Here is a 62,826-nt window from a genome sequence, read left to right on the forward strand (position 1 = left end):
TTTTTTATAAAAAAATTCGGGCTCGGGTCGGATTTTTTTAAGTTTGATATTCGGGTCGGGTCATTCAGGTTTTTTTAAAAAATTTCAAGATCGGGTCGGGTTTTTTTAAATTTGATATTCGGGTCGGGTCAGTTAGGTTTTTTTAAGTGTGATATTCGGGTCGGGGTCGGGCCGAGTTTTTTTAAGTGTGATATTCGGGTAGGGTTCGAGTTTAGGGTGAAAAATACCCGACCCGACCCAACCCGAAATATATATATAATTTTACCTTATATATTTAAGAATAATTATAATAATACTCCTCTATATATAATTTTTTTTCAATTAAGTCACTGTTTTTATTGAATAATTTTTTTTATTATTATTTCGGGTCGGGTTTCTAGTTTTTATAATATATTTTACATGTAAGTTATAAAACAAACTAAAATTAAGCAAAAAAAAAATAAGAAGGACAATTCTATCATTTTACAATACTAAAATCAAATTCATCCGTTTACAAATCAAACATAATATAAAATTGTATTTCAATTTAATTTCCTGCCAATCATATTTCAGATTAAGATTTCAATTTTTATATATTCCAATTTCTTCTCAGAAACTGGCGATAGCTACAGAGACTAAAGCGAAAAAAAGGACAGGGTTTGTTCCTTTTCTTTCTCATTTGTTTTCCGGGGGGCGGGAATGGCTATTGTGGATTCTTCAAGCTCTTCTTCTGAAGATATTGAAACAACTAAACCTAATTCTTCAAAAGCCATAATCCCCAATCCTCTCGATTCCAATTCACCCGCCCTATGCCTCTTTCAATTCGCAGGAGACTCCGCCGCTGGTGCTTTCATGGGCTCCATCTGCGGCTACGGTATCATTCGCTTCTTCTTTTATAATTTTTTTTTGCAAAATGGTCTTTTTCTCTTTATTTTCTTTTTGTCTTGTCTTAGCTTCAGTAATGAACAAATTTTTTATTTGAATTTCGTAGTGAGTTTCTTTCTTCCTTTTGTCTTAGCTTTGATTTTAATTTTTAGCCTAGTGTTATTGGAATTTTGTTATATGGATTCTTTGCTATATTGTATGAGTTCAAACTTGAAGCTATCAGAATAATGTGCATTATGGAATAATGGACCATGGTAGAGGTTGAGTGGATGCAGTCGTCAAAAAATGTTTCAACAATGGAATTTTCCGCATCTCGAATTGTAATATGGGTTGAATAATTACCTTACAACAAAGCACGGGTATTTGGATAATGGTGACTTGAAATTCTTTAAGCATGAATGTTTTGCAAATCTTTTTGGCATTCTCAAAAAGTATTCTCTTGCTCCTCATTCAGCTCTGCATTTGTTTCAGGTTCAGGATTGTTTAGAAAGAAAGGATTTAAAGGATCCTTTGTGGAGGCAGGATCTTATGCCAAGGTATAAGAGTATCTTGTCATTTGGAATTTAAGTGATTAACTTTTAGCTCTTCCCCCTTGGAGTGAACAAATCTCTAACTTATCTTATATGTTTTTCCTTTATAGACATTTGCAGTTTTGTCGGGTGTACACAGTTTTGTCGTTTGCTTTTGGAAGAGGTTGCGGGGAAAAGATGATGGTATATGAAAATCTTAGTAACACCGCCCCTTATTTGTGATTGGTATGTTAATATTCGGTAATGTTATCTTCCTCTGCAGTTATCAATGCTGGTGTAGCTGGATGTTCCACTGGACTGGCTCTAAGTTTTCCAGGTATAAGAATCTCTAGATTCAGTTGATTGTTGTAAAACTCAGGTTTTGGTTTGAGCCTTAATTTTTCTTTAAATGATTACGCAGGTGCATCCCAGGCACTTCTACAGAGCTGTCTCACATTTGGGGCATTCTCGTTTATCGTTGAAGGGCTTAACAAGCAGCAACCGGCACTGGCACATTCATTTTCCATTGGAAACAAGAGCGGGCACCACAAGGGACCTCGTCCTTTACTGTTCCCTCTTTCACTCCCAATTCCAGATGAGCTGAGAGGAGCTTTTTCTTCTTTCTACAAGTCATTAGTAAAACCGAAGAAAGGCACGTTTCCTACAGGTAACTGATGGGATGGGAACCATTGACCAATGTTAATTGTATGTTATATGTAGATTTGAATGTTCGAGTTGTATCGTTAGAATGTAGACTGAAATTTCTCTGAAAGCTTTTGCTAGTGGAAATATGAAATTGTTTCTTCTTTTGTTGCGTTAATATATATAGTCTGCATGATTGTGGATCAAAATAAAAACATTTGATTGAAGATCGGTAGCCTATAGAAAAACTTGTAAGAGCCGTCTTTCTGGTTCCAGTGAGGGGTTGATTGAAAATCTATGGCTATCCAATGTAATCAGCTTTCTCCAGGCTATCCAAAGGATTAACTCATTTGGGCTTGTTCTTCCTTCAAAGTCAACAAACTGACTCTTGCAAAGTGGAAATCTACCAAGTTTATAATTAACAACAAACCTCTTTCAAAGTGAAAGATTGAAACTTGGCATTCCATTGATGGGAACCTCTCACTGAAGCATAAGAACCCGATGAACCCAATAGTGCAAATCCCATCAAAACACTCTCGAAATGTATCCAAGACTAGATTTTTGCAGACACTGATGGATTCAAGAAAGTGGGTAATGTGTTATAACAACAAAGGGAAAGAGGGATTCGAATTGTTATCTAAAAATTTGCAAAGGAATTTTGGAGAGAGAAGGAATAAATTTATGCCAATTTGTTGCCATAGTTGAGCAAAGATGGGAGCTTTAGCTGTTTCCGATCCGAAGAAGACAAAATGTTGCTGAAATTTCAAAAGTAGGTGACCATTTGTATAGTTTATCCTAAAGTACATTAAAAAAAGTAGGATTTTTGCGTATATCCAAGCTCAAATTGCCGCCTATTACTTCCTCTGAAAGCCTAGCTTTTATTTTATTCATAGATTTGCTTCAACGCATAAAACTCTACGTAAAGGCTTGAGCTTTCTCTCAGCCAAAATGGGTATTTCTCGAAGTCCTCTAATTATTATTTTTCATTAATATCTTCTAAATCATGTAATTTTTCTTGCTTAATGAGTTTAATTTCGTTTTTGTGACAGGTATTTCTCGTGATTCTATGCACAAGAGGCATGCAACTGGTGGCAAGAAGAAAACTTGGAGGAAGAAGAGGAAGTAATCTGCAAAACCCTTTGCTTAATGAGTTTAATTTCATTTTTTATGTGGTTTGTTTCTTAGAGAGTTGATTTAGAATTAGTTAAAAAAATGGTGTTTTGTTCACTTTATTTACTTGAACTGTTATTCCACTGTCGACCATTAGTTCAGATTTTCACTTGATCTTTCAGCCTGCATTTATCGTAATGTTTGATGGTTTGGTTTTAAAGTTGTCAAGCAACAAGACCGTCAGGAGGATTAGGGTTCGTGGTGGAAATGTGAAGTGGCGTGCTCTGAGGCTCGACACCGGAAACTATTCTTGGGGAAGTGAGGCCGTGACTCGTAAAACCAGAATTTTGGATGTGGTGTACAATGCATCTAACAATGAGCTTGTTCGTACTCAAACTCTGGTGAAGAGTACTATTGTTCAAGTTGATGCTGCTCCATTCAAGCAATGGTATCTCCAGCACTATAATATCGACATCGGTAAATCAGCTGCAGCAGCAGGCAAGAAGGAATCAGAGGTAGTAGGAATTTTTATTTTCTTTTTCAATTGGATATTATTGCTTCAATCATAGAGTGGTTCATATGTTGATGAGTTACTTTAACTACTGATGAGATGATGTTCATGTCATGTTAGCATGTGTATGTTTGTTTCTGCAAGTTGTCGATTACTGGCCCGTATCACTTCACGACCTGGTCAGTGCGGCCGTGCTGATGGGTATGTAATCTCTTCCCATGGCCTTATATTATATTCCCTCAAACCTTGCACCTTTTACCATATTGTCAACCACATTTGCTTTTACAATCACTAATCTCTTCGGGTAATTACAGGTGCATTTTGGAAGGCAAAGAGCTGGAGTTCTACATGAAGAAGATCCAGATAAAGAGCTGCCTAAAGTTTTGTTACTAGAGATTCCATATTTCAGATCTTTGTTTAACCTTTTCCGGAGCATTTGGAGATTGTATTAGTGGTTAAACTCTTATTTCGAATGTCAAGTACGGAATTGTCTTAATTCAACACTGTTATATTATATTACCTTCATACGCATTTGTTCGTGGAAGTTAGTTGTTCATTAACTTTATGTAAGTGCTCCTATTTCGATAAGTTAATTTTTTCGATACAAATAATATACGTCGAAACTAGTTTCATCGAACGGCCGTCGAAAAAAATCAAAGTATTAGGACGATGATTTTTTAGCTTATTTTTCGTTAATTGAGTTTTGTAAAAAATCAATATGAAGAAAAGAAATGAGAGTAAAATTTGAACGTATTGATCTTATTGTGAATGACGATCTATAACATACGGTGACTGAAGGAATTGACGATTGTCTGCAAGAATCAAAATAATACGTAAATTGAAATCCAATGCTCAAAAATAAAATGTTTTAAAATATAGTGGCAAAATTATTACATGTGTTAAAAAATTTAGCGGACCAATTGCTTTCATTGAAGCTAAAACTAAAATTTAACGTTAAAATTGAAATATTTTAAAACTCAATAATAAAATCAATACAAATCTTAAAATTTAGGGACATTTGGAATAGTTTACCTAACTTGTATATAAACGTAATATCTGTAGGTAATAAATTTATTGACATGGAAAAAGAAATGGTATAAATTTCAGACAAGAAAATTTTCTTGTTGAACTCATTGTAAGATACATTAGCAGTTACCAAGCCCCATCTCCTTTTCCTGAGAAAATGAGGACCATGAATTGCTTCAAACTAAAAAAATTATTGAAATCAGACCTACAGGCTTACATTGAAAGATGGCATAGCAGACCGGGAAATTTTCCGTCTCCGAATGAATTAACGACGCCATATTATCCATCACCAACCCGAATGGTTTCACCATCTCCCTTTCTATCACAGTCCTTTTCGGTCAGCTATGAATTCAACCACCCGCAAAGACTAGATAATCTCTTCTATGTTCGTTCAGCAAGTGCCGGAAACCGAAGTTTGGAAAAAAGAAAAGAAAGAATTTTCTTAGCACCCAAGACTCCTCATTATCTTGTTAAGCCGGTCAATAACTGTTGACGAAAACGGGTAAAAAAAACGAAAGAACACGAGAATTTTACGAGGTTCGGCAATGTGCTTACGTCCTCGGTGCCTAGGCGGCGCTAGAAGTTTTATTCAATGATCTTTTTAGGTCTAGGTTACATCTCTATTTATAATAGAAAACCCTGGTACATAATTACAAAATCAACCCTGTACCGTACCGCGGGGGCTGCGCCCCCACACCCCCAACCCACATAATTCGTAACCCCACAACGAGACTTTTTATGAGCCATACATAACAAATCTCCACCTTGGCGAATATCCTGCCCCTTGGAAACTTCAATGTGGGTTGGGTTACCTTGCTTCTTTAACAACTCGAAACATTCAACAAGTCCAAGCAATGCTTGAACTTGTCTGTCGTAACTGGCTTGGTGAACATATCAGCGGCATTCTCATCAGTATGTACCTTCTGAAACAAAACCTCTCCAGATGCAACCAACTCTCTGATCTTGTGGAACCTTACATCAATATGTTTAGTTCTAGCACGATACACCTGATTCTTAGCCAAGTGAATAGCACTTTGATTATCACAAAGCAACTGAACTCCACCTTGTTGAACACCCAACTCCTTCACTAAACCAGTAAGCCATAAAGCTTCTTTTGCAGCTTCAGCCGCTGCCATGTATTCAGCTTCAGTTGTAGATAGTGCCACGACAGATTGAACAGTAGACTTCCAGCAAATAGGCCCTCCACCAAGAGTAAACACATACCCTGTCGTAGATCTTCTATTATCCAAGTCACCTGCATAATCTGAATCCACATATCCTACAACCAAAGGGTTATCCCGCTGACTCCCAAAAACAATTCTATGTCCCACAGTACCCTTTAAGTACCGAAAGATCCACTTGACTGCTTCCCAATGTTGCTTACCAGGTTTAGACATGTACTTACAAACTTGACTAACAGCATGAGCTAAATCAGGACGAGTACATACCATCGCATACATCAAGCAGCCAACAGCATTAGAATACGGAACCTTTGCCATATCTTCAGCTTCCTTATCTGTCTTGGGGCACTGTTCTGATGAGAGCTTAAAGTGATTCGCCAATGGAGTGCTAACTGGTTTTGCGCTGCTCATCGCAAACCTTTCTAGCATTTTCTCAACATAACCCCGTTGAGATAGCCGCAGTTTCCTTGAGTCTCTGTCCCTGCAAATTTCCATTCCAAGAATTTTCTTTGCAGCACCTAAATCTTTCATATCAAATTCCTGACTCAATAAAGTTTTCAAACCGATAACATCATCCATGTTCTTCGCAGCAATCAACATATCATCAACATACAGTAATAGAAAAATAAAAGAACCATCATCAAGGCTCTTAACATAGACACAACAATCATACTCACATCGGTTGTAGCCAATCTTGATCATATAGGAGTCAAACCGTTTATACCACTGTCTCGGAGACTGTTTTAACCCGTACAAAGATTTCTTCAATCTGCAAACTAAATGCTCGTTTCCAGGTTGAGTGAAACCTTCAGGTTGCCGCATGTAGATCTGCCCCTCTAAATCACCATGCAAAAAAGCAGTTTTAACATCCATCTGCTCTAAATGCAAATCCCAACTAGCCACAAATGCAAGTACTGCTCGGATTGAAGTGTGCCTGACCACAGGAGAAAAGATTTCATCATAATCAACTCCTTTCTGCTGTGAAAAACCCTTCGCTACCAAACGAGCCTTGAACTTCTCCCCCTCTTTTTCTGTTACTGCTGGTTTCTTCTTATACACCCATTTGCAACCAATCGGCTTCTTACCCTCAGGAAGGGGAACTAACTCCCATGTGCGATTGTGATTCAAAGACTCCATCTCCTCAACCATGGCTGCCATCCACTTGTCGTTTTCCTGACTAGTAACGACATCATGAAAAGTAACTGGATCATCACTGCTAACAGTAAGTGCAAAAGATACTAAGTCTTCAAAACCCAATCTGTTCGGATGCTTTATATTCGTCCGTCTCACCCTGTCTCTGGCGAGACTATAATCCTGCAAATCATCCGTAGTGGAACCATCAGAAGTCGGTTGAGAAGTTTCTGGTTTCTCAACTGGAAACTGCTCGAAATCTACCACTGTCGTGTCTTGCTTCTGCTGCAACATAGACTGTTCATCAAAAACGACATCTCTACTAATCACAACTTTCTTCGCAACTGGATCCCAGAACTTGAATCCTTTGACACCTTTCTTGTAACCCAGAAAAATGCACTCCTTCGATTTTGCATCAAGTTTGGATCTCTCATCAGCAGGTACATGCACATAAGCAGGACAACCAAAAATCCGTAAGTTATCAAAACTAACATCATGACCAGTCCATACCTCTTCTGCAACTTTCCCAGCCAGCGATGCCCTTGGCGATCTGTTGATAAGGTAACACGCCATGTTAACAGCCTCAGCCCAGAAGTGTTTGGGAAGCCCCGCATTCAACCGCAAACATCTGGCTCTTTCATTCAACGACCTGTTCATTCGTTCCGCAACACCATTCTGTTGTGGTGTCTTGCGCACTGTAAAATGCCTCTGAATCCCATGCTCCTTACAGAATTGTAGGAACTGTGAATCTGTGTACTCCGTACCATTATCAGACCGCAAACACTTGATTTTTCGTCCTGTTTGGTTTTCTACCTCAGCTTTCCACAACTTGAACTTCTCAAAAACTTCAGATTTCTGTTTCAAAAAATACACCCAAACTTTCCGTGAAAAATCATCAATAAAAGTAACATAGTACCTAGATCCACCCAAAGACGATGTCGTGGAAGGCCCCCATACATCAGAAATCACATAATCAAGAATCCCTTGAGTTGTGTGCTTCGCAGTCTTGAAACGGACTTTAGTCTGTTTACCAAGAACACAATACTTGCAAAAATCGAGCTTACAGCTTTTGACACCATGCAACAAGTTTCTCTTGTGTAATTCTGCCATACCACGTTCACTAAGATGAGCAAGGCGCATATGCCACAATTTTGTCGTATCATCACATGACTCAACAGAGTGAACTCCACCTGCAACGGAACTCCCTAACAATCTGTAGATATTCCCTGCAGTCATCTTGCCTTTCATCACAGTCAATGCTCCTTTAACAATCCGAATGGTTTCCCTATCCTCGGCAGCCTTAGGGATAAAACCATTCTTGTGCAAAGTGCCCAAGGAAATCAAATTCTTCTTCAAGTCTGGGATATGTCGAACACCACTCAACGTCCGAACGGAGCCATCGTGCATCTTAAATCTGACATCACCAATACCAACAATATTGCAACATCGATCATCACCCAAATAAACCGAACCAGAATTAACCGGCCTGTATGTCGAAAACCATTCCCTATTTGGCGTGATGTGATAAGAACATCCAGAATCAAGAATCCAAGCATCCGTCAATTGTGTCGTTGAAATAGAAAGCATATCACCCTCACTGCAATCAGAAGTATCATCCTCGACCACGTTCACAGACTTGGATGAGCCATCACGCTTCTCATCGGTCTGCTTTTTCAACTTCGGACAGTCTCGCTTCATATGTCCCGCCTCCTTGCACTTGTAACAATGAATCGTCTTCTTATCCCTGGATTTGGATCTGGAATTCCGCTTCCCGGACCCTGCCTTCTCTGGCTTCCGTCCACGATCTCGATTACCCTTGACATATAAGCTATCGGCTTGAGAGCTTTCCCCTGCATTCTGCTTCCGCTGGTTGTGAGCCAACAAGGCTGCAGTAATCTCCTCAACGTTGATAGTCTCTTTCCCATATGTAAGAGTAGTCACCATGTGTTCGTAAGAGGAAGGCAACGAACACAACAGAATCATCGCTCTGTCTTCATCTTCAATTTTCACATCAAGCCGAGCCAGATCAGAAACGATTTGATTGAAGACATTCACGTGTTGCGCCAAATCGTGATCGTCCTGCATCTTCAGCCCATACAGTCGCTGCTTCAGATACAGTTTTGTCGTTAAGGATTTGGACATAAACTGACTTTCCAACTTCCTCCAAATTTCGTCTGGAGACGATAGATGCATGACGTGATACATGACCTCGTCCGCCAAGCATAATCGTATGGTTCCTGCCGCTCGCTGCTGCAATTCTTCCCAATCTTCCTCATCCATCGACGCCGGCTTTGTAGGTCGCAAAGCCTTCAAGATCCATTGCTGCGCCAATAGATCCTTCACCCTCGTTTGCCATAATCCGAAGTTACCCTGACCATCGAATTTCGCGACTTCGAATTTTGCTCCTGACATCTGATACCAATTGTTGACGAAAACGGGTAAAGAAAACGAAAGAACACGAGAATTTTACGAGGTTCGGCAATGTGCTTACGTCCTCGGTGCCTAGGCGGCGCTAGAAGTTTTATTCAATGATCTTTTTAGGTCTAGGTTACATCTCTATTTATAATAGAAAACCCTGGTACATAATTACAAAATCAACCCTGTACCGTACCGCGGGGGCTGCGCCCCCACACCCCCAACCCACATAATTCGTAACCCCACAACGAGACTTTTTATGAGCCATACATAACAATAACAACTCCTGGATTCACATACGATCCGTCAAGGTTAATGGCCTGATATTCCAATCCTTTCCATTGTGCGATCAATTGAAAATGAGGCCGCCTAAAAAAGCTGCTAATGATTTCGAGAATCACAGCGTTTGGTGTTGCGGAAACTATGTGTGTTAGGCCAGCACCATGAGCACCGACGATAACCGAAGCATCCTGAATAGCTCGGACCTGTTCCTTCATGGACATGTACGCAAACAACCCATTGATGAGGTATACTTTACATTCCTGACGATTAGATGCCCACCTCTGTAATGCATCGAACACTTCTTGTTCATTGCTAAGTCTTGACTCGACTTTACCTCGATGGCGTGGATGGGCTAAATAATCTTCTCGACGGACAAAGAGGACGTTATAATCACCTGGGACTGCCTTATCGGAATGCTGTCTGTTTACAGGAAATCCAAAAGCATCTCTGATCATTTCTCCAAACTCGGATAATCGGGCAGTTTTTTGTCATCAGAGCTTTGCCATAGTTCATGTGCAGAAGCTCCTTGACAATCTATGTCTTCGCTAAGCCCTTTAAATAACGCGGTCTCGTATCCCAACGGTGATAAAATAGCATGGTGGAAACAGACCGGACCACTAAAGTTTTTCGCGTATCTAAGGCTTGAAAACAATGCTTTCCATGTTTCTTCTAATTGTGTCTGGAAATATTCAGCCAAGAAGGGGAAAAACAAATCAGCTATTGTATGATAATGAGCCTTTAATAGACAAACAGTTATGCAACATGTGTTCGAATTATCCGCAAGAGCAACATCTAGTTGCAGGCAAAGCGAAGACGAGGGTAGCTGATGACACGTTACACCTACTTGAAAGGAAGATCTCTAAAAAGAGTATCAAAGCAGGGCAACAACTATTATGCAATAGAATTCTTCAACCATAGCAAACAGACGATTCCTCGTAGCTGATTTGTGGTTCATTATTCAATAACCGAGCATTCCTCCCTATGCTATCTACAAACACTCTCCCTTCATTCCGTTCGGACCAAAAGGGACGACAGTCCCACATGAATAGATCACATGGTAATGAAAGAATGATAATCTAAAGTGAAGAAAGGTGACATTAATAGAAACTGGATTGTGGAATACTGAACTTGTATACCTCACAATGACCATCCACAAAGACCAAATGTGGCCGGTTCGGCAAGCCAGTAACCCTAGAAGAAACATACGCACTGTACCAATCCGTCACGGTGTGGAAAAGGTTTGCATACTCGAATCTTGTTATCAGAAGTGTAGGCTCCTCTACCCACTGTAATCAAATCTTCCCATATCAGAATCCAAAGTAAAATAATAATAAAAAAAGGACAGAACAATCATCAAATCGAACCGAATTAGGAAACGAATGATGAACAAAACTAGTTAAGTTCACATTCCATCAAAATGGCACTAATTCAGAATACACAGTCACAAACTATTTGAACCGGAAGGGAAGAAAACGAACAGATCAACTAGTCGGAGAAATCAAACTATTCCAAATTAGATCAATATTCCACTTTCTAACCAACTGATTTCAAACCAAAGCTGCAAAATTCATTTCATAAGAATCTGTAATCCGTATGACTGACCGACCTCTGCCGGCATTAAAATGCTGCTTCAGGTACTGCCTATCTTAAAATCCTCAGACACTAGACCAATAAAACTAATAAATCAAGCTAAAACAAGTTAGTTTCCCCCTGGACTAGACACAAACAGAATAGCCTAAACATATGTTTTGGCATACAGACATGCATTAAATTATAACCCATATCCGCATAAGCATTAATCTACTTCCAAAACTTCCATTAACAGCCAGAAATAGCAATTTTCATCAAGCATCAAGATCGATCAATCGAAATCGAAAGCTTGGGGGAAAAAAGGAGAATTGAGGAATCTAATCTAACCTCTTGGCAAGTGAAATCACTTTCACCCACAAAAACAACAGACCTCACCAATTCCCTCATAGTATGTTTCAAGATATTCCCAACAGGCAAGAACTGGTCCAAAAATCCATCCCCAACAAGCTTCTTTCTGGTTAACCTTGATCCCACTCCTTCAACTTCAACCTCAAAAGCTCCATCTTCAAACTCAGGCAATTCTTCTTCTTCCGTTCTCCCAATAACATCCTCCAGCTTTTCACCTCCTCGCGACATCTTAATCTTCTCGGGATCCATCCTTATCTTCCCACCTTCACAAACCGAGCTCTTCAAGGTCTCGGAGTAATGGCACCTGAACCAGCTCGATCCGGATCTCACGGTGGCCTTTGGGGACAGAACATCGGCTACCTTTGTAAACCCATTCCCGAAATAAGCTTCGCATGACTTCGGAGCTACGTTTGAGGTCAAGGACCAGGGAAGATACGATGGGATGATAGGCCAGGGCTTTGACAAGTGAAGTCCACGGAGTGGGATTATTCCGTGGAAACCCTCGGCCTTCGTGTCGCGGCGGTGGTCATACAGGGACCGGTGGTGGTTGTGGTGGCTAGAGGCGAAATAAAAGTAAAGAGAGATGGAGTTTAGAGCGAAGAGAGCTAAGAGGATCTTGAGAAGAGTCCACTGTTTCTTGCTCATGTTTTTTATGACTTGGTTTTCTTCATGACAAGACTGGTTTGAGTTTATTACAGCATGTCTTTTGTCTGACAGGTTTGGGTAGTTTCTTCTGTTACTTACCAAAGTTCGAATGTAAAATAAAAATAATGGAAATTCAAAAACTGAGTTATTTTATTCTTCAACTTATGTCTTTTGATTATATTTATGCACTCATAAATATGAAATTAATTTGATATAATAATAAATTTAAAATATAATATATATATTTATATATTAAAAAATTAATAAAAATTTAAATATTAAAATTGTAACTACAAATAAAGGAACTCAGAGAGAAAATGCCTTATTAACTATTTTTTGCCCTAAGCCTGCCTACTTCTTATAGAGTATTAGTTTAAATTTACATTTTAATTTTAATACAATAAGAGCTATTTAACAGCTTTAATCAACAATAATTTGGACCCAACTATACTCAATAGGCCCTTATTCTTTTTGTGATTATTACGCCCTTTTCCAAATTGGAACTAATTCGAAAGTAAACCTTTTGTTTTCATTTCAAAATCAAACCAAAATTAAATTGCACATGTTTTACTGTTAAAAATAAAATAACGTCACTGAATTTATTCTTAATCGAACTGGATAAATTGAATTAATATTTTTTAAATTTTCTAATATTTATTTAAAAAATTAAAATTGTCATCCACATTATAAAACAAGATAATTATAGTAAATGTTTACTTCGATCTCTCTTACCCCGAGCATTGAAATTACAATTTTATTCTTTATAATAATCTAATATCATGTTTATATTTTTAGTGCATATGCAAAACATATATACTAATATCATAAATAACGTTATATTTGTTTTATATATATATTACATTTACTAATAATTATACATAAATAAGAATTTATTGAGTGATCTCAATAATGAAGAGAATATTATTTTTTCTAAAAGATTTGGACTTGGATTTAAACAGTTATATCTTCAGAGTGTACGTGTTGTTAATAATGATTAAAGGTAAATAAGAAAAGCAAAGATAAAACCAGATTGGAGGGACTAATGTGGAAGCAGTAGAGGTTAAAGGGTAAGGCTGATAAATCTATAAATAATTCACGCAAATGAACAATGACAAACAAATCCTACACAAATCATATAGGGAATGCGTACATTAAACATATGTAGCTATCAAGAATTCTTTGCTTCTAAAAACTAGACAAGAAGAATGAACATACATACATACAAAATTATAAGGGGAAGAATTAACACTGCTGTTTGGAGCGGAGACAACTAAGAAAGGCCGGTCTTTGCCGCCGGCAGTGCATTCCTGCACCAAAACCTTCTAGCTACTCCATATCCAAGCAATAAGATTTATAAGAAAAGGGGGGTAAAAATGGTTAAGAGCAGGACTGACTCTTATAAGATTTTCAAAACAGTAAATATATGGCGAGAAGCACAGCCATAAGTGGTACAATGACAGTCGCAGCGAGTTTAGGCTGTCCGTTTGGTGATGATCTTGGGGATGATGCAGTACCAGATGGAGTCGAAGTTGGGGTTTTTGCAACAACAGGAGGCAAAGGAGCCTCAACAACATCTGCCTCAGTCAGGTAGGGGTTTGGAGCTTCAGCTGGTGGCAAGTAAGCAGATGTGACTAATTGTAAAAGGCCGCCAGGTTCCACAGGATTCATGTAATTGGGTGTTTTGTTGCCTCGCCTCAAGCATCGGTTCTCTACAAAAAGATTATGACGTCAATCTGGCAGTCCAATGCCAAAAGGATTTTATATTTTCACAATCTAACATCTGCAAAACTCAATCGGTAAGCACGTACTCCGGTATCTATCAGACGTCTTTGGGAAATCTGTAATGACACCATTTATACCGGCTCCCCTGTAGAAGGTATTGATCTCAACAGTTGCATCAGAGAAGAAGTCCCATGCTTGAGATGTAAACTCATTACTGAAGGTTTGAACTAATACAGAGAGATTAGCAGCTTGTAGCCTTTGTACAACATCTGTAGTACCGGCAAGGAATGCCGAATTCTCGGGAAACACAGAGTCCTTGCTAATGACAACTGCGCTGGCAAATCTCTTAATGTCATCAATGGTTGAACTTTGAGCACCGCCAATATCTTCATCAACCTTGTAGACAAGCTGATAATTGGCTTTACCCTTGAACTTCATTAAAACACAGCTATTACTGGACTGTATCATAACTTTTTGAGCTGTTTGCTTATCATAGCCAGCTTTGCTCAAGGCATCAAGCACTGCATCAGTTACACCAAATCCCTGCTTTGCAAGGTAAGGAGCATTCTGAAAGGAAGAAACAAGTCGGAACTGTCGGAAATCTTCAGAAGAACATGTTGTTAAAGAGGAAACCAATTGAAATACAAATATACAGAATTCATAGCTAGCAGGGACAATGAACATTAACAAAGATTTTAAGCAGCTAGGGGTTTCAGGAGACGGAAAATTTTCAATCATCAGGAAGAGAAAAGACAATAGGAGATTTAGTTACAGAATTTCGAAGAATGTACTTAGACAATTGCAAGTTGCAACACATATAAGGGAAAACGTCATGAAGATTACTCTGCTCAGTATCTATGCCATTGGAAGATAGCCTTCTTGTTTCTGTCAACATTATTTTACAAAGTAACTTAATTATGAGATAGGAGTAATGTACTTTAGCGCTTTGAAAAACAAGAGAATGGTTTTCAAATCTCGAGTGATATTCAATTAAGATGAACATTAAAGGTTTTAGAATTTCTTTGATCATTCAGCTCAGTATATTCCACACGGCATAACCCACAGCTGCCATATAAGAATATGATTCAGTCTGATATGTTTCTCACTATAATTAAGATATCATGCTAACAGTTCCAATATGGCACAACAGAAAACAATAGCCATTATTCATGAGTTGAGTCACTGTGCCTAATCTATTAACACCATCAGAAGGCAATAAACTGAGGAAAATATAGAATGGCAAGAACTGACCTCTATGCCAATTAAGATACCATGAAGAGAGCTAACATTTTTTGCCATGCTTAAAAAGTCAGATAACGTTAAGAAGTTCCCAGCATTTCTGAACTTCGGATTCCGAAACAATTTGTACTGTGATTGTGGGCTTGATATCACAGCTGCAGGTGAAGTAATGATAGATTAAAATAGGCTGACAACAAGCTAATGCCAATTATATCTATCAAAGAAACAACAAACCAACTGAAACTCTGCAACTGAAACACAGATTTAGATGATAGGGCAATTTAAATAAAACTGACATAATTACTGTATGCAAGGACACATTACATCCCAAAGCTGGGTATTATTCACAAGATGGCTAAAAATGTTTCAAGCACAGAAAGACCATATATCTTACAAACCTAGTCAATGAAATGTACACACTTCAATCAATATTGAGTCAGACAACTTTTATTTTATAAAAAGACCAAAAATTCTATAATCTAGATACATCCCACCCACTACAGAAGAAGAAAAAAAGAAAACAATTCAGTACAGTAAGAAAAAAGCAAATTAGAAATAAACCCAACATACGTTTCAAGGTTTTAATATCACTCCATGCCAGGTTGAAGGTAAAGATTCCACTGCCCTGCATAACCTCTGGAATAGTTGTTGTAAGATTGCTAAAACCTGATTGAGTAACTGTAGTACTATCTATGAGATTTATAGTGCCCAAGCAAATAGGTGTTCCATCCTTTGTCATTTGAACAGGACAGTCAAGTACATCTACACCATCTTGAATTGCTTTTGCATATGCCATGTCAGTACAACCAGGATAGTCTCCACTTGCTCCATTATTTGAGATGACCAAAAGGTCCACTGTAGCATGCCAAAAAAATAAAATAGTTTATGAGGAACCTTAAAACACATAATCATATGTCCATTACTACCAACCCTCAGTGAGTATGTGTGTGTGTATAAGGTCTTTTGGTCAGTAGCATTCTATAATTACATACCTTGTTTTGTAGCATTTTTTCCTAGGTGAGCAAAACAATCTGCAATGCGAAACAAATGTCAGCATCTAACCAAAAAAAAGAGGTTCATATTCAGTGAAAGCAAAAGACAGGCATCTGGTAAATTAAGGCAACCTTTCTTTCAATAATCAGACTAAGTTTTGTGTAGACTGTAAAGAATGTCAGACGAAGAGAGTAACGAGAGAAAAGGCAGACATCTAACTTCAACCTCTTAATTATATGATGAAACTATGGCAGGAGGAAAACATGGAGAAAAGTATCAACAAGTGCAAGATTATTAGGTGACGTGGGATATACTCCTTAATTTGCACAAAGAACTCGAAGAGACTTGAAAAATGGCAAAGCAAGTCATGGGGACGAGTAACAATCTTCAAGAATATAATGAAATTTGACCATGATTTAAGTTTAAAAGTATAAATCAGCTTAAGGTGTCAATTTTTTTCCCCAGGGATTCACAATGCATAAACCTGTATACAACTTACCTATAGCTGCTGATGGAGTTATTGGGAAGTCGGATATCACCCCATCAACAGAGAATATACCATTGTCAACAAATTGAAGGTACTCTGCCACTGGATCATATGAGTAATTGAAGCTAAATGGAATATCATTATAAAATTCCGATGCAAAAACTTCTAGCCCTTCTTTGTGAGCATCCAAGACAATAGAGGTAGGAGGTTGCAAGTAAAGGCCTCCATCTACAGGCCATATATAAGACTTGGGTACAATGATTCCAGAGGCAAACGTCTTGATAAATGTGAGATTTTTCGAGAGAGAATCATAGGTCTGATTGGTTGAAGGCTCCACATCCTCTGGTCCTAGAAACCGGAAGACAAACTTTGTTGCACTTCTTCGGAAAATTGGAGCAATATTTTGCAAGAAAGCCACCTCTGGTGACGAAATATAGTCAATAGTGACAGATGCATTTCTAATTACGGAAAGTAGAAAGCTTCTCATCCTCAAGTTTTGCTGTGCATAGAACGCATCATGCTACAAAATAGAGAGTCAAATATATATACAAAAACAGGAAGATGAAGTTACACTAATTTAACAAGGGGATAGAAAAGACGAGGGAAAAAGTAAGAAGGTATTATTAAGAACTGAAAAAACCTTACCTGAATATTCAACCAAAAACCAAGTGGTTTCAATTGAGTGTAGGTATCCAGAACAGTCATAATTAGGTAATTCTGGCCATCAAACTTATTTGTTCGAGAATAGACACCTTGATTGACTGTCCGGATAACAAATAACACATTAGAATATAGCACATAAAACAAGTAGCAGAAAGCAATGAAGAATTTACTACTGGTACATTTCAGAGCAAGTCAAACCAAGCAAACCTATCAAAACAGATGCTGAACGTCTATAGGTAATAATGTTGACGTGGAAGCTAGCAGTATCATATCAAAGTTCAGAATTAGGTACCCGATTGGTTGTAAAATTACCTGAATTAGGTTTAGTGGTTAGGAAATGAGTTATTATTTTATGGTTCAAAACCAAAAACTAATTTTGACACCAGTAAGATGAGCATGAAACTCACAAGTTCATTAACTATCTATCAAGCAAAGTTTTTGAAGATGATGGTAATAAAGAGAATGCAACAACAACGGCAACAGTAATGAATGAAAGGTTGTGAGCATTGATGGTGACCCAAAAAAAGGGAGACAAACTGTGAGCTGAACTTACAAATGACATTTCCAAGATCCTTGAGAGTGTAATCAATAGAAAATAATCCCTTGGTAGAGACCCCATTAACAAGGTAAGTCTTTGGTTTATCATTGAAAACAGAAGCAATGTTAGAATTATTATCTAGCTTAAGATCAGGAAAGCAAATTCCAGCTCCATCTTTTGTTAACTGCACATCACACCATAAGATCACATCAGAAGGACCCGTCATCAAAGCCAAACTATAAGCTCCAAAACTGGAGTCTGCAAATATTCCAGAAAATCCACCACGTGCTACGACAAAGGGCGCATCCCCTGAAAAAAGCACACAAAACAATATAAGATTATTAAACAATTGAAAAATTAAAAAGTGAGATGAACTTTACAAAACTTTTTTTCTGCTATGGATGCTAATGTTAAATGCTTTTATGTATCTATAGATTTAAATGTAGTCATGTTGTAGCTTAAACTGCTCCTGAAGATAGTTTTCTCCGTAGAAGATGGAGGAGGAAGCTCAAGCTCTTAGGTAGAGAGAAAAATGCCAAACTTCCAACGAAGAAGAAGACTAATTCTAATATAAGAAAGAAGAGTCAAAGTAGAAAGCAAAAGTATTCACAGAAATAAATCAGGAAAGACTTGTAGCCGCATTTCTTATCAATTTGTTCAATTTTCCAGTGAACAGAAAATGAAAATATGTACTAGCAAATAAATGAAATACTAAAAAAAAGGCCTACATTTCAAGGAGACCTGAAATAATGAACGTTAAATTGACTAAAAAAAGTTACTTGCAATTGAATTTGATAGTGAAAATTTATATCTTTTTTTCCTTCTAATTCATGCACTTCCTATGAAACCAAATTAAAAATAACTAAATTTCAAATTATCAAATATCAAAAAAGAGAGAGTGACTTTTGTTTTGTTTTTTGTTTTTATAAGAAAAAAAGTAAAATGTTTACATTTTGAGAAGCTTGGAAGTTGGAAATCATTAAAGTATGAATTTTCTCTCACTTGACAAGCGCCTTTTTTTTTATTTAGAAAAATGAAAATTTCTCTTTATTCACTCCACTCTCTTACAACAACAACAACAAAAACCTATTCCCATATACACTGGGGTAAGGGGGAGATAGGGTAGTAGGCTGCCCCAACGCAAGGTTGAAAGCAGCTTCTGAGGAAAACCTCCGACAGTCAGAAATTAAAAATAAAGATAAAATGCAATGCATGTATAGTTAAATAAATAAATACATAGTTGAACAGTGTTAATAATGCAGTCTTCAATATGCACGTCTATAAATGGGAAGTAATCCCTGCAAATAAATCCCTGTATAAAAATCTCTGCAATAGACAGAAACGTAAGACCCGACAAAATTTAAAAAGAAGAAACATGAAGAGAATGATACACAGAAGTCAACGATAGCAAGCTACGAAAATGAATAAATAAAATGGGTTAAAACCTAAACAAAGGCAACACTACTCCGCTACCCTAGTTCTAAGCCTCCATAATTTCCATTGACAGAAACGTATAAAAAGTAAAAGTCATGTAAATTATTACAAAGATATTAAAAGAAGACAGAGATGATACACCCTACGGATGTGACCCGCACTACTCGGCTACCCTGGTCTTAAGTCTCCATAATTTCCTATCAGAGGTCATGTCTTCGGTAAGGGCTAAATCCTTCAAATCAGATCTCAAGCAGTCTTCCCACTTCTGCCTTGGTCGTCCTCTCCTTCTGGCACCGTCGACTGTAATCGACTCTACCCTCCTGACCGCATCCGACGGTTGTCGCCTAAGAACATGTCCAAACCACCGTAGTCTTCCCTCCCTCAATTTTTCGGATACATGCACCACCCCAAGAACATCCTAATAGCAGAGTTTGGTGTCATGTCCCACAGAGTCCTACCACATGCCCATCGAAGTATTCTCATTTCTACGACATCCATCCTCCTTACGTGATCCTTCTTGAATGCTCAACATTCTGATCCATACAGTAGCGCTGGTCTTATTGCCATTCTATAAAATTTTTCCTTAAGTTTTAGAGGCACCTTCTTGTCATACAAAACTCCAATAGCAGCCCTCCATACCTTAATACGGTGTGTAACGTCGTCATCCACACCTATGTATCATAGACCCTAGGTACTTGAAATAATCATTTAATGGGATAACGTGTCATTCTATGCATACTTCTACATCTTCATCGTTTTGGTTCCTACTAAATCTAAAAAAAGGCTCGAGCAGCTCAAACTAAGCTTAGCATGGGCAATTCTCCCATCATTTACTTCCCTTTCGAGTAAATCAAACAAAAAATAACTAACAATTACGCGAAACAAAAGAAAAATCGAAAATGCATCCGGCTCAACAAGCTGCTTTCCCAACATTTCATGTCTTTATCAGCAATAAAACAAAAAATCTAGCTAAAAAAACCACTCCATTTAACTGATTTAGAAAAAAAAAAGAACTCTAAAGAGAGACGCACCGCTTAAAGTCTGCCAACGAGGACGAGCAGTAGTAGATCCTTGAGCTGAAACCAAAACTACTGTAGCTAACAGAGCTTGAACTACAAAAATGGCAACCGAAATGTCACGTAAGCTTCCCATTGCCAGAAAATATCTTCTCCACTGAAAGCTCAGCTCCGCCACTGATCTCCGCCGCCGGTCACTCCCTCCCGTCGTTAACCGTACAAAATTTAGATGGAGAAAAATTGAATTATTTAAGAGAGAAAAATACTGAACTTTTAGGCTGGCTTTTTGTTGGTTTCAATATTTATACTTCTTTCACTTTTAAATAAGTAAATTATTTAATGATGATTTATAGTTAATTAAACGAGTGTCTCCCGAACCGAAACCGGTCTAAGGAAATTTATTGGCTTTATGCAGCCTTTTTTCCCCTGAAGCTGTGGGATAATGCTTAAGGTTCCTTTAATATTGGGTTTGAAAAAATATTTTAAAATAAAAATATTTTGAAATTATATTAAATAATTAATTTTAGAAAAAATATGTTTAAAAATATTTTTTAGTATAAAGATAAAAAAATTTGTTTGTAGAGTACTTTTGAATAAGGGTCAACGCTCAAGTAGAATCAAGTTAAAAAATTTCGAGTTATTTGAATTGATGAGTCTTATTTTATAACTAAAACTTAATTTGAAATTTTTTCGAGTCGAGTTTTTGAGTTTCTATTTAAATTTATTTGTAAATACTTATAATATTATGATATTATTTTATCACAATTAAAATATGTTTTTATAATTATATGCAATACATATATATTTCTTCATATTTTTTTCGTATATGATATACATATATCTTATATAATCAAAAGACTCTAGTCAAACTTAAAAACTAATCCACTATTTGTAAAAAAAATTCGAGTTATTGAAGTTGTGTTTTATAACTCTACTTAACTTAAATTTTTTTGAATCTTATTTATGAAATTACAATTCGAAATCAACTCGAGACGAGTCAAAAATATCAATTTTTCAAGTCGAGTCGAAATTTGCACACTCCTAGTTTTGAACTTAAAGTTACAATTTAATAATTTATATGCAAAAAGTTAATAAAACTTGACAATTTTAAAATTTATAAACAAAGAATTAAAAAAATCAACTGTTCAAGTTTGTGTTTACCAATAACAAAACTGGTTTTCCTAATTTCATAAAGTTTAAGAACTAAATTACAGCAAACTAAAGTAGATGGACTAAGGTTTCATTGTAAGCTAAAGTAGAATGATGCAATTCATAATTAAACCTTTACTGAAAAAGATTATTACAATAATAATAAATTTAAAATTGCATGTGATTTTCCTTTCCGGTTGATGGTAGTTGGAAGTAATAAAAAATAGTAGTTGAGAACCTTCTTATATATATGTGCGTGTGTGTGGAGAGAGATCTGGCTAAAAGTTTTGTAAAGTTCTCATGAGTTCTATGAAATTATTAGATAAATGTAATTTAATGGTTAAGGTTAAATGTTAGAAGTTATAATATTTTTATAATAAATATAATAATTTTATTCATCAGTATTTTATATAATTTAAATCAATATAAATTAAAAAAAATATCCCTGGAGAAGATAAATTTAACAGTGATATATGCAGCTTTCACGATATTTATTGCTTTCTTTAAATGGTATATGGTTACTTTAGTCCATTTATTTGAACTTTGTTCTAAAATAGGTCTTTCTAACTGGTTTTTTTACTAAGTATATATTAAATAGAACTCATCTAGTTGGCTAAGTGGTACAAAGGAATGTAATTCTTCCCAGAGGTTTTGGGCTCGAACAGTTACGTCTGTAAGATGTGTGTAAATTATCAATTGATTAAGAAAGTTTTGAACAAATATTATATTATAATCGTTTCAATTTATTAAAAATATATGTCAAATACTACTAGTAATTAATTACTCATCTTGGTAAAGATTATTAATTATATATTTTAAATTCCATTTGTTATAAAATAATTGTATAGTTTATACGTAGTTAAAAACATTTATTTTAATTGTTAAATTATGATTTTAATCAAGGGTAAACTATGTAATTAGTCAACACCTATTTTTGCATATCTCTTTTGGTCACTCTTTTTTTTTTTGAAAATCATACATAATATTGTTGATGTGAATTTTTTTTATTTTTTCAATAATGATATGACATTATCTTATGGTGACATCACTTAACTTTATCGATTTCTATATCATTCAAATTGGGAAAAAATATTCTAACACCAATAAATCAAATGGAGAGTCCGAAAATTGAGTTAGCTAGGAAAGTTTTCAAGGTGTTTTTTTCATAAATTTACCAGAAAAAAATAAATGATGTCAGACACTTAACGATTGGTTGACCAAAAAGTTAAAATTCAAAAGTTGGACGGTAAAATATATATTTTTTAAATTAAGTGACTAAAGAAGAAACACAAAAAGAGTCAAGTGACTAACTGCATAATATACCTATAAAACAATGAAATTATACATAGCAATTATGACATAAAGAAAAACTTGAATCAGACTTGTCAGTAAATGTTTTTCTCAACTGTCAATCATGATGGCCTGAAATTTCATGAAAATCATAAACCAATAACAATTATTGTAAAAATGTCATGATCAGGCCGGGACCAATGAGCAGACCAGACCCCCCTCCCACCCAGTGAATGAATTAAACCGGACCCATCGGCTCGACCCCTCTCCAATTCGAGCCACTGAGCCAGCATCTGAGTCTGAAAGCGGGGGGGCCTTGGGGGGAACCGAGTTTTTTCTATCCGGATGACAGCTAGATAATGGGGTCCACAAATGGAGTGTTGCCAACATGGCATGTTCCCACGTGGGAATATCTCAATGGTTGCCACTAGCATCGGAAGGCGCAAAATGATCACGTTGCTACGTAGGATCCCACCACACGTGAAAATGAAATGATTTGAGATTCGTAAGCTGGTATACACAAAGTGGATGCAATTGTTGATGGTGAAATTGAAAGATTTGGTAAGTTGTGTTTACCACTTTGTGATTTTGAACGAGTCAATGGATTCGATCAGCAAGAGCAGGTTGTTGATGGTTGAACGAGTCATTGGTTGCCACTAGCATCGGAACGCGCAAAATGATCACGTTGTTACGTAGGATCCCACGACACGTGAAAATGAAATGACTTGAGATTCGTAAGCTGGTACACACAAAGTGGATGAAATTGTTGGTGAAATTGAAAGATTTGGCAAGTTGTGTTTATCATTTTGTGATTTTGAACGAGTCAATGGATTCGATCAGCATGAGAAGGTGGTGCCCGTTTCATTGTTTGTGGCAATTCTCTGCCTGTGTTTAATCATTGGACATTTGCTTGAAGAGAACCGATAGGTCAAGGAATCAATCACTGCAATCATAATTGTAAACTTCCTTCTCTGTCATTTCTCTGCCTGTGTTTTGGTCTAAATGACATCTTATTATTGAGCAAAGGAAAATGCTCTCCCATCCTAAGATTCGATGAAGAATTGTTCTTCATTTATATCCTTCCCCCTATTATATTCAATGCAGGGTAAAATCGGCTTCGAATGTCTGTTGAATTAACTTGGATTTCGAAACCGGCTGAACTTCATTGTTTGCTGCCCTGCTTGCAGATTTCAGGTGAAGAAGAAGCAGTTCTTTTAGAATTTAACTTTATAACCATGGTGCTGTTCAGAGTGATCGCTGTTTTAATCTCTTCCGCGATTGTTAAGTTACAGTCGGTGATTTTGATTCCATATAGGCTGTGCTTTACTTTATCTTTTTGCATATTTCATGGTGATGTAAATGGACGGTTTTGAACGAACAAGGTTCGTTTGTGGTATTTATTTTTAAAAGTGTTCATGTTTGATTCATATTTATTTAAACTTTTAATGCTATATTCGTGTTCATTTATTTTTGTTTTTAAAAATATCTGTGTTCGATTTATTTAACATTCACAAATATTTTTGTTTATATGTCCGTTTAATACTTGTGGACATATTTATTTATATATATTTAGACTTTATAATTTGCACTCCAAAATTCACACTATGTCTAATTTAATTCCGACCTTTAAAATATAAAAGAAAAAGAAAAACCGAGTAAAAGAACTTTCAAATAAGTTTGTTTGTAAACATAGACAAACTTAATATATATCCATTCGTGTTTGTTCGTTTATTAGAAGAATATAAAATTTTATTCATACTTATTTATTTAACTTAATAAACCAATATTATACTACCAATTTATAGAATGATACGTTGGTTTACACTCCTACATATTTGTTTGGTGTGTTTCGTTAAAGTTTATTAAAAGTTCATGGATGACGCTCTTCTCCTAGGCAATTGGTGGCTGTTTCCCAAGCTAGGATTTGGTGGTTGGACTCCACGAGAATATTATTAATGGTGTTCTGTTGTCGACTAATATCCAGATTCCGGATTAATTTCTTCCATGCTGTTCTGTTTCAGCAGTGGGAACTATTTTCTCATCAACTGATACAGTTCGTACATTACAGGTTAGTAGATTTGCAGTTTTCTGTATTGTTTTTGCTTATTATTTCACGGGGCGAGGTTTTTAGATTCGATAACTTCCTTATAGGTTCTTCATCAATATGAAAATCCTTCTAGTCTTCGGAGGAGTAGTGAATGAATGATACAACATCAGTTGCTCTCTTCAACGCGATTCAAAAGATCAATAATCTTTAGGGTATTTAAATAAAAATATCAATAATCTTTTGCCAGGATTTGGATTAACAGAAAGAACATTGTCGGTTCGGTCGGTGGCTACTTGTCAAACGAAATAAGTGTCTGAACACTACGTAACATCACATGGTATACTGTGCCCACAATAAATAAAGGCATTACATAGCTTCAATTTGTTAAAAAATTCTAAATATTAGTGAATATCATTCATTTAATAAAAAACAATTTAATTATAAAAGATTATATTGTCACTAATAAAAGTGTTAACATAAAAATATATTATTGGTCAAATATATAAAAAGATGTTTTGAAATTCTAAAATAATTTTATATAAGTAATAATATAAATGATTGGGAGGGGATAAAGGGACCACCCATTTCCCAGATTTCGGCAACTTCTCTTTTCAGGAATTAACTAAACCATAGTTTTCAATCTTAAATTAATATAATATTTGGTTATAATAAGATCTAAGTCTCTATATTTTTATATATTTAAAGTCTAATCATCTTACTTTTATTTTTAAAAATCAAATTCATTTGCTTTTAGGTTTAAAAAATAAATTTAATTGCCGAAGTCGTATAGATACCCTATTAAATTTATTGATGTGATATTTTTAAATAAAAAATATTAGTTTAGAAGTCATTAACTAAAATTTTAAAAATAGAAATGGAGAGATTAATTTTTAAATGTTACAAACATATTTTGACCATTATAGTTGTCCCTTGTTTCCATATATAATGGGGTAAGGAGAGGTAAGATAGTAGGTTGCCCCTAACACTAGGTTGAAAGCAGCTTCCGTAGGAGACCTCTAAGTTATGAAATATCCTTCATATGACTCGATCCCACGATCTCAAGATTAAGAACCTTGTGCTCTACTAACTGAGCTTGATGGTCATTTCATATTTTGACCATTATATTTATATATATTTTTAAAATAATATAATCTTTTGACAATATCAATGTCATGCAATAAAGAATTCGGGCCATATAGTCTGGTGGCTGCTTCGTCATCAAAGTCCTTTTGGTCCACAGCCTATAATAGATTTAATTTTTTACTTTTTCTTCAACTATTATTTCATGTAAAAATTAGTCGACTCTTATTCCCATATGTAATGGGGTAAGGGGAGTATAATAGTAGGCTGCCCCCAACGTCAGGTTGAGACTAGCTTCCATAGGAGACCTCCAAATTATAAAATACCCTCCGTGGGACTCGATCCCACAACCCTAAAATTAAGAGTCTTGTGCTCTACTAACTTATTGATTAAGTTTTTTATTATTTATTTATATATAAAAGAGCGTAATTAGGATCCATTAAGTTCAGTTTGATTCAGATTGTTATTAATATACTGTATAAGAGAATGTGATATTGAATATATATTTAAATATTTATTATTTTTTATAATATATTTTACTTTATGAGGAAAAGAGATATATATTCAACGTGAAAAAAGTGAAATTATTTGATTAATTATATATTTTATAAAAAATATTTACTGCAAAAAATGAAAAATTAAGAATATATTAAAGTTTGCTTGAAAAATTATTTTTTATTTATATTGTGGACTGATAATTTGGAGAAAGTCTTACGTGCGACAGCTTTAATATACGATTAAATTTTTTTATTGGTTTAGTTATTATTTTTTAACATTTATAGTAAAAAAATTATCTAAAATATTATTATTTATATCGATTTTGTTATTATTGGGTGTTTTATTGGTTTTGTTAATATATCCGATAAAACGCTACCTAAAACATTATTTTTTTCTACAGATTTTATTATTATTAGACAATTTACCGAAAATATTAAAAAATATTAATATTTTAAATAAAAATAAAATTATTTTAACTAATTTTTTACCAAAAATATTAAAAAATAATAACAAAATTTATAACACTTTTTATTAACCATATATTAACACTGCCGCGGTATATCTTCCAAATAATTTTGTAACTACAATAAATTTATCGAAGGGTAGCTGCAAAAGATCCCAAATTCCACCTAGCGCCCTACATTCACACGTGTCCACACAACTTTGTTGACGTGTCAAACAATCAAGCGACTGCATTCGGCTGACAATACTCTCCAGAAAACCCAATTCATAACAGGATCAAATCTGTTTCAAAGCCTGGTCTTTCTGTATGCTGTCTTTAAGGTAATAGCTAATTCTCATTTCTCTCTTTTCACTTTGCTCTTCTTAGAGGAAAAAATTGATCCTTTCTTCCTTTTATCTTCCTCTATAATCAATCCTATAAATAAAAAAATGTTAACACTTTAAGTGTTTATCGCTTCGTGTGTGTAAATTTTGATGGGAAATGAATTCGTTTATTGAAAATCTTTGCCTTTTACAAGTAAGTATTCTGGGTTTCTTCGTTTTTGTGTTTTCTTTGTTGGGTCATATCGTTTCTTTTTTAGTTTTCTTTGTGCTTTTTTTAATTGTTATGACTTAGAAAGCAATACGTTTGGTGTTTTCATGATGGCCTCTTGTTGATATTTATGCTTATTGGATCTAAAGTTGAGTTCTGGGTTTGGATTTTCATGATTTATGTCATTTATAAGCAATCCATATGGATATCTTCATGAAGAGTTGTGGTTTTGAATTCACTGGATCTAATGCCTGTTTCATTGATTTGATTTTCTGATATTCAGATTCTGGGCTTGAGGAAGGTTTTAGCTACTTGGGTAGATTAATTTGAGTTTTGCATTGGTCATTGTGTTTCTGGATTCAGTTGGTGTAGTTTTGAGAATCACTGCCCGAGTAATCGGTCGATATGTCTAGTTTCGTGGGTGTTGTTGTCTCTGATCAGTGGCTTCAGAGCCAATTCACACAAGTCGAGCTTCGCAGCCTTAAATCCAAGGTAAGGATATTTTGTTCCTTCCTCAACTTACTGATTCAGCAATTGAATTTTCATTTAATATTGTTGTTTATATTTTTTAATACAATTTGATGGAGATTTAACCTTTCTTTTTGTGTTTGATTTCTAGTTTGTTTCAGTAAAGAGCCAAAATGGTAAAGTTACAGTAGAAGATTTGCCACCCTTGATGGTGAAATTGAAGGCTTTTAGTGCTTTGCTTACTGAAGATGAGGTTAGGCAGATATTGGGTGAATTGTATACCGACATGAGCACCGAGATTGATTTTGAGACATTCCTCAGTGTGAGTAATATATAATACACGAGCTTGTGCATGCTAATGTGCTATGCTTGTTTTCTATTTTACTGTTAATAAGAGCACAGTATTGTGTTGAAAAATGGAACCATTGCTTCAGTTGAACTTATATGGCAGTTTACATTCTGTCAAGTTGCATATGTGTGGGAACGATGGGTTTTAAATTTTGGTCGATGCTGGAATTAGTAAAAGGAAGCTAACATATCAATTGGTTGCATGGAAAGTGCAGGTGTATTTAAATATGCAAAGTCAGGCTACAGGAAAACGGGGTGGTTCAAAGCATTCATCATCGTTCCTAAAGGTCTCCACAACCACTCTTCTTCACACAATCAGTGAATCGGAAAAAGCCACTTACGTAACACACATAAATATTTATCTTGCGGACGATCCATTTTTAAAACAGTTTCTTCCGCTTGATCCAGCTACAAATGATATTTTCAATATCGCAAAAGATGGAGTACTCTTATGGTACATTTTTGGGGTGTGCTCGATTATGCATGTCTTATTTATTTCTTCAATAAAAGCTGGTAAAAAGTGGTTCTGATTCCTTTCTCTTATATTTCTGCAGTAAGCTTATAAATGTTGCTGTGCCTGGAACAATAGATGAAAGAGCTATCAACACAAAAAGGGTACTTAACCCGTGGGAGAGGAATGAGAACCATACCCTTTGCCTTAACTCTGCAAAGGCTATTGGCTGCACTGTTGTAAATATTGGCACTCAAGACTTGGTTGAAGGAAGGATTAGTGCAGCTAAAAAGATTATTAAATGAGTTAGCATGAAACATTCCGACATTCGATGGTTTTCATCTATATTTTTTTTATTGCAGCCTCATCTTGTACTAGGGTTGATATCGCAAATTATAAAGGTGGGCATCTAAATTTCATCTCTATTATTCATTTGCAATTTTTTGTGTAGGCTTTAAATTGTCTTGATGGACTGAGAAAAGTAGGATTTTAACTTAAAACAAGTTGTTTTCAGGTATTCTTGTAGAAATCAGAGTAATTCTCTGTAATTTCTTATTCTTTTCAATATGACATATTACATATTTATATACAAAATATCTCTCTAAAGTAGGAAACTCTAAGAAAGGAAAAATAATAATCCTAGGATATGATCCCTTAAAATAAGGGATTGTAGAAATCTATTTACAAAATCATATCTCTATAGGAATGGTAACAAATCATATCTCTATAGGAATGGTAACAAATCATATCTCTATAGGAATGGTAACAAATCATCTCTATAATTCCTACACTCCCCATCAAACTGGAGAATATACATTGTATAATCCCAGCTTGAATAGGAATTTATTGAAAACAGGCTTTGGCAAAGCTTTAGTAAGAAAGTCTGCAACTTGTTCTTCTGAAGGAATGTATGAAAGTGTGGTTGTCTTTTTGTTAACTTGATCAGTAATAAAATGCCTATCAATCTCAACATGCTTTGTTCGATCATGTTGAACTGGGTTCTTGACAATTTGAATAGCATATTGATTATCACACAAAACTTCAAAGTGATCCTCTTGATTAATGACAAGTTCTTTCAGTAGTTTAAGTAGCCAAATTCCTTCGCATATTCCTAATGCTAGTGCTTTAAATTCAACTTCAGCACTACTTCTTGAAACGACATATTGTTTCTTACTTCTCCAAGTTGTAAGGTTTCCCCAAACAAAGGTGCAGTAGCCACTAGTGGATCTCCTTTCAGTAAGGTCTCCGGCCCAACTAGAATCTGTAAAGATCTTAATAGTTCTGTCTTGTGTCTTCTTAAACATTAAACCGTGTCTTGGAGTTTTCTTCAAGTACTTGAGAATTCTATTTGCTGCTTCCATATGCTCTTCAGTAGGATTAGTCATATGTTGACTTATCACATTTACAGAAAATACCATATCTGGCCTTGTCAAGGATAAATAAATTAGTTTCCCAACTAATCTTTGAAATTTCTCTTTGTCTACCAAGGACCCATCTTCTTTGTTAAATTTCAAGCTTGCCTCCATTGGTGTATCAATCGGCTTACAACCAAGAAAACCAGTTTCTTTGAGTAAATCAAGTACATATTTTCTTTGGTTGATCACAAGTCCTTCTTTTGACCTTGCCATCTCCATTCCTAGGAAATACCTTAGCTTTCCCAAGTCATTGGTTTCGAATTCCTTATTTAACAACTTCTTCAAATTGCAAATCTCTTCTTCATCATCTCCGGTAAGAATTATGTTGTCCACGTACACAATAAGGATAACTTTCTTATTTGTAGAAGTTACCTTGATGAAAAGAGTGTGATCGGCGAGGGATTGCTTGTAGCCGTTTTTTAGGATGATTTTAGTGAACCTCTCGAACCAAGCTCTGGGTGATTGTTTTAACCCGTATAGAGACTTGTTGAGCTTGCACACCTTATTACTTTCTTCAACAGACTTTAAGCCAGGTGGCAACTTCATATAGACTTCTTCTTCTAGCTTGCCATTAAGAAAAGCGTTTTTTACATCAAGTTGGTATAATTTCCAATCGCAATTTACAACCAAACTTAGGAGTACTCGAACAGTATTCAGCTTCGCCACAGGTGCAAAAGTTTCTGTGAAATCTATCCCATATGTTTGTGTAAAGCCTCTGGCCACTAGTCTCGCTTTATATCGTTGGATGCTACCATTTGAGTTATACTTTACAGTAAAGATCCATTTACAGCCAACAACCTTTTTTCCTTGAGGAAGGTCCGTAACAGTCCAAGTAGCATTTTTCTCCAGTGCACAAATTTCCTCTTCAACAACCCTTCTCCATTTTGAATCCTTTAGAGCTTTAGCTATGCTTGTGGGAACCTGTTCTTTATCCAAGTTTGCTGTAAATGCTTGAAAAGATGGCATCAATGAATTATAACCAGTAAATTTTTCAATAGGATGCTTGGTGCATTGTCTAACCCCTTCTCTAATAGCAATAGGGAAATGAACTTACTGATTTCTTCTTCTATTTCTGTAACATCCCAAACTATGGGTTAGTGACTAAATGGTAAAGTTTCAAAAATTTGGTGATTAAAGTAGAAGAATGTATTAGTTCAATGATTTATCTGAAAATAAATCCTAAAAGTTGTTAGTAATTATTAAAGGATTTTAAGGGCAAAGTGGTCATTTGACTTGGAAAGGATAAGATAATGATATATATGGGATAAGATTGAGAGATTTCTCCAGAAACTCTATTTTCTTCTTCTTCTTCATCTCCTCCCGTATCTCCAAGCTCAAAGGTGAGTCTTCTACTTAATTATTTGTTAAGTTTAAGATTGGGTTTTGATCATTAGATGATAACTAAGCTTAAGGAAAGCTTAAGTTATCTTAAGATCAAAAGATAAAGGAGATAGAGAAGATTAAAGATTAGAGGTTCTTGAATTAAATATTGGAATAGAGTTCATAACAAGAATTGAAAGTTGGATTTGACTTGTTATCAATCTAAGTAAGAGATATGAAGTAATAGAATTAGATTTGAAACATGTTGCAAAATTGATGTAATTATTAAATTACATATGGAAGATTGGATTTTGAGGTTTAAGATGAAATAAATGAATATAGATTGGTTTAAGGATGTGTACTAGAGTTAAGAGTGAAAGAGGGGATTAAACATGAAGGATTTAATCCAAAATGAATGATTTTCGGGTTCAAAAAGAGGATTCTGGGCAGAGTGCATCGATGCATATTCATTGTGCATCGATGCATCAAGGTTAAAACCCAGAAATTTGTTTGAAGGTGTATCGATGCATTAGTAGTGCATCGATGCACTCTTTTAAAATAAATACATCGAATACAATTAGTGCATCGATGCATAAGGCATGCATCGATGCATCCCAGTAATAATACAACATCGAATACATTTTATGCACCGATGCATCAGTAGTGCATCAATGCATACCTTCATTAAAAGATGAAATTGACTTTTCTCTTGGTCTAAAGAGTGAACCATTAGAGTATATTAGTTATGATACTGATATAGATATATGTATGATTATGTAGATATAGAACGTGATCCCGTTCCGAATCAACTGAAGGATTAGAATCGAATCAAAGCAAAGCTAAGGTGAGTGAAATTTAATTTGTACTTATATTATTGAATAAACATTTGGCTTGCGATGAGCCAGTGATGGAGTTACTATGGTTAGAAGTAACTCCTCAAATGTTAATTGATTGGTGAGCAATGTTATGATTTGTGTGATTATGATATATATAAGTTATATGGAAAGTATATGTGAAATAAGATATGAGTTTATATGAATATGTGATATGAATAAAGCTATAAGAAATTATTTATGTGAATACATGCATTTGTGATGCGTGTTATATGATATTAGATATATGTTTACACATACATATGGTATGTGACCGAAGAGAATGAACATGTGATTATAAGATCAATGATTACACGTACATTTGGTACGTGACTGAAAAGAAAAGATATATGTTCATAAGAGAAAGGATATGAATAAGTAAATTGAACTGTTATGAATGTTAATGCCCATGTTATGTGATAAGAGAGCTAGTGGTATAGTTGGCATGCCAAGGGTCGAGGGTTTACCTATGTTCTTCGGGACATATGGACTGTTTACCTATGTTCTTCGGGATATATGGACTATTTACCTATGTTCTTCGGGACATATGGACTGTTTACCTAGATTCTTCGGGATCTATGGACTGGTCCTTCGGGACGAATACTGAACTAAGGTTCGGTGCCCCATGAGGGAATTGATACGAGCTGTGGTGACAGCATTAGTGCACAACCTCAATGTACTCACATACCTTAAGTTCTCAAATGTATACATGGGCTAATGCAAGGGCTTTAAAGATAATAAATAACTTGTTATGATACTATATATATATGCTTTGTTGTGAAATGACATGGATAATCGATGGTGAGTATAAAAAGGTTCAATATATGCTTACGTGATAGAAAGAAATTAGTAATAATGATATGAGTACTGATAAGTATATTAATGATATACGTATAAGTATGCATTATGTTATATGAAATGGTTTGTGGTTTTATTATATGTGTTATATGTCTCACTAAGTCTATGACTTAGCGTGTAAGTGATTTACATGTAGGTATCATGGGCGAATAAAGAGACAATAACAAATACAATATATGTGATGTATATACTTTTGGTGATATGACATGTGTTGCCGGAAATATAATGATGTTGATAAAGATAATAATATACATGGGCAATGCAATTGAAAGACAAATGAAAGTGAAAGTAATACAAGAAGGTATGTTGCATGTGTGTATGACATGATTATATATTGTTATCATGCAATAGATACATGCATATTGAAATGTCATTATTCAATGGTATGAATGCACATTCATTAATTTATTGTTATATGTTTATTTATTGCCTCACTAAGTCAACGACTTAGCTTGTGATTGTTTCACACGTAGGTTTCGAGAAGAGTAAAGAGTAATGCGGAGCAAGACAGGTCAGTTCACCTTACCAAATGTCAGATCAGAAAATATATGTACTGTATATAGAGTGTAGTTGGCATGTAGTCTAAAGATATAAATTGTATGAACTCTGATATATTTTGTAAACGTTTTGAATAAGTTAAATGTTATAAAAGTTTTTAAATTACTCACTATTTTATACGAATAAATGTTTAAAAAGTCAATGTGACACTTCGGACTCGTATCCGGGTCGGATACGGGTTGGGGGTGTTACAATTTCGGCAGCTGGACCCAAATCTAATTCTCGGCAAGCATCAGATTACAAAACAAACTCAGGAATATGTTTTCTTTTCCTTGTATAGAAACGAAGCTATTTGATTGGTGTTGTTTGTGGAATATTTTGAATGGGAGTAGGTGTATTTTCAAGAAGGGTATTTAAAGTGGGTATGGGTGAAGTAGTGATAGGTACTACCGGTGGATCAATAAGAGTAGTTACATGTGACAAATCTGTAGGTAAGGACAAAATTGGTGGTAATTTTGAAGGTTGAGAATGAATAGTAGGAGGAGATACCTGATGTGGTTGAAAATCCTTCCATGTCTCCCCTTGAATTTCAGCCTGAGTGAAATAGGGATCCTGCTCATAAAATGTTATATCCATAGTGGTAAAAAATCGTTTTGAAGGAGGATGATAGCATTTATAACCCTTCTTAAGTGAAGAATACCCAACCAGTACACACTTTAATGATTTAGGATCTAACTTGGACTTATTAGGAGCAATGTTTTGGATAAAAACAGTACAACCAAATATTTTAAGTGGAAGAATGGAGGAGATAGATTTAAAATGGGGAAAGTATTGCAAAAATATAGATTGAGGTGTTTGAAATTGTAAAACCTTACTAGGCATTCGATTGATTAAATATGTGGCAGTTAATAAGGCTTCCCCCCACAAATATTTTGGAATATTAGTGATAAATAGAAGAGAACGAGTAACTTCAAGGAGGTGTCTATTTTTTCTTTCGGCAATACCGTTTTGTTGTGGGGTGTCAACACAAGAACTAATCTGAACCATGCCCTTTTCCCTGAAAAACGCACCCAAAGACATAGCAAAAAATTAACTGCCATTATCAGATTTAAAGAGCTGAATTTTAGACCCAAATTGAGTGAGAACCATGTTATAAAATTTGGTAAAAACACATGCAGTTTCAGATTTATCTTTTAGCAAATAAGTCTAAGTTATCCTACTGTGATCATCAATGAAAGTGATAAACCACTTACAATTATCAGCATTCTTCACCCGAGAAGGACCCCAAATATCACTGTGGATCAAAGCAAAAGGGTGAGAAGGCTTATATGTAGAAGAATAATAAGTTGATTTAGTATGTTTGGCAAGAGAGCAAACTTTGCAAGAAAAAGAATTTGGCCTTTTATGAATGAATAGAGCAGGAAAAACTTTTGCAAGATATTGTGAAAACTAGGATGACCTAAACGATAGTGCCATAACATAACATTATCAAATTTTTCTAAAGCGGTGAAAGATTTCGAGATTTCGGTTTTAGTAGAGGCAGGAAGAATGTAGAGACCATTCTGCAAGCTGGCCTTACCAATCATCTTCTTCGAGTTCAGTGCCCTTAAAGCACAATCAATATCATTAAAAATTCCAGAGCAGTGCAAGTCGGTGGAAAATTTACTAACGAAAACGAGATTGCAAGCCGATTTGGTACGAAGAGGACATTTTTAAGTACAATCTGGTCATTGAGAATAACAGTGCCATGTCCTTCTATTTTGCACAAAGAACCATCAGTCATTTTGATAGCTTTACCAAAGTTTGGAAAAAAATTGCAAAACAAATCCTTATTACCAGTCATATGATCCGTAGCACCAGAATCGAGGATCTAATTAGGGGACGACTGGGAGGAGAAAAAAACTGTAGCATGAGGTTTACCTTCTGGTTCTTTCATGACCATATTAACTTCTGATTGAGCAGCAGAACTAGAAAAATTTTCTGGATTTGAAGTGATCTCCGGAGTAGGAGAAGAAGTTGTGGACATCATCTAGGTTGGAAAGAAACCGTAACCTAAGCTGATACCACGTAGAAATCAGAGTAATTCTCTATAATTTCTTATTCTTTTCAATATGACAGATTACATATTTATATACAAAATATCTCTCTAAAGTAGGAAACTCTAAGAAAGGAAAAATAATAATCCTTGGATATGATCCCTTAAAATAAGGGATTGTAGAAATATATTTACAAAATCATATCTCTATAGGAATGGTAACAAATCATATCTCTATAGGAATGATAACAAATCATCTCTATAATTCCTACACTCCCCCTCAAGCTGGAGAATATACATTGTATAATCCCAGCTTAAATAGGAATTTATTGAAAACAGGCTTTGGCAAAGCCTTAGTAAGAATGTCTGCAACTTATTCTTCTGAAGGAATGTATGAAAGTGTGGTTGTCTTTTTGTTAACTTGATCAGTAATAAAATGCCTATCAATCTCAACATGCTTTGTCCGATCATGTTGAATTGGGTTCTTGACAATTTGAATAGCATATTGATTATCACACAAAACTTCAAAGTGATCCTCTTGATTAATGACAAGTTCTTTCAGTAGTTTAAGTAGCCAAATTCCTTCGCATATTCCTAATGCTAGTGCTCTAAATTCAACTTCAGCACTACTTCTTGAAACGACAGATTGTTTCTTACTTCTCCAAGTTGTAAGGTTTCCCCAAACAAAGGTGCAGTAGCCACTAGTGGATCTCCTTTCAGTAAGGTCTCCGACCCAACTAGAATCTGTAAAGATCTTAACAGTTCTGTCTTGTGTCTTCTTAAACATTAAACCGTGTCTTGGAGTTTTCTTCAAGTACTTGAGAATTCTATTTGCTGCTTCCATATGCTCTTCAGTAGGATTAGTCATATGTTGACTTATCACATTTACAGGAAATGCTATATCTGGCCTTGTCAAGGATAAATAAATTAGTTTCCCAACTAATCTTTGAAATTTCTCTTTGTCTACCAAGGACCCATCTTCTTTGTTAAATTTCAAGCTTGCCTCCATTGGTGTATCAATCGGCTTACAACCAAGAAAACCAGTTTCTTTGAGTAAATCAAGTACATATTTTCTTTGGTTGATCACAAGTCCTTCTTTTGACCTTGCTATCTCCATCCTAGGAAATACCTTAGTTTTCCCAAGTCATTGGTTTCGAATTCCGTATTTAACAACTTCTTCAAATTGCAAATCTCTTCTTCATCATCTCCGGTAAGAATTATGTCGTCCGCGTACAGAATAAGGATAGCTTTCTTATTTGTAGAAGTTACCTTGATGAAAAGAGTGTGATCGGCGAGGGATTGCTTGTAGCCGTTTTTTAGGATGATTTCAGTGAACCTCTCGAACCAAGCTCTGGGTGATTGTTTTAACCCGTATAGAGACTTGTTGAGCTTGCACACCTTATTACTTCCTTCAACAGACTTTAAGCCAGGTGGCAACTTTATATAGACTTCTTCTTTTAGCTTTCCATTAAGAAAAGCGTTTTTTACATCAAGTTGGTGTAATTTCCAATCGCAATTTACAACCAAACTTAGGAGTACTCGAACAGTATTCAGCTTCGCCACAGGTGCAAAAGTTTCTGTGAAATATATCCCATATGTTTATGTAAAGCCTCTGGCCACTAGTCTCGCTTTATATCGTTGGATGCTACCATTTGAGTTATACTTTACAGTAAAGATCCATTTACAGCCAACAACCTTTTTTCCTTGAGGAAGGTCCGTAACAGTCCAAGTAACATTTTTCTCCAGTGCACAAATTTCCTCTTCAACAGCCCTTCTCTATTTTGAATCCTTTAGAGCTTCAGCTATGCTTGTGGGAACCTGTTCTTTATCCAAGTTTGTTGTAAATGCTTGAAAAGATGGCACCAATGATTTATAACCAGTAAATTTTTCAATAGGATGCTTGGTGCACTGTCTAACCCCTTCTCTAATAGCAATAGGGAAGTGAACTTATTGATTTCTTCTTCTATTTCAGCAGCTGTACCCAAATCCAATTCTCGACAAGCATCAGATTGCAAAACAAACTCAGGAATATGTTTTCTTTTCCTTGTATAGAAACGAAGGTGTTTGATTGGTGTTATTTGTGGAATATTTTGAATGGGAGTAGGTGTATTTTCAAGAAGGGTATTTAAAGTGGGTATGAGTGAAGTAGTGATAGGTACTACCGGTGGATCAATAAGAGTAGTTACAGGTGACAAATCTGTAGGTAAGGACAAAATTGGTGGTAATTCTGAAGGTTGAGAATGAATAGTAGGAGTAGATACCTGATGTGGTTGAAAATCCTTCCATGTCTCCCCCTGAATTTCAGCCTGAGTGAAATAGGGATCCTTCTCATAAAATGTTATATCCATAGTGGTAAAAAATCGTTTTGAAGGAGGATGATAGCATTTATAACCCTTCTTAAGTGAAGAATACCCAACCAGTACACACTTTAATGATTTAGGATCTAACTTGGACTTATTAGGAGCAATGTTTTGGATAAAAACAGTACAACCAAATATTTTAAGTGGAAGAATGGAGGAGATAGGTTTAAAATGGGGAAAGTATTGCAAAAATATAGATTGAGGTGTTTGAAATTGTAAAACCTTACTAGGCATTCGATTGATTAAATATGTGGCAGTTAATAAGGCTTCCCCCACAAATATTTTGGAACATTAGTGGTAAATAGAAGAGAACGAGTAACTTCAAGGAGGTGTCTATTTTTTCTTTCGGCAATACCGTTTTGTTGTGGGGTGTCAACACAAGAACTAATCTGAACCATGCCCTTTTCCTTGAAAAACACACCCAAAGACTTAGCAAAAAATTAACTACCATTATCATATTTAAAGAGCTGAATTTTAGACCCAAATTGAGTGAGAACCATGTTATAAAATTGGGTAAAAAAACACCTGCAGTTTCAGATTTATCTTTTAGCAAATAAGTCTAAGTTATCCTACTGTGATCATCAATGAAAGTGATAAACCACTTACAATTATCAACATTCTTCACCCGAGAATGACCCCAAATATCATTGTGGATCAAAGCAAAAGGGTGAGAAGGCTTATATGTAGAAGAAGAATAAGTTGATTTAGTATGTTTGGCAAGAGAGCAAACTTTTCAAGAAAAATAATTTGGCCTTTTATGAATGAATAGAGCAGGAAAAACTTTTGCAAGATATTGTGAAAAATAGGATGACCTAAACGATAGTGCCATAACATAACATTATCAACTTTTTCTAAAGCGGTGAAAGATTTCGAGATTTCGGTTTTAGTATAGGCAGGAAGAATGTAGAGACCATTCTGCAAGCTGGCCTTACCAATCATCTTCTTCGAGTTCAGTGCCTGCAAAGTATAATCAATATCATTAAAAATTCCAGAGCAGTGCAAGTCGGTGGAAAATTTACTAACGGAAACGAGATTGCAAGCCAGATTTGGTACGAAGAGGACATTTTTAAGTACAATCTGGTCATTGAGAATAACAGTGCCATGTCATTCTATTTTGCACAAAGAACCATCAGTCATTTTGACAGCTTTACCAAAGTTTGGAAAAAAATTGCAAAACAAATCCTTATTACCAGTCATATGATCCGTAGCACCAGAATCGAGGATCCAATTAGGGGACGACTGGGAGGAGAAAAAAATTGTAGCATGAGGTTTACCTTCTGGTTCTTTCATGACCATATTAACTTCTGATTAAGAAGCAGAACCAGAAAAATTTTCTGGATTTGAAGTGATCTCCGGAGTAAGAGAAGAAGTTGTGGACATCATCTAGGTTGGAAAGAAACCGTAACCTAAGCTGATACCATGTAGAAATCAGAGTAATTCTCTGTAATTTCTTATTCTTTTCAATATGACAGATTACATATTTATATACAAAATATCTCTCTAAAGTAGGAAACTCTAAGAAAGGAAAAATAATAATCCTAGGATATGATCCCTTAAAATAAGGGATTGTAGAAATCTATTTACAAAATCATATCTCTATAGGAATGGTAACAAATCATCTCTATAATTCCTACAATTCTCTTTCTCATATACCTTTGAAACTGCAGATTCAATTGGTAGCAGATCTCAACCTTAAGAAGACACCTCAGCTTGTGGAATTGGTGGAGGACAGCAATGCAGTAATATATATCCTTACTATGTGATTGATGCTTAATTAAGAATAAAACATGAAATAAACATGTTTACACAAATGAACTGATTGTTTATCTTATAATTATCCTCACTTGAAGGATGTTGAGGAACTTATGGGGTTAGCTCCTGAGAAAGTTATACTGAAATGGATGAATTTCCATTTAAACAAAGCCGGCTATGAGAAAACTGTTACTAATTTTTGTTCAGATGTGAAGGTATTTGAATATGTTAATTTACATTGAGTCACAAGGGTTGGATAAACTGATAAAGTGTGTTGAGGTGGAGGATTATGCTCCAATAAGATTGTATTGTTCTGTTTTTTGTTTTTTATTTTGCATTGGTAATTTGACATATTTTACTCATTTTCTCGTACACGCAGGATGCAAAAGCTTACACTTACCTGCTTAATGTTCTGGCACCAGAGTACTGCAATCCGTTGACCCTAGATACAAAGGATCCCGTTGAAAGGGCTAAACTTGTTCTTGACCACGCAGAGAGAATAGGCTGCAAACGGTATCTGAGCCCAAAAGACATTGTTGAGGGCTCAACAAACTTGAATCTCGCATTTGTGGCCCAAATCTTCCATGAAAGGTTAGAAATCACAAGCCTTGCAGTTGTAACATACATTCTAAAATTGTTAATACGAAATTAGGAGTCAATGTGGATGGATATTATCATGTACTTCAGGTCATGAATGGCTTAGTTCTAATTGCATAGTATTTCCATCATTATTTCTTGTTAAAAATTAGGGGGAAAGTGCTACGACTTAATGTTTAAACAGTTCGGCTTTGGTGTTATTTAATTGTTTGCCATGCCTACAATCCAGTATCATGTCAGTAGTTTAGATTGTTTGGTTAGTAACACTAAAGTCTGCTCTTTGATTTTTAATCAAGTAAGAAAAACACGTGTGATTTCGCATGAATGGCCTGAGCACAGATAGCAAAAAGATCTCTTTTGAAGAAAGGGAGACTGATGATGTTCAAATTTCCAGAGAAGAGAGGTGTTTTGGACTATGGATCAATAGTCTTGGAATTGAAAGTTATGTTAATGTCTTTGAGGATGTTAGAACTGGGTAAGTTTTCCACTTTGCTGATGTAGTTAAACCGCTCGAGTTGCATGAATTATCCCTACTGTAGATATTAAGCTAACATTACAAAATGATAGGTTAATGAACTGTCTTTCTTTCTTTAAGGATTGGTTAATGGCCTGTTTTTCTTTCTTTTTAAAAAAAATCCTTTTGAGAATAATGAACCAATGAAAGCATCAGTTTACCTGTGTCGCAACCGTCTTTCGGTTGTGCCCGGGATTGGGCTTCGACTTAGAAAAATGTGGATTGGAGTCGCCACCGATCATTTATTTAAAAATAAATGGGTTGATCGGATACCCTATTTCTTACCTGATCTGCGTCTTACCAGAAATATGTCGGGCTCGGGAGTCGGTTACGGTCAAGGAAGGATTAGCACCCTTGAACCGCCCTTTCGGTACTGTTAACTTCCTAAAAAGGCTACTTTTAAAGCCTTTTTCACTTAAGTTATTGTTTGTTTAAAAGCTCATTTTAGTCATTTTAGGATCATGTAGTTGCATATAGTTGCATTTGTGGTGGTTGTACTATTTTATTTCTTAATGGTACTGTTTGAGGGAAAGGTGCAGTTTGTCTATGGTGTGCAGGGAATAGTAAGAAAAAGGATTCTTTGGGAAGTAATGCCGCGGCATCACACGTTGTTAAAGCAGATTGAAATGCCTTGGCATTTATGGCGCAGAAAAAGACAAAAAGATATTTCTGCATAAGGACAGCTGGCACTGGACAGCTGTCTCTGCACGTGAAGGACTACTGTAACCGCCTGCCAGAGCTGCCAATGTACCACTGCCACTTGGAGATAAAGTTCATGCATAAAATGTGATCCTAGGGGTATGAGGGGTATTTTGCACCCAACAAACTCATCATTACCCCTAGATATTTTATTTATTATATATGACACCTCATGGGAGAGAGGGATAGACGGACAGGTGAGCACACGCATAGAGCAAGAAAAATCACATATTTTATTTTCTCTTTCCCTTTCTTCTTCCTTGGGATATTTCTCCATTGACAAAGCTCTAAGGAGTGGCAAGCTAGGCGCCGAAAGGAGCTAGAAAGCTAGGTGGTTCGTGGTGGTCGAGAGGAGACCTCCGGTGGCGCGTCGAAGGCTTCTTCTCACTGCCCTTTTTGCTACTATTTTTTATATTATTTTGTGGGTTGTTGGAACGAATTTTCATGACTTTGTGTTTGGATATTTCGAACCCCACCATGAACTAACTTATTTGGTGGTGGTTGGTTGAATGGTTGTTTGAACTTTATTTTCAATAGTATATTTAAGTTTATTTTGGCTCTTTATTTGCTTTGCTTATGAATGGTTCACCATCTAGGCTTGTAAGAGGCATGGAAATGTCGATCTCTTAGATGAAGGTTAGGTATTCGGAAGAATCCTAAACTAAAAATACTTGTAAGTATTCGGAAGAAACGCAAGATAAGATCCTCATAAGCAATGGGTTATGGTATTTTCAAGGGGCTTTGAACCGGCCTAGGAATATTATAACTTAATCCCTTAGATCTCGGAAGAGACTAGGATAGGATTTCAACGACTAAAAAGGGTGTCTTTATCAATAGGGTAGGCTGTCCAACATCGTTGAGTGAGAGCAGATGCCTTGGCATCCCATTCTGTTAGGTTCTTTTGAACACTTTAGGAAAGCCCTGTCGAGTAAGTAAAGACCAGTTAGCTTAAATATACTTGAGAAATAAGTTTAGCAACCTTAGATCAATCCTTACCATTCATTTCATTGGAAGCTTGTCACGTGAGGATTATTTTCTTCTTATTTTATTTATCTTTTATTTATTGTTTTTACCAATTCTCATTGCCTCAACATTTCACCATACTCAACATTAAACATCCATCATTGCCACTGCATTTCCATTTGCTACACCATCACACCATCAATCCGCATCCACCAGCATACACATATCCATTGCCGTGACATTTGTATATATCAAGACTAACTATACTTAGATAATTTAGTGCATTGCTTTGGTTAGACTTTTGTGATTTCACCCAATCCCTGTGGAGACGATACTCACTCATCATTATATTACTTGAGCGATTGTGTATACTTGCACATTATTTGCGTATATTTTATAGTACTCACAAAACGCGAACAGGTACTACGTAATTTCCAGTTGTCTTAATTAAGAAAAATAACAAGTTAAATTAAAAGGTAAAGTTTCGATCCTAATTACTTACCCTTGATTGATTTGAAAATATCCTTTAAAAAAATCGAGAAATGTGTTAGTTAAACAAGGTAAAGAAAACAAATAAGATACAAGGGAAAAAATAAAATAAATAAGTAAGATAAGAAAAAAAGTAGTAAAGTAATAATTATATATAGTAATATTAGATTTATAAGTAAAATACTAAAGAAATATATATATATAATAATAATAAAATATAGTAAAAAAATAAATGAAAATAATTTAATATATATATATATATATACATATAATAATAATAACATGAATAATAAAAATAAATGAATAAAATATCCATATAATAGATAAATGGACTAATATAGATTTTTAAAAAGCTTTTCCCCTCCTTTAACCGAAAATCATACCGGTTTTTTAAAAATAAGCCTTGGGATAGATCTAGGTTCGAAACTTCGAAACCCCACCCATTTTGGTCATCGGCGCAACCCACGTTTTGGGTTATTCGAACCAAATCTCAAGAAAAATAACGTGCACATGCAAAAGAAAAAAAATGAAAATGCTACCTTTTATTTCCTTTTCGAATCCTTTACAATAGTTTTGCCTTTGTATCTTCCCGTGCTTTCCTCTATGTTTTGTGTGTTACAATGGTGAGTTACAATGACTATTTATAGTGCTTGTGGATCCTATCTTTAAGAATTTAAATCTTAGTAGAACTCTATCCTATTTTTAGGAGTTTGAATCCTAGCAAAATTTTATCTTATTTTTAGGAGTTTGAATCCTAGTAGGACGAAAATGTGTGTTGACAGCTGCCCCTCTTTGCCCATAGTCGTGTAACGGGGATAGGGCAAAGATTAAAAGACACACTTTTCGTTCAGTGGAGTTGAAAATTAACTCTGATGTTTCAATAACTCCTTGTCGAATTGAGTTACGGATGACTCCTCCATCGTGAAGTCGAGTTCATCTTGAAATGATATGAAATTGAAGCCGTAGTTCGGAATTTGAATCAGCACGTGGCTTCCCATTACCCTTCGATCTTCTTCTCGGTTTAAAGACCTTGGATCGGAATCGAACTCAGAAATCTTCATTGACAGATAGCTTTTTCTTGACTTAAGCTATGTTGTTTGAAAATGGTTGCTTGTCACTAAGGCAAGGCTAACCCAGGTCATCTTCTCGACTTGAAAACCTCGACTGCAACCGGAAAGTAGTGCAATTGATGTGTCATCGAGCTGAATGGAGTCGAACTCGACAATTTTGATGGCAGATAATCCTTCTTTGAGTTGGATATCCTTCGTCGTGAAGTTGAAATCCAAGTAAGTAGCATTGTTCCGAGTCCAATATCCTCCGTCGTGAAGTTGAAATTGGCTCTGGAACCGGGAAATTGTTTGTTGACAACCAGCCGTCCCTTCGTTGTGAAGTTGAACTTGTGTTGTCTCGAGACTAATATCCTTCACTGTGAAGTTGAAATTGACTCTGAATGAAATTTTGTTGACAAGCAGCGGTCCCTTCGTCGTGGAGTTGAACTTGCGTTGTCTGGAGTCCAATATCCTTCGTTGTAAAGTTGAAATTGGCTCTGAGATTGGGAAGTTGTTGTTGACAAACAACGGTCCCTTCGTCGTGAAGTTGAACTTGCGTTTTCTGGAGTCCAATATCCTTCGTTGTGAAGTTGAAATTGGCTCTGAGATTGGGAAGTTGTTGTTGACAAGCAGCAGTCCCTTCGTCGTGAAGTTGAACTTTCGTTGTCTGAAGTCCAATATCCTTCGTTGTGAAGTTGAAATTGGCTCTGAAATTGAGAAGTTGTTGTTGACAAGCAGCGGTCCCTTCGTTATGAAGTTGAACTTGTGTTGTCTGGAGTCCAATATCATTCGTTGTGAAGTTGAAATTGGCTCTGAAATTGAGAAGTTGTTTGTTAACAACCAGTCGTCCCTTCGTTGTGAAGTTGAACTTGTGTTGTCTCGAGTGTCACGATATCCTCCGTCGTGGAGTTGAAATCGCGGATGTTTGGCTTCGAGCTAGACATCCTTCGTCGTGAAGTTGAAATCTATTCTCGAGCAAATTGTGTCATTTCAAGAGAAACTGTCTCAAGGGAGACAAAATTTGTTTGAAGGAAAACATATTCAAAGATTTCGTTAAATTGTTTTCAAAGTTTATGTTTGGAGAGAAACTGTCTCAAGGGAGACAAAATTCGTTTCAAGGGAAGCTGTCTCAAGCGAGATAAAATTCATTTCAAGGGAAATGTTTTCAATGTTTATGTTTCAAGAGAAACTGTCTCAAGGGAGACAAAATTTTCTGTTTCGAGGGAAACTATCTCAAGAGAGAAAAAAAATCATTTCAAGGGAAATGTTTTCAATGTTTATGTTTCAAGAGAAACTGTCTCAAGGGAGACAAAATTTTATGTTTCGAGGGAAACTATCTCATGAGAGAAAAAATTAATTTCAAGGGAAATGTTTTCAAGAGAAATTGTCTCAAGTGAGACAAAATTTTCTGTTTCGAGGGAAACTATCTCAAGCAAGATAAAATCTTCTTAAAAAAAATAGCCTTGAGTGAAATGAAATGCCTTCTTTCGAGTGAAAACGGTCTTAAGCGAGACAAATCTTGTTTTAAGAAAAATAATCTTGAGTGAAATGAATCTTCTTTCGAGAAAAACATTCTCAAGTGAGACAAAGTATGTTTTAAGAAAAACAAATTTGAGTGAGATAATCATCTGCATTAAATGAGACTGTCTTAAGTGAGACAAAGTTTATATTGGAAATGTTGAATCTGGAGATGAATATCGATCTTTCAATCTGTCGAGTTGGCTTTTAATATCATATTCTCCGGAAAGATCTGTAAAATGTATATGGATGTAACTATCCTGATGATGTATGCTTGATGTATGCCCAAATGAAATTTATTTGCTGTTGAATTTGACCTCAAGGGAGGAAAAATCAAGGTTTTTATTGCTCATGATGATGAATTCAAAGATGAAAATTTCATGCGTCATGTATGTACGTGTTGATGTATATGTTGAGATGTGAGGGGAATGGCTGCGTGTGCAGTCTTCATTCTGACTTAATTTGTCTTCATTTTCACCAGGGTGTACTCTTGCAGACCTCAAGACAATTTTTCCTTCCTTTATCAATTTTTGCCCTAAAGATGGTTTCCTTTGCCTCTGTTTCGATCTTGAGCTTCAGAGCGATATTTGTTGAATTCCAAGATATGCTTCTAGAGAACTTATCTTGTTTGAAAATGCTTTTCTTCTTTCGAATTTTCAAAATTTTGAAAAATATCAAAAAGAACTTTTGAAAAAGTTACCTCTTTCTAGGTTTCTCAATTGAAGCAAATCATAAAACATGAGTTCATTGGATATCAAAAGAATCAAACACTCTTTTAATCTTTGATAGCTGCAAATCTTTGACAAATATCAAAATCAAAAAGTTGGTCTAGAGGTGGGTTTGTTTCATCGATTTGGTTATCGTGAAGATCATGGCATGCCCCTCTTTCTTGATTTGGTATTTTGATCAGAGGCGAACAAAATGACACAACTAGCATAATCAACGACTAGACCTTTCAGAACACTTCTGTTTCAGTTATCTGAAATCTTCCATTTGTTCAAGTTTCGTAAGCTCTTCTAACAAAGGTAGTGCAGAAATATCGGTCTAAAAAATGAAATTCTTGAGTGCTCGTGTGAATTTGACTATAACAAGTGTTTCTCAACTCCCTTAGTCTATTATTACTGAAAATTTCTTTTTAGATGAATTTGATTTATTTTGCCATTGTCTGGCTAGCCGAATCCATAAAGTCAGGGCGTTCAACCAATTGCTTTAGAGGGACAGCTTATAATCACTTTTATCAGGTTTAACTGAAGGGTTCATCTCATCACAAAGTCTTTGACCTGACAAAAGTAGTGGAGCAAACACCGAATTGCCAAGTGTCCGAGCAATGTCATGATTTGAATGTAATATATTCATAAAGCCATGGCTTTCGAGTTTCCTCTATAACCAATTGCCTTAGTGGAATAGCTCAGCTTTAAAGGGACAAATCACTGAAGGGTTCATCTCATCACAAAGTCTTTGGCCTGACAAAAGCAGTGGAGCAAACACCGAATTGCCAAGTGTCCGAGCAGTGTCATAGTTTGAACATAATCTATTCATAAAGTCAGGGCTTTCTAGTTTCCTCTATAACCAATTGCCTTAGTGGAATAGCACAGCTTTAGAGGGACAAATCACTGAAGGGTTCATCTCATCACAAAGTCTTTGGCCTGACAAAAGCAGTGGAGCAAACACCGAATTGCCATGTGTCCGAGCAGTGTCATAGTTTGAACATAATCTATTCATAAAGCCAGGGCTTTCGAGTTTCCTCTATAACCAATTGCCTTAGTGGAATAGCTCAGCTTTACGGATTTAATTTCTTAAGATTGTCAAGAAGAACCTGTTATAGTCTAGGTGTTTTTGAAAGTCAAGGGATCTCATCTTTAGAGTTCAATTTCCAAACAACTGACCTAAACTAGATTTGCTTACTCGACTATTCCATCTGTGAAGATCATTATCATCCCTGAACATCATAAACAAGGGTATAAACCAATTAGTTTTGCAATCTCATGTACTAGTTGCCCTATTTTGTTCGCTCTTAATACGTGTCTGAATACCAAACCTTGGATGGACTCTTCATGAGAAGAGAAAACTTAGCTCGGTAAGAGAAAAATATGTAGTCTGATGTATCTTTTAAATTAGGACCAAGAGGTCTTTGTTTTGCAGGGTTCAATCTTGTCATTTGTCAAAGATTTACAACCTCAATTATTAAACAGTTTTTAATTGAGGTGATATTCAAGGAATTCAAGATTAAAATTTGCTCATCTCCTAAGAATGAAGCATTTTATTTAAAATGTTTAAACGTCAAGTGACTTAAAAATGTTCACGCATAAGAAGTACGAAAGAAAAACAAGTTCAAACAAGATGATATACTTGATAATGCAACAAAATTCCTAATGGATGCCCCATATGACTCTCGATCAGAATGCCCCATTATATATTGAAAGTGAATGCCCCTGAATCGATCAGATCTTGGACCTTACATTTCAATGCCCCACAATTCTCAGTGGTGTGCCCTGAGCTCCCAATATGATAGCTGCATACGTCATTAATATCATGACCTTCAGGATATGGGGCCTCTCTAGGTTTGGATTGAACTAGAGTCACAAGATTTTTCTCAACTAGCGTTGGGAGTAACTCCTCATATGTCATTGGGATTGGACTGATGCAAATCTTTTTTTTCCTTGGTCCTCTCTGAGTTTGTTTAGAAGTACTAGACGGTACAACTGCAACAGTTTTTGGACTTGAGACCGTAACACCTTTGTTGGCGTTGTAGGTATTGACATTATTGATATCTCCCTCAATTTTTCCTTATTTTATAGCTGGCTCGATCATCTTACCAGCCATAACTAGATCTGAGAAAGTTCCCGATGTAATTGCCACCAGGCGCCCGAAATAAGGTGCCTTCAGGGTCTTTAAAAACAGCTTTTTAGTTTTATTTTCATCCAAGGGTGGATGAACTTGGACAGGCAAATCCCTCTAACGTTGTGCGTATTGTCAAAAACTTTCATTGTGCTTTTTCTCCAGGCTTTGTAGCATAACTCGGTCTGGTCTCATATCGTTGATATGCTTGTATTGTTCCAAGAAAGACTTGGCTAAGTCTTTCCATGTCTTGATATGAGTTCGGCTGAGCTGGTTGTACCACCGGATAGCTGAACCGAACATGTTCTCCTGGAAGCAGTGGATCAGGAGTTGGTCATTCCCTACATATCCTGTCATCTTCCGACAGAACATAGTGATATGGGCTGAAGGGCAGCTGTTCCCGTCGAACTTCTCAAACTCAGGAACTTTAAACTTTGGTGGAAGCACCAAATCTGGAACCAGGCTCAGCTCCATTGCATCCACTCCATAATCATCATGGTCCCCTTGGACCATCTTCATTTGATCTTCTAACATCTTGATCTTCTTTTCCATCTTCTTTTCCTTATCCTCCTCGTCAAAATCCGGGACATGATAGTCTTCCGGATGAGTGTTGGTCGCGAAAGCTTGTATATTTGCACCAGATATAGCTTTCCCCTTGATAGCATATGAGTCCTCTTGTAATCCGAGTAAGATTTCAGGTGAGACAACCCCTTGTGGGGTAGGTGGTATAGTTACCCCTTCCGGTAAACCTGCCCCAAGCGCACTGGTCTGTTGTAAGCCAACTAACTTGGCAACGATCTGATCAACCAAATATTCTTGGTTCTTCATGATTGTATTCAGAGTACTCAGACTAATCTGGTTTATCTTATCTTCAAGTTCTTTCTGCAATTTTGCCATGTTCTCCTTGATTTGAGCCATTCTGGCCTCCATTTGTTTTTTTTCTTTTTCAAGCGAGTGTTATGCGGATGCTGCGTATTTAATGTCTGTAGTGGTAGACTTGGTGTTTTCTCTTTCGCTTTCTGAGACATGTTCTGTTTGTTAATATGAATGTAAAAACATGGAAAATATAGAAATAAACATGAGATATAGAATGCAAAATATGCAATGCATGATGTATGCAGCTTAGAGGCACCGATCCAGAAAAAGTGTTCATTATTATAAATAATCTTTGTTCAGACAAAAATATCTTATCTTGTAAGAGACATAAAAACAATCAAAGGTACACTCGGATTAAATCCTCTAAACCCCGAATAGCTTCTAATAGATTGACAAGTCTTCTGCATTTATCCGTTATTGGTTGAATACATTGTCGAACCACTCCGGCTTCCCTTGCCAGGCCATGAAGATGACGGGCTGCCTTCTGTACTTGATCTAGGAAATCTCGGATGGCTGCGTCTCTGGCCAGTGTACTCTTGAAAGGCTGACTTTTGGTGTGCTTAACGTATACTCGCCCTAGTTTGATGTTTTCACAGTGTAGCAGTGTTGTGTATTCTTCGATAGTAGGTACCATGTCCTCCCCGTTAAAAGTGAAACAACTGTATCCCGGGTTCCAGAATTGGACCATGGCTCTAATCAAGGGCTCATCAATCCTAACGTGAAGTAAAAGTGCAATGTCACCGTACCGTTGGCTGAACTTCTGTTTCCGATCATTCTTCCAACTGTCCCAGATATCTCGAAGCTCCTGCACATTGTTCTGTTTTAGGCTGATAGATGCGTACCTAACCAGCTCTGACACATAGCTTTCTTGAAGGTTGTCTCCCTTTTCTTTCTGAGTCTTCTCAGACCATAGTCGTACCTCGGGGTTCTTAGTCTCTTGTATTACAACACCTTTGTCCATTAATTCAGATTATTTTGTGTAACAAACACATTTTTGGTGGATCAACACCTCTTTTAAATGATGCAGGTGATGAAAACAAAATAAAAGAGAACAAAAACAAAAAGAGTTAGTGAGGTAAATCAAAATAATAAAAATGAAAACTCCCACCTCACATGATATCTACCCCTCATGCTTATTATTCCTACCCGGACATGATCTCTATCCCGTAAGTTGGTTTTGAACAAGTCCTAACCGCATAAATTTCTAGTTCACATGCTTTGAACAGAAAGTAAAGCAGGAAATAATTCCAGTATCCTAGGGTTTGAAATGAGGTCTTGGGGTGGGCCTTAACTCCTTGTAGTCTCCGGGTTTAGGTTCTAAAAAAAAGGTACCCGAGTTCTCCTTGTTAGTGCCCCCTTGGGCTTACCAGACCCTTAGTCCTAAACCCATCACAGGCTTGTGTGGACTAAATTAAACTCGAGAGGACACATTCCCTTATGCCCATACGGAGAATAAATTCACACGAAGGCATAAGGTATATGAATCCCGAAGGTTACTTGCTAGGCCCATACGATGAATAAATTCACACGAAGGCGTCGCTTTTACCCCCACTTAAAACGGGTTTGGAGCTCGGGTATAGAGCCTTTAGATGAAAAAAAGAAAACTTTGAAGGCTGAAATCATGAAAAAACTATTAGTCCAACTATTTACTCGAAAATAATCAAAAGCAAGTAAAAAGGATTGAAATATTACCTTAAAATTTAAACTTACCCTTTTCGTTAAAAAGACAATTGGAAATTACCTTAGCCTGACTCACTTACCGTCCCCAGCGGAGTCGCCAAGCTGTCGCAACCGTCTTTCGGTTGTGCTCGGAATTGGGCTTCGACTTAGAAAAATGTGGATTGGAGTCGCCACCGATCATTTATTTAAAAATAAATGGGTTGATCGGATACCCTATTTCTTACCTGATCTGCGTCTTACCAGAAATATGTCGGGCTCGGGAGTCGGTTACGGTCAAGGAAGGATTAGCACCCTTGAACCGCCCTTTCGGTACTACGTAATTTCCAGTTGTCTTAATTAAGAAAAATAACAAGTTAAATTAAAAGGTAAAGTTTCGATCCTAATTACTTACCCTTGATTGATTTGAAAATATCCTTTAAAAAAATCGAGAAATGTGTTAGATAAACAAGGTAAAGAAAACAAATAAGATACAAGGGAAAAAATAAAATAAATAAAATAAATAAGTAAGATAAGAAAAAAAAATAGTAAAGTAATAATTATATATAGTAATATTAGATTTATAAGTAAAATATTAAAGAAATATATATATATATATAATAAAATATAGTAAAAAAATAAATGAAAATAATTTAATATATATATATATATATACATATAATAATAATAACATGAATAATAAAAATAAATGAATAAAATATCCATATAATAAATAAAGGGACTAATATAGATTTTTAAAAAGTTTTTCCCCTCCTTTAACCGAAAATCAAACCGGTTTTTTAAAAATAAGCCTTGGGATAGATCTAGGTTCGAAACTTCGAAACCCCACCCATTTTGGTCATCGGCACAACTCACGTTTTGGGTTATTCGAACCAAATCTCAAGAAAAATAACGTGCACATGCAAAAGAAAAAAAAAGAAAATGCTACCTTTTATTTCCTTTTCGAATCCTTTACAATAGTTTTGCCTTTGTATCTTCTCGTGCTTTCCTCTATGTTTTGTGTGTAAATCGTGTGTTACAATGGTGAGTTACAATGGCTATTTATAGTGCTTGTAGATCCTATCTTTAAGAATTTAAATCTTAGTAGAACTCTATCCTATTTTTAGGAGTTTGAATCCTAGTAAAATTTTATCCTATTTTTAAGAGTTTGAATCCTAGTATGACGAAAATGTGTGTTGACAACCTGCTTGTCCTTTCTGTTATGGCTAAAGCATGCATGCGTTTTTATGTCCAAGCAGGAACTTCTTGCATATGTTCAAGAATTTCACATTCAGCTTGTTTATGTCATAGATTTAAGATGATATGTGAGGGATGCGTTGCAGGTTTGCAATTCAATATTTCGACTATCAACATAAAAAGCTTGATTTGTGATGCAGTTGGATACTTTTAGAAGTGCTTGATAAAGTTGCTCCTGGATCAGTGAACTGGAAGCATGCATCGAAACCTCCAATTAAGTTCCCATTTAGAAAAGTGGAAAATTGCAATCAAGTAGTGAAGATCGGGAAACAGTTGAAATTTTCCGTCGTGAATCTCGGCGGAAATGATATAGTGCAAGGAAATAAAAAGCTCATAGTTGGTAATCTCTATGTTTTTTCCTTGATTTTAATGAGTCCCTTTGCAGCTTGACATGTTTTACCTCAATTAAGAAGGAAAACTCTCTTTACATTTATTATTATTATTATTATAATTACTATAAAAGAGAATCTACATCCTGGTAATTGACTACCTCAACCTGCATGGAAAGACTGACAAAATGCTTTTGATCTTTCGGTGTATCTTTGTTTCTTTTTTATTTCTGGCCTTGGGTTTTCATATAAAGTTGCCGGTTCGTTGCTTAATGCTGTGGGGAATTATTCGCTCCTTTCTCTTTGTTTTTTCTTTAAAAATATGCTTGGTTGCTCAACGTTTGATGTTTTTCCAAATGCTCATGTAGTACATTTGTAACAGCTTTCCAGTGGCAATTAATGAGGTTTAACATGCTTCAACTTCTCAAGAGTTTGAGATCCCGCTCCCGAGGAAAGGAGATAACTGATGCAGATATCTTGAATTGGGCAAACCTGAAAGTCAACATTTCAGGAAGAACTACCCAAATAGACAGCTTCAAGGTTTTACAATTAACAGCATTCAAGTTTAGAATGGTTTCGGAAAAGCCATCATAGTTTAAGAGTTAGGGCTGATGATTATGCTAAATTTGCAGGACAAAAGCCTTTCCAATGGACTGTTCTTCCTCGAACTTTTAAGTGCTGTGGAGCCAAGAGTGGTCAACTGGAACCTTGTATCTAAGGGTGAAAGTGGTACAATTATTTTCTAACTGAAGTTATTTTCGTGACATTTTTTAATATTTTGAACAAACCGACCGAGTTCGCATACCTTTGACTGAGAAAAAGTGTCTACATTGAGCTGAAATTAGCTGTGTTTTATCCCTGTTGGATTGTAGAGGAGGAGAAGAGGTTGAACGCAACATATATCATAAGTGTGGCACGGAAGCTTGGGTGCTCGATTTTCTTGTTGCCGGAGGACATTATGGAGGTAAGGGTCCAACTCTACTAGGTCACTTTCTACTGCATTGTATCAAAATATCGAAAAATTCTAAGAAACTGAGTTTTCATGAATCATATTGTGAGCACATTAACATAGGCAGACAGGCTGCATTTTGATCTCAAGTTTACATCTCTACGCCAAATAGGAATTAGGAAACCGAATATGTCGTCAGTTTTAACTATTGCAAATGGATGATCATATGGAGTTGACAACTCGATGCTGTTACGGTATCCGCAGGTAAACCAGAAAATGATCCTCACATTAACAGCCAGCATAATGTACTGGTGCCTTCAACATACCGCAGAAGAGGCCGAGGCAGCTCTATCCCCTTCAAATGGCAACGGTAGTATTACTCACACACCAGATGCATCTCCAGCACCATCCATTAGTGCGGTGAAGATGAAAGGTCATCGCTGTGTGGTGAGATGTCAAGCTTGACGGTGGACGATGCTGCCTCGGACGTTACAGTTTCGTCATCTCAATGTGAGGACGAAGATGCTGAAATTGCAACTGTGTAAAACCCCATACAAAAGAGAATATGGTTGCAGTAGGTAGAAGAGGCCACGAGTTGATTCATACAATCAGAAAGTTCCTCCTTTTTCATTTCTTTTGTTATCTCAGCCAATTGTATTTTAGATAATATTCTTTAACAATAATTGGGTAAATCTAATAAATGGTACACAATTAATATTGGAATTGCAAATAATGACACGATTTTGCTTTTCTTAATATAAAATTTTGCATAATTTTTAAGTCTGTTAATTTGTATATTGGACTATTTTTACTTTCTGGCATTGCGATTTGGGGCAGATGCACCTAGAGAATAATATTTTTTTATTATCGAGTTTATTCCATTCAATTAAATTAATTAATCTAATAATGATATAGAATTAAGACACATTTTAAAATTAATTATTTTATAATGATAGGTGTTGATAATTTTCATTTGATATTTTATTATATAATTCGTTTAATGTTGTAGCAGAAATAATTATATTTAAATTACACAAATATAAATCAGGAAATGAATATTGATGAAACACCCATGTCTCGACTTCCATTGGATGATGCTTTTGAGTTAAAAGATCATCTACAAAATAATCAAATTATTAATAATAAAATTGTTATTCAACTCCATATTATATACTAGTAAATATGCGTATGTTAACATATCATAAAATAATAAATGCAAAACTAATCTAATAAAAAGCAATATAAATTTCAAAATAAAAAATCTTAAATTTTAATATAAAATAATAAATTAATATATTGCAGTGACTTGAATAGTTATTATGATCCAAATTCGCATGGGCTCCCTACTAAAACTGTTAAGAAACATCTCTCCCTCGTAATTTTATTATCCCTTTTGCTCTGATCGAAGCCCTCCTTTGCCTTCCGAGTTTCTGATAGACCAGGGAATAAATTTAGGTAATTTTTGAAACCCTAAACTTAATTTCAAGGTTTCTGTTTGTTAGTCTCTGTCTCGTCGGATATGTCTACAACGCAGAGATATGCTCGTCGTCTAGATGAATTGAACTACGCTAGGATGCGTCCAGCGGGGCCTGAGCCACTGATGGGGAATAGAAATACTTTTTATGATCCTAGACAACCTTTCATGACTGATCCTCGTGCACCCCGACCTCCATATCCTATGGGTTTTGCTCCTGGTCCATACCACCCGTACTCACATCAGAATTCAGCTGGTTAGCTCAATGAATAGATAGTTGTTCATCATCCATCAACTCTAGGGGATGATATTCAGAATTTTGGTTGTTCGAACCCTGTAACCTGATCCTGTAATGTTGACATTAATGATCTTGGTGTTCAGAGCAGGTTTCTGCCAATTTTCACTTTTGTTTCATGCATGCTAATGCTATCTAGGGTAGTTCTTAGGTAGGATTAGGGTAAGGAATAGCCACATAATATGTAATCGTCTCTTATCGTAATCTTATTTTAAGTTCATTATCTAGAATTTCCTTGATTTAGAAATTGTCCTACTCTCTCTCTATAAAAGATTTCAAAGTTTATAAGAGTAATTTAAGTATTAAAGTTAAAACGGAAATATCTAGATATTTTGAAAATTTATGTGTTGCATGTCCAAAGTCGTTCAACCCTAATTACAAAATATTCTTTTAAAAGTTGGGGGCAAAATTATTTTATATCAAAAGAATAAAAAAAATATTAAATATTTAAATTTAAAAATTAGGTTGGGCAACCCAGCCACTATGTACATTCGTCCCTGAAAGCACTAGACCATGCTCTTGTTCATTCTGGCCAAAGATTTGTACACTGCTTGTTTGCTCCTTTTATGAACATTGCAGCAAGTTGCAGAGACTTCTACAAAGCAAGAAAAAAAAATAAGCTAAAATCATACATATATATCTCACCAAGCATTGACCAAAATCTTTTCTACTTAAATTCAGGGATCCAATCACTTAGTTTTCATTTGGAAAAAATGGAATATGAAAGAGAAAAAAAAACCTATGTTTCATGCAAATCATAGCTACTATTCCCCATAGTTGCTAAATTCAGTTCATGCAGGGGGAGCAAACAGACACCTGCATTTAAAGCCCTTTTGGTGGCTTCTGATTCATCCAAAGTTTTAAGCTATAATAAGCGTAAAATCATAGGATTTAGTGGCACAAAATAAGTTTTTACACGTTAATAAATGCTGATTTCAATCACTAACAAGCCTTGTGGATTGTAACTCAATCCTATGATAAATAAAATTATAAGCATTAATACGTGTAATGTTTGATTATAGATAAATTAAAGGGTAGGATCTATTAATGTTTTGTTGTGGGGTATTTTGACTCTCGACTTGCTTTGCCCATTTAGATCCCAACCTTATGTTGGGAATTTGCCTGATAAATCCAAAACCAATGACGATTCCCAATATTCCGTGACCTGCAAGGCTCATGCTTTGGATACCAAATATTCAACTCTTCAACCTGCAAGAAGCTAAAGCGTAGTCCTGCAAGAAATTTAATTTAAGACATTATCAACCTAAAATGTTATGTTTAACCTAAAATATTATTTTATCTAACTTAAAAAATTACGTTCTTAATAAAATTGTTGAGTATAACCGATCTATATCATTCTTTACTTTTCTATTAACAATTTGTATTTTAGATTTGTCCAAAACTAAAGGGTTAGGTGTAAAAAATATTAAACCCTAAATTTCAAGTAAATGAAAAATCTTTCGCGTAAAGAGTAATACAAAGTATCCAAATTCCAAGCCTATTTGACCAGGTGTCCATCTAGGCGGTGCAGGAATCATTTTCTTGTTCCATAGCCTTTATCTTTATCCTTTTAGCTTTCCTTCTTTTATCCCTCTGTTTTATTGACTATAAATTCAAATATGTGTAAGGTGAAAAATAATTTTAAAAAAGTTCGACTAAAAACCCAATTAGTTATGACACAATTCCATAGCAAAAACTACCCTCTTTTTTACCATTCCAACTTCACTTTTAACCGAACTCAAAACCCTTTTTTCTCTTTACAAACCAACAAGTTAAAAGTTAGTCAAGTAACTAGCTCATCCATTCATCTTTAAGTATATTTTTTATTATAAAATCCAAAAAATAACAATAAGATATCATAAAATAAAAAATATAAAAAAATATGAATTTAATGTGAAAACTCTTAAAGAAAGAAATTCAATGTCAAAATTTGAATGAGAGGATTATAAAAATTGTATCATCATCCGAGAATCTTTATATCCACTATAAATTATGATTTTTCTCCATCTCGCGACCGTCTTTCAGTTGGGCCCGGAATTGGGTTTCGACTTAGGAAAATGGATTGGGAGTCGCCACCGACTATTTTAAAAACATTTAGGTGGGTTGGGCACCATCTTACCTGATATGCATTGTACCAGAAACATGTCGGGTTCGGGAGTCGGTTGCAGTCAAGGAAGGGTTAGCACCCTTGAACCGCCCTTTCGGTACCAATTAATTTTTCGGTTGTCTTTAAATGCGAAAATTAAAATTGAAATTTAAAACGTTCGATTTAAATTAATTACCTTTGATCATTTAAAAAAAATTCCCCTAAAAAGTCAAAAAAAATAATATTTTAAAAATAATAAAATAAACAAAATAAAAAAAAACCTGCGAAAAGACAAAAATATTAGTGAAAATAGAATAAAAAATTAGATCAAATCATAAAAATAAATTAGGGGTTAGATTGAATTCAGGGTAAAGTTTATAGACTAAAACTTAAAATCTATAAACATAAGTGGCTTTGGGAGTAATTTACCCAGAAAAATCCATAAAACCCCATCTCTGCATTTCATTTGCGCGTGTTTTAATGGCCATTTTTCTTCTTTCTTTACACGCAGCTGTGCTCTTCCTCTTCCTCTATTCTTTCGGGTAATCTCCCAGCTATTAAAGACCACTTGTTTCCGAGAAGGCTATGGAGCTTGATAACTAGCTCATCTCCTTCGGTAAAATTACCGCGTTTGAAGTCGGGTCTTAAATAGTTGATCCAGCGGAGCCTGCAACTTTTGCCGCAGCGAAGGAGGCCGACGGCTTTTGGGATTGGAACGCCAACAACCTTCACCGTGGGATCGGATGTAAGCGATGAGACGATTGTCTTCTTCCTTGGTCCATGCACCTTTGTTAGTGTGAGCTTCATCACAACAGGGAGACCTTTCCATTTGTAAATGGGGAATTAAAAGGAGTGGGTGGCCTTGATTTTTTTGAAGAAGTAATGAATGCTTTGGCTTCTCTGCAAGTTGAATCCTAAATGCACGAAGCACATCCTCTATATCCATAACTTGTTTGCCTGAATCTCGATACATTTGTTCTCGCTCCTGAAGGGCCTCTTCCACCCTCTGAACTGCTGCTCTTTCACTCTCAACTACAGCTCGAGCATGTGCTCTTTCTTTATCAACAAGTTTTTTTAGCATCTTCCGAAGCCATTCGGGATTTCCCCCCCCCCACACTTCAATGAAGGATATAATATTTATAGGTGGTTCCAGAGTTGTGATTTGGCGGTGTGTTCATTGGCTAGCCGAGAATTGTGGAGTATGGTGTTGGTATGCGTGGTTTTCGTGTGTGTCAGGTGAGTTTTAGTGGGGGATTAAGTGGGGGTTTTAGTGGATTAGGTGGTTAATGGGTTGAGCATGGGGCCTACAAAAAAATAAAAAAAAAATAATATAATAAAATGTTTTTTAGACCCAGACAAAAACGAGTGTCTACAGCCCCTCTTTGCACATTTTTGTGTTAACAAGAATAAGGCAAAGACAAAAAAAAAGACAAACAGTTTTTGTCCGGTCCTCTCAAATGTGATTGGGCTTCCTGGAATTGGGCCTTTGTCTTCTTCTCGGTTTAAAGATTTCAGCTTGAAAATTCTTCCAGAAAGTAGTTCATCGCTGTCATCGGGCTGAATGAAATCAAACTCGTTAGTTGACATATAGCCTTTATCGCCTTGAGCTATGCTGTAAATTTGAGTTGCCTCAGAGTTGAATGTAATCGAACTCGAAGGTCTTTGGTTGGCAGATAGGCTTTTTGCCTTGAGCTATGTTGCAAATGATGTGCCTTGGAGCTGAGCGTAGTCGAACTCGAAGGTCTTTGGTTGAAAAATAACCCTTCTTGCCTTGAGCTATGTTGCAAATGAACACGATATCCTTCGTCGTGAAGTTGAAATCGTGGATGGCCCCTTTGTCGTGAAGTTGAGTCTGAAATTGGATATTCTTCGTCTTGAAGTTGAAATCCAATCTAAAGGTGAATGTTGCTGGTGAGCATGATTCACTTCGTCGTGAAGTTGAACCTTGGAGTTGGATATCCTTCGTCGTGAAGTTGAAATCCAATGTAAGTTGTGATGTTTCGAGGCCAATATCCTTTTCTGTGAAGTTGAAATTGACTCTGAAAATGGAAAGTTTATTAATAGATACTCTTTCTTTGAGTTGGATATCCTTCGTCGTGAAGTTGAAATCCAATCTAGAGATGGATGTTGCTTGTGTGCACGATTCCCTTCGTCGTGAAGTTGAAACCGCGAGTGGCCCCTTTGTCGTGAAGTTGAGCCTGGAATTGGATATCCTTCATCGTGAAGTTGAAATCCAAGTAAGTTGTATTTCTACGAGTCCAATATCCTCCACCGTGAAGTTGAAATTGGCTCTGGAACTGGGAAATTGTTTGTTGACAATCAGCCGCCCCTTCGTCGTGAAGTTGAGCTTGTTGTCACGAAATTGGGCCTTTTCCCACACTTTGGGCTATTTTGGCTATGTTGGGCCACATTTGGTCTTGGAGGTTGATAGAATAGTGTAGATTATTCTAGAACACTCAAGACTTGTACATATTCTAGAAGCATTCTAGAGTCTTCCATGTTAGGTAGGAAATAATGGAGAATTCTAGAGAATCTCTCCCTACCGTAGGATCAAATCAATCTCCACCATCTATTGAGGAGGTGGGATGCTATAAATAGGTGTAGAATCCTCATTTTTAAATCATCCAAGAGTTGTAAGCATTCAAGCATTCAACAAGCTTTCTCTCTAAGTTCTTTCCTTTCTTCTTTGTTTCCTTGCCAATCCTTTCTCTAGCACGAGTTCGAGTGAGGCTGACTTAGCTATCGTGAGGGGCGAAAAGGAGCTAAGGCCGCACGAGGCTTATTGAGTGATTAAGTCCGTGACAGTTGGTATCAGAGCCGGTAAAGGCGTCAATATCGTGCACGTGTATTGTAGGAATGGCCGGAAATTCGAACGAGTCGACTGTTGCTGAGGAACGTGGAAGAGAAGCTGCACCCACCAACAAGAATAAGAAGAGGGACCAAAGTAAGGCCCGCGAGAGCACTTCCGTGGAACCGATGGTGGCAGAGTTTGGCGAGAAGCTGGAAAGGGTCCAGCACGACTTCAAGACGTTGGAGGACCATGTCTTGGAGCAAGTTGACACACTCAAAGGAAATGCCGAAGAGATCAACAACGAGGTGGAAGCTCGGTTCATACAGCTAGAGGATATGATCCAAGCCGTCCGTGAAAGCATCGAGGGGATGCGGGAGGACTTGACGCTCTGCAAGAGAGCCGCCGTTAGCGGGGGTGCTAACCATGTCTCCACCCCATGGGTCGAGTACCCCAAGCCGCAAGGGTTCAACGGGGCAAGGGACGCCAAGGAAGTCGAAAACTACCTATGGCGGATGGAGCAATACTTTGAGGGAATCGGCCTTAATGACGAGGCTGCCAAGGTAAAGACAGCTGCCTTATATCTTTCCGATACTGCTATGTTATGGTGGCGTAGGAAACATGCCGACATTGAGCGAGGAGCTTGTCGGGTAGATACGTGGGATGAGTTCAAGAAAGAACTCAAGAAGCACTTCTATCCCGAGAATGTGGTCTACGAGGCTCGCAAGAAATTGCGGGAGTTGAAGCAACAGGGTATTATGCGGGACTATGTGAAAGAATTCACAACCATTATGCTTCAAAATCCCAATATGTCCGAAGAAGATCTCTTGTTCTACTTCATTGACGGACTACAAGGATGGGCCAAGCAAGAGATGCACCGTCGGGACATTAAAACGGTTGATGAGGCCATTGCCATCGCCGAGTCACTCGTCGACTTCCAACCCTACTCCCACACCAATGCAACGAAAAATAAAGATAAGTATCCAGCCAAAGGTGGGGGAGAACGGCGGGAGAATTACCAAGGCAACCGAGACCGAGATCACCGAATGCCACAAACTAAAGAGGGAGATCGTGATCGACGTCCGGGCCGAAGGGACTATGAAGAGAAGAAAAAGGCCTCGTTCCCAAAGGAGGATGCTTTTTGTGTAAAGGACCGCATCCGATAAGTAGCTGTACCAAACTTGGTTCATTGTCTGCCATCGTCGATCGTCAAGACACAGAGTCTCAAGCCGAGATGGGGTCACTCCAAGTTCTAAACGCCTTGAAGGCCAAGCCATTGACACCAACATCGAGTAATGGGCTCATGTATGTAGAAGCGGTGATCAACGAGAAGCCGACAAGAGCCATGGTGGACACGGGAGCTACCCACAATTTCGTGTCTAAAGACGAAGCCAACCGTTTGGGCCTAAAGTACACTGGGAGCACATGATGGCTCAAGACGGTAAACACACAAGCTGTACCACTCCATGGCGTGGTACGAGGGGTCGAGCTACGCTTAGGCACTTGGAAGGGCCAAGTGAACTTTTCTGTCATTCCCATGGATGACTTTAAGGTCGTTTTGGGGTTAGACTTTCTCCTACAGGTAACCGTTATCTCTATGCCTTCCTTTAGTTCTGTTTGCATCTTGGAGAAAGGGTCTCCTTGCATGATCCCCACGGTCGAGGCACCGAAAGAGCAAGGTCGAGATGCCACACAACTCTCGGCCATACAACTTGGTAAAGGCATCAAGAAAGGGGACATTACTTACTTGGCCATGCTAAAGGAAGATGACGAGATCGAGGAAACGGATGACCTACCATTGATCATTCGTGAAGTCCTAGAGGAGAACAAGGACGTGATGCCGCCCGAGTTACCAAATAAACTTCCCCCAAGGCGTGAGGTGGATCACAAAATCGAGTTGGAACCCGGTGCAAAGCCGCCAGCCTTGGCCCCCTACCGAATGGCCCCACCCGAACTTGAGGAACTTCGAAGGCAACTCAAGGAGCTAGTAGATATGGGTCATTGCGCATGTGCGTCGATTACCGGGCACTTAACAAGGTAACCATTAAAAATCGCTACCTGATCCCTTTGATTACCGATTTATTTGATAGACTTGGAGGAGCCAAGGTTTACACGAAGATGGACTTGCAAAAAGGCTACTACCAAGTTCGAATAGCAAAAGGCGACGAGCCAAAGACTGCATGCATCACCCGATACGGATCGTACGAGTGGTTGGTCATGCCCTTTGGTCTAACCAATGCACCAGCGACGTTTTGCACGCTCATGAACAAGCTCTTCCAACCGTACTTGGACCAGTTCATGGTGGTGTACTTGGACGATATCGTGGTATACAGTAATTCCATCGGAGAACATGTAGACCACTTGAGGATTGTGTTCAAGATACTTCGAGAAAATGAGCTGTACGTCAAGAAGGAAAAGTGCACGTTTGCCACCGAGGAGGTACACTTCCTTGGATATGTAATCGACCACGGGAAGCTATTAATGGACAAGAACAAAATCAAGGCCATAACCGAGTGGGAGCCGCCGACCAAGGTAAGTGAGATGAGGTCCTTCCTTGGTCTAGTAAATTATTATCGCCGGTTTATACAGGGCTACTCGGCGCGAGCATCACCATTAACGGACCTACTCAAGAAGGGGAAGGCATGGGAGTGGTATGAACAATGTCAAA

The 62,826-nt window shown here is 36.4% G+C and overlaps 5 protein-coding genes, 1 long non-coding RNA gene and 1 pseudogene across 7 annotated transcripts; 5 read left to right on the forward strand and 2 right to left on the reverse strand.

Moving 5' to 3' along the window:
* The first annotated feature begins 645 nt into the window (after nt 1-645).
* On the forward strand, nt 646-2,109 carry LOC120198040 (chloroplastic import inner membrane translocase subunit TIM22-2-like). The gene is made up of 5 exons (XM_039199433.1): nt 646-853; nt 1,336-1,400; nt 1,505-1,577; nt 1,657-1,710; nt 1,795-2,109. The coding sequence occupies exons 1-5, from the start codon at nt 679-681 to the stop codon at nt 2,046-2,048; spliced, it is 621 nt and encodes a 206-aa protein (XP_039055364.1). The 5' UTR covers nt 646-678; the 3' UTR covers nt 2,049-2,109.
* Nucleotides 2,110-3,312: 1,203 nt separating this feature from the next.
* On the forward strand, nt 3,313-3,709 carry LOC120197964 (40S ribosomal protein S8-like). Its single transcript, XM_039199363.1, has one exon. The coding sequence runs from the start codon at nt 3,323-3,325 to the stop codon at nt 3,692-3,694; it is 372 nt and encodes a 123-aa protein (XP_039055294.1). The 5' UTR covers nt 3,313-3,322; the 3' UTR covers nt 3,695-3,709.
* A 1,189-nt stretch (nt 3,710-4,898) lies between these two features.
* On the reverse strand, nt 4,899-12,291 carry LOC120197963 (annotated as a pseudogene).
* Nucleotides 12,292-13,308: 1,017 nt separating this feature from the next.
* On the reverse strand, nt 13,309-20,627 carry LOC120197962 (glycerophosphodiester phosphodiesterase GDPDL1-like). 2 transcript variants are annotated; one of them, XM_039199362.1, is made up of 9 exons: nt 20,362-20,627; nt 17,912-18,205; nt 17,341-17,456; nt 16,708-17,215; nt 16,208-16,246; nt 15,786-16,067; nt 15,228-15,370; nt 14,063-14,543; nt 13,309-13,963 (listed from the first exon to the last, which is right to left on the reverse strand). In XM_039199362.1, the coding sequence occupies exons 1-9, from the start codon at nt 20,480-20,482 to the stop codon at nt 13,662-13,664; spliced, it is 2,286 nt and encodes a 761-aa protein (XP_039055293.1). In that variant the 5' UTR covers nt 20,483-20,627; the 3' UTR covers nt 13,309-13,661. The 2 variants fall into 2 exon arrangements, with proteins under 2 accessions (XP_039055293.1, XP_039055292.1); XM_039199361.1 differs by having other exon boundaries at nt 15,786-16,070; nt 20,362-20,626.
* Nucleotides 20,628-23,657: 3,030 nt separating this feature from the next.
* Nucleotides 23,658-25,174, forward strand: LOC120198327. Its single transcript, XR_005523358.1, has 3 exons — nt 23,658-23,979; nt 24,680-24,853; nt 24,937-25,174. It is a non-coding gene; the product is annotated as an uncharacterized LOC120198327 (long non-coding RNA).
* Nucleotides 25,175-27,693: 2,519 nt separating this feature from the next.
* LOC120198558 (fimbrin-1-like) lies at nt 27,694-39,724 on the forward strand. The gene is made up of 7 exons (XM_039199869.1): nt 27,694-27,896; nt 28,024-28,194; nt 28,436-28,674; nt 28,775-28,946; nt 29,034-29,072; nt 33,610-33,647; nt 39,697-39,724. Exons 1-7 carry the CDS (start codon nt 27,810-27,812, stop codon nt 39,707-39,709), a joined length of 759 nt encoding a protein of 252 aa, XP_039055800.1. The 5' UTR covers nt 27,694-27,809; the 3' UTR covers nt 39,710-39,724.
* LOC120198557 (fimbrin-1-like) lies at nt 39,707-54,135 on the forward strand. Its single transcript, XM_039199868.1, has 9 exons — nt 39,707-39,768; nt 39,880-39,996; nt 40,161-40,372; nt 40,773-40,853; nt 52,378-52,577; nt 52,949-53,106; nt 53,199-53,295; nt 53,439-53,530; nt 53,780-54,135. The coding sequence occupies exons 2-9, from the start codon at nt 39,895-39,897 to the stop codon at nt 53,978-53,980; spliced, it is 1,143 nt and encodes a 380-aa protein (XP_039055799.1). The 5' UTR covers nt 39,707-39,768; nt 39,880-39,894; the 3' UTR covers nt 53,981-54,135.
* The last annotated feature ends 8,691 nt before the right edge of the window (nt 54,136-62,826 follow it).

The sequence above is a fragment of the Hibiscus syriacus genome, unplaced genomic scaffold, assembly GCF_006381635.1.
Source record: "Hibiscus syriacus cultivar Baekdansim isolate YM2019G1 unplaced genomic scaffold, ASM638163v2 tig00117056_pilon, whole genome shotgun sequence".
In the NCBI taxonomy this organism is placed as follows: Eukaryota; Viridiplantae; Streptophyta; class Magnoliopsida; order Malvales; family Malvaceae; genus Hibiscus; species Hibiscus syriacus.

Bases quoted from the DNA above. Each gene is read 5' to 3' on its own strand.
- LOC120198040 (XM_039199433.1), top strand. From the start codon at position 679: ATGGCTATTGTGGATTCTTCAAGCTCTTCTTCTGAAGATATTGAAACA. The intron at 854-1,335 runs GTATCATTCGCT...CATTTGTTTCAG, and splicing joins GGGCTCCATCTGCGGCTACG to GTTCAGGATTGTTTAGAAAG. The intron at 1,401-1,504 runs GTATAAGAGTAT...TTTCCTTTATAG, and splicing joins AGGCAGGATCTTATGCCAAG to ACATTTGCAGTTTTGTCGGG.
- LOC120197964 (XM_039199363.1), top strand. From the start codon at position 3,323: ATGTTTGATGGTTTGGTTTTAAAGTTGTCAAGCAACAAGACCGTCAGG.
- LOC120197962 (XM_039199361.1), bottom strand. From the start codon at position 20,482: ATGGGAAGCTTACGTGACATTTCGGTTGCCATTTTTGTAGTTCAAGCT. The intron at 16,247-16,707 runs GTAAGTTGTATA...TTCGCATTGCAG, and splicing joins AACTCCATCAGCAGCTATAG to ATTGTTTTGCTCACCTAGGA. The intron at 16,071-16,207 runs GTATGTAATTAT...GGCATGCTACAG, and splicing joins AAAAAATGCTACAAAACAAG to TGGACCTTTTGGTCATCTCA.
- LOC120198558 (XM_039199869.1), top strand. From the start codon at position 27,810: ATGTCTAGTTTCGTGGGTGTTGTTGTCTCTGATCAGTGGCTTCAGAGC. The intron at 28,195-28,435 runs GTGAGTAATATA...TGGAAAGTGCAG, and splicing joins ATTTTGAGACATTCCTCAGT to GTGTATTTAAATATGCAAAG. The intron at 28,947-29,033 runs ATTAGTGCAGCT...TTTTTATTGCAG, and splicing joins AAGACTTGGTTGAAGGAAGG to CCTCATCTTGTACTAGGGTT.
- LOC120198557 (XM_039199868.1), top strand. From the start codon at position 39,895: ATGGGGTTAGCTCCTGAGAAAGTTATACTGAAATGGATGAATTTCCAT. The intron at 53,296-53,438 runs GTACAATTATTT...GTTGGATTGTAG, and splicing joins TGTATCTAAGGGTGAAAGTG to AGGAGGAGAAGAGGTTGAAC. The intron at 53,531-53,779 runs GTAAGGGTCCAA...CGGTATCCGCAG, and splicing joins TGCCGGAGGACATTATGGAG to GTAAACCAGAAAATGATCCT.